The sequence below is a fragment of the Phocoena phocoena genome, chromosome 18, assembly GCF_963924675.1.
Source record: "Phocoena phocoena chromosome 18, mPhoPho1.1, whole genome shotgun sequence".
Lineage (NCBI taxonomy): Eukaryota > Metazoa > Chordata > Mammalia > Artiodactyla > Phocoenidae > Phocoena > Phocoena phocoena.
Window position 1 is genome coordinate 15,854,871 of NC_089236.1, and position 60,948 is coordinate 15,915,818.

Sequence of the window (60,948 nt, forward strand, 5' to 3'; positions counted from 1 at the left end):
AGACAAGTAAGAGCATATTTTCTTCAGCACATGGGGTCACCCCAGACTCGAGTCCCAGTCCAGCAGTGTGGACCCCCCAGCCCTTCGTCTCCTGTGCCCATGATGTTGCGGTGCCCCCCTGCTAGCCTCTGCTCCTCCACAGCCTGAGCACCCCCTTCCACCCAGAGGGCCTTCTCCTCCTCCAGAAGGGCGCTTTCCTCCTCCCACAGGGCCTTTTCTTCCCCCCACAGGGCCTTGTCCTCCTGAAGGAGGTTCCTGTCTCTTTCCCACACGGCATTGTCCTCCTTCCAGAAGGCCTTATCTTCCTTCCAGAAGATTCGGTACTTTTTCCAAAAGGCTTTCTCTTCTTCCCAGAAAGATTTTTCCATTTCCCAGAAGGCTTTTTCCTCTTTCCAGAAGGTTTTCTCCTCTTCCCAGAAAGGTCTCTCCCCTTCCCAAATGCCCAAGATCTGGCCCCTGAAAGCGCAGATCTTGCCACGGAAATTCCGCATCTCTTCCCTGAAGCCTTCTATCTTCTCACGGAAATGTCTCATCTCTTCCCGAAACACCTTTTCTTCCTGCAGCTTGTGGATTCGTTTCTTCTGGCGAGTGCTGGATGAGGAGGCCACCAGTGAGTGGAAGCAGGCGAGCTCCATCCACTTGCTCACCTTGAAGGGAAACATTGTCTTGGTCAGCCAGGGTGGTGGGGTGACTGTGACGGAGGACAGGGCTGCTGGCCAAGTCCAGGCCAGCTGGTCCAACCCTGTGAGGGCACCAGAGAGAACATGTCCCTTGAGTATCACATCCCAGAGCACAAGCCCTGGAGTCTGTGCCATTACTGGGAATGATTTTTTAATCTTACAGTTTTTTTTTTTACATATACATGTATCTATTCTCTTTCAAATTCTTTTCCCATTTAGGTTACTACAGAGTATTGAGTTTAGTTCCTTGTGCTATACAGTAGGTCCTTGTTGGTTACGTATTTTACATATAGCAGTGTGTACATGTCAATCCCAAGCTCCCAATCTAACCCTTCCCCTCACCCTTCACCCCTGGTAACCATAAGTTCGTTCTCTAAGTCTGTGAGTTGGTTTCTGTTTTGTAAATAAGTTCATTTGTATCATTTTGTAAAGATTCCACATGTGAGCAATATCATATGATATTTCTCTTTCTCTGTCTGACTTACTTCACTTAGATTGGTAATCTCTAGGTCCATCCATGTTTCTGCAAATGGCATTATTTCATTCTTTTTTATGGCTGAGTAATATTCCATTGTATATATGTACCACATCTTCTTTATCCATTCCTCTGTCGATGGACATTTAGGTTGCTTCCATGTCTTGGCTATTGTAAACAGTGCTGCAATGAACATTGGGGTGCATGTATCCTTTTGCACCATGTTTTTCTCCGGATATATGCCCAGGAGTGGGATTGCTGGGTCATACAGTAGCTCTTTTTTTAGTTTTTTAAGGAACCTCCATACTGGTCTCCATAGTGGCTGTATCAATTTACATTCCCACCAACAGTGTAAGAGGGTTCATTATTGGGACATTTTAACCATTGTTCTCTTTGTCCCCTTGGTGGTATTTGTGAGGGACAAGCTGTGGTAGAGAAAGACGCTGGCTGGTCATGGTTTTGCACTGAAGAGGTAGTCAGTACGTTCAAGCTCAAGGCTACTGAAATAATAGAATATCAGCCAGCAAGGACAGTGGTTCTCAACCAGAATGTCAGGACACACACGTGTGACATGATCACTTTAGAGGTGTGTCACAGTTTTGTTTTGCTTTTAAAAAATCAAGTGCCACAGCCCCAAGTGATTCATCAACCAGAATACATCTGAGGTTTTGGCTTTCTCTCTTGGGAATTGTTCATAACCTTCTGATTGGGTGTTCTCACAGCAGGGGGCCACACATGTGCATATCTTCTGTTATAAGCCATGTGGGAAACAGAAGGTGAGACCCACAGACCTGGAGGAGTCGATTTTAGTAGAAGAATCTATTTTGGGAACAGAAGTTTAAAACCAAAAGGTGAAAGATGACACTGAATGTTGGCTAGGATGTGGGAAAGAGGAATTCTCACATGGTAGCCAGTAATATTGAACAATAATGAGGACACATTATGACTCAGCTGCTCCACTCCCAGATACATGCCCTGAGGGAACTTCTAAATTGTGTCCAGGTTACCTGTACAGGAATGTTCAAGCAGCTATGTTCACAAGAGCTCAACACTGCAAGCAATCCAATGACTGTCAAAATAGAATGGAGTTCAAGTGTGGTGGTCTGTTCATGCAATGGAGAGCATAGCTACGTGCAACAATGTGGATGAACTTTATAATATTGAAAGAAAGAATCAGGATCAAAGACTTTGAAAGAAAAAGTTCCCAAACAAGCAAAGTTAAACTCTGTTGTTTAAGGAAATATACTTAAGTGACAACACAAAAAGACAAGCAAGGAAGTAAGTCCCATTAAGTCAAGATAATAATTACTTAGGAAGTTGAGATTAACATATATACACTACTGTATATAAAACAGATAACTTACAAGGACCTATTGATACTATATAGCACAGGGAACTCTACTCAATACTCTGTAATAACCTATATGGGAAAAGAATGAAAAAGAATAGATATATGTGTATGCATAACTGAATCACTTTGCTGTACACCTGAAACTACCACAACATTGTGAGTCAAATATACTCCAATATAAAATAAAATTTTTTTAAAAAAGTAATTACTTGTGTGTGAGAGAGGGAGTGGGGAGGTAGGACACTGAGGGTTGTGATTGGGTGAGGACATGAGAGGGGCTTCTGAGGGGCCAGGAGTATCCCTTTTCTTTACTTGGTGGCAGTTGCCTATATGTTATAATAAAAAAGTGCTAAGCTGTGTACAAATGTTTTATTTACTCCAGTAAATGCATTGTATATCACAGTAAAATAAAAGCTAGGGAGAGAGAAAGAACGAAGGAAGGAAGGAAGGAAACAAAGAAAGGAAGGAAGAAAGAAAGGAGGGAAGAAGGGGGGAGGGAGGGAGGAAGAAAGAAGGAAAGAAAGAAAGGAAGGAAGGAAATAAAGGAAAGGAAAGGCAGAAGGAAAGAAAGAAGAGAAGGAAAGAAGGAGAGAGAGGGAGGGAGGATCTCCACACATTGCCGTTATCTGAGGTATCAGATCTCAGAACTATCCCCAAAATTCTGGTAACCAAGATGGATTGAGAGATGAGAAAAAGGACTGGACATGGGACAGCAGTTGGAGTGCAGGGGAGACAACGGGTGTGTACACATGGCAAGGGCATCGATTTCCATGTTGGGCTTTCTCGGAAGCAGCTGTGGGCCTCGCTGAGCACCACACCCTAGAGCACCGTGAGTCCCTTCAGGCGATTTCCAGGTTTCCTCCTTGTTTTTCTACTTTCTGACTTGGGAACAGGCAGTAGGGGAGAAGGAAGGACACATAGCTGGCATGTGCGTGGCTGTGTGTGTGTGTGTTTGTGTGTGTCTAAGAGATGTTTGTATCAAGCACTGGACTGATTGATAGTAAAAACATTTAGCAACTTGGTCACTAATTTCAAATGAAACCTCCCCTCCTCATACAACCCTCCAACTGAAGGAAAATATACAGACACCCACGCTAAGAAGCAAATTTAAAAACACTGAACGCTATCACTAAAGAAAATAACTATATTTTCCAACAAACGACAAAATAAGGTTTACAGAAGTCCCCTTTCCTGTGTGAGACCTGTCTGTCCCCAGTGTGTCCCCTGCACAATAAGGAAACATTTGTGCAGGCTTCTGACTTTCTTCTACGTGTTTCCTGGACATATCCCCGTGCCGAAAGTGATCACCTTCCAAATTACACTAGAGCTTTATTTCTTACTCCATAAGCAATGTTTGCACTAACTAGACAACTTGCTGAAACAGTTTAATTAATTCCTCTTTCCTTTTTACCACAGATACCAACTATCACCCAGTTCTACATTTCACCCCATCCACGTTACCCCAGCCATTATTTTCTGGCCCTTTATGGCCTCACACTTTCTGCAGGTCTAACACCAGTCGTTGCTTTTAGTGGCCTTTCCTTTTAGGGCTGCTCTCCACAAAGAAACAGAGTGTGTCTGCCTTTATGAAGACGAGACAGCTGCAAAGATGAGTGAATTCAATTCAAGGCAGCTGGCCCAGTCCACGGAGTCCCTTGAGAATAGAACTACAGACTGTAAGTCAGAGAGCACTCAGGGTTCACGGCACACAATTTTCCCCCTGAATCGAGCTCCCCACTTGAGCAGCAGCAGGAGAGATCTGCTTAAGGCACTCGTTGAATAAATGTATTATAGAAAGACACATATCATAAGTCAAGTATTCAGGGACACCCCTTGTTCTCAGAGAATCTGGGTTCCTACTCGTGGAGAAAACAGGTTCATGAGCTGAAACTCGCAGCTCACCCTCTTGGCATCCACATCCATCTTTAATGTCCTCCTCTGGGCTCCCAGGCAAGGCCAGGCCTTCCCCCCATCTCCTGCTGACTGCACAGTGACCTTTTCGTCAGTGATCCCTCACTCACGGGCCATTCACATCTCGCCCTCTGCTTATCCTGACATCTCAGCACAAAAACGTGCTCAAGTCTGTCTCATTTTAAAACCAACCAACCAACCCAAAACAGAATCCTCTGACTCCCTCTACCTATGGCTAGCCCTCTCCTCCTTAAATAGTCTTCTTAGGGGCTTCCCTGGTGGTCCAGTGGTTAGGGCTCCATGCTGCCCCTGCGGGGGGCACGGGTTTAATCCTTGGTCGGGGAACTAAGATCCCACATGCTGCGCCTTGTGGTTAAAAAAAAAAAAAAAAAAGGAAAAAGTAAATAGTCTTCGTAAAAGAGCAGTTGGCGATCACTATCCCCATTCATGTATTGCATCCGCACCCTTGTTCTACAGCGGTCTTCTGTCCCCTAACTCCACTGACAAGATCACCACTCGCCGCTAGTTGTTTAGTCCTTATCCCTCTTGACGTCTATAAGGCCAGGCTATTCTGTTTTCCTCCTACTTCCCTTTTGGTTCTAGTCTCTTTGTGGACTCCTTTTCCCAACGGAGTATACTTTATCCGTTTAAAGCAGAACCTACCTCGTAGGGCTCTTGTGGGGAATAAATTGGTATGTTGAGTGCCTAGCACAGTGCCTGGCACACAGCAAGTGCTCAATAAATAGGAAATAAGAATAACTGTAATTCCTATTTTGTGTCATTTTCAGTCTTCTTAGAATGGCATGCTGGGATAACCATGACTTGCCCCTACAAATCTTAGCCTTACCTTTCAGCCATCTCCCCTGACACCCAGGCTCTGGCCACCTGGAATTCCTCAAATGTGCCGAGTTTTCCCCGCTTCCACGCCATGCTATTCTCTCTCCCTCGATGTCTGGCCTAAGCCCACTTCACTTTGTCCAGCTAACTAACACTTCAAGACTCAGATAAGGAGTCCGCTCTCCTAGGCAGCTTCTTCTGAAACTCTCCCACCAGGTTCAGACTGAGCATACACCCCTCCTGTCCCGCTGGGAACACTTCGTCCCCCATCTCTATGTCCAGCATCTAGCACAATGTCTGGTACATAATAGCTGTTCAGTAAATGTCCATTGACTGAATGGCAGTCTTCTGGGTTAGAATGCTGGAAAAAAATTTATCTCTGAAGTTTTTATCATTCCACTTAAATTATCTTTGAGAAAGAGATAAAATAAGTACAATATCAAATACATTGATGCCTATTTAGATATAAAGTACAATATAAAACTGTAAATATGTGTCTATATAGATATAAAAACATGAGTCAAAGACGCATGCCTAATCTTCAATCTTATAATTCAAGGCTAGGAACTTATTTTTAAAGGAAATGTTATATATCAAACTATGTTTACAGCCAGTCCTCTCCGATCTAAAGCCAACAGTTACTTACTGCTTAGCTATATTTCCCAACTGGGCAAGTCCTGTAGCCCTCAGAGGACAGGCAGTCATTGTCACATCAGATCCCTAGTGATGTCGCTTTCATAGGCTCCCTTAACACTGGTTGCAAAGACCCCTCTCAGTCCTGAGTCACAGGGTGGAGAGGGCCAAGATAGGGAACCAAATGAGAGACTCTAAAAACTTGAGGGAGAAGATGAAAGGTTGCAAAGACTTCATCTTCCATCTTTGACTTCACCAATAGGCTGGTGCTGTTGATGACTCGCAAATGATCGTTATTTCACATTGTACCTGGACTGTGTCCAGGAGCAGGCTTCCGGGGGAATCATGTTTCAGTGTGGCGGGGAGGGGTTGTATGTGATGAATCATTTCTCTTGCTGCTTTCAAGATTCCCTCTTTGTCTCTGTCTTTTGACAGTTTGACTATGGTGTGTCTAAATGTGGACCTCTTTGAGCTTATACTACTTAGAGTTTGTTGAGCTTCTTGGATGTACAGATTTGATGCAGATTTTCCTCACATTTGAGAAGTTTATTTATTCCTATATTCTTTCTTCCTCTTTCATTCTCTCCTCTCCTCCTAGGATTCCTATTATATTTATATTAGTAGCTTGATGGTGTCCCACAGGTCTCTGAGGCTCTGTTCAGTTTTCTTCATTCTTTTGCCTTTCTGTTGCTTAGACTGGATAATCTTAATTGACCTGTCTTCAAGTTCACTGATTTTTTCTTCTGCCAGCTCAAATCTGCTGTGAGCCCCTCTATTTTTTATTTTCAAGGCCAGAATTTCTATTTGGTTCTTTTTAAAAAATAATTTCTATCTCTTTATTGATATTCCCTATTTGGTCATACATCATTCTCATTCTTTCCTTTAATTCTTTAAGCAAGGTTTCTTTTAGTCCTTTGATCATGTTTATAGCAGCTGTTTAATATCTTGGTCTATAAGTCAACATTTGCAGTTCCTCAGAGACAGTTTTTAACCAAAAAGAAAATCACTCAGAATCATAGTTTCTATTGCCTGCCTTCTCCCCCGATTGTGAGCCATTCTTTTTTGCTTCTTTGCGTGTCATATAACTTTATGTTAAAAGTGAACATTTAAAATAATATAATCTTAAATAATACATTACAAACAATATAATGTGATAATTCTCAAAATGAGGTTTCCCCCTCCTCAGGCTTGTTGTTGTTTTGTTGTTGACACTATTTGTTTGTTTAGTGACTTTCCCAGACTAATTCTGTACAGTCTGTATTTTCTGTCGTGTGTGGCCCCTGAAGTCTGCTTAATTAGCTTAGTGGCCAGCTAATGACTGAACTAAGAGCTCCCTTTGCTGAGGGCCTGTGTGGTGTGTGTATGTGGACATGCCTTCAGTGCTCAGGAAGACGGTTTGCAGTTCTGCCTGAGCCTTCACTTCCCACTTGTGCAGGGCCTCAAGGTCAGCCTGAAGTGAGGCATGACAGCCTCCTCGGGTCTTTTGGGGTCATGTGCACACTCACAGGCACGTGACCTTCCAGATTCCCAGAAATACGGTAGAACTTTTAAAAGCTTCCATCTTACTCCCCAGTTATTCCTAAATTATTGGTCAGCCTCTTATTAGCCCCAGCTGGTAACACAGCCTCAGGCAGCTGTGATATTAAACAATTACACTCATTTTTTTTGACAAATGCCCTGAGGCTAGGGCTGTTTGCGTAAACTAAGCATTAAGTTAGGTCAAATAAAGACAAGTTTCGTGGGTGGAGCTTTTCGGTGAACTGCCCAAACCAGTCAACTGGTAACAGTTCTTTGGAGATGAAGATTTAGGGGGGCTCTAAACCCATCCTGTGCCCTTACTTAGTCATTCTAAGATTCCTAATTTATCGTTTTTTAAGCATTCTTTTTTTTAAAAAAATTTATTTATTTATTTTTGGCTGCATTGGGTCTTCGTTGCTGCGCGTGGGCTTTCTCTAGTGGTGTCGACGGGTTTCTCATTGCAGTGGCTTCTCTTGTTGCGGAGCACGGGCTCTAGGCGCGTGGGCTTCAGTAGTTGTGGCACGTGGGCTCAGCAGTTGTGGCTTGTAGGCTCTAGAGCGCAGGCTCAGTTGTTGTGGTACGCGGGCTTCGTTGCTCTGCGGCATGTGGGATCTTCCTGGACCAGGGCTCGAATCCATGTCCCCTGCATTGGCAGGCGGATTCCTAACCACTGCGCCACCAGGGAAGCTCCGTTCTTCTTTTCTAATGCAGAAGATTGCTCTAATAATGGAGGTGGCAGACAGTCTGAGACATGAGTAGTATTGTAGCTGGGGAATCAGAGAGGAATAGATGCTACAAGGAGTATTTCAAAGAGAGACTCAACAGGTGATCAGGTGGTTGCATGGGAGGAAGGTAGAGGAAGCAAGGACAGGGCTAAGGTACCTGGTCTCAGTGCCTAGAACTGTGCACTAATTAGAAATTTGAAGTTGAAGTAGAGTTGATTTAGATGAGTTGGTAGAGTATTCTTACATAAAACCTTGGGATCCTCAGTGATGCACAATTCGTGTTTGCTACTCCAAGTAAATCTTAAAGTCTCTGGAGGAGATAGTAAGATAGTTAATAGGTAATAGTAAGGAAATAGTAAGGAAAGAGTATTAGACAGTAATAGATAGGTAATAGTAAGGAAATAGTAAGGAAAGAGTATTAGACAGTAATAGATAGGTAATAGTAAGGAAATAGTAAGGAAAGAGTATTAGACAGTAATAGATAGGTAATAGTAAGGAAATAGTAAGGAAAGAGTATTAGACAGTAATAGATAGGTAATAGTAAGGAAATAGTAAGGAGAGAGTATTAGACAGTAATAGATAGGTAATAGTAAGGAAATAGTAAGAGATTACTATTGCTAAATGTGAACAGGCACTAAAAATAAATTGAACTTCAGCATCAATGAGCTCACGTAATCGAAAAGGACAAGCTTCCCTCTCCCATACTTTGCACCAAATCAACAGCTCCTTTTTACTCAAGATAAGAGTTTAGCTTAAATTTTGTTCAGTACTCTTATTTTTAAAAATGGTGTCATCATTCTTGTTAGTCTTCAAAGCAATACATGTTCATGATAAAAAGAAATTAGAAAATAGAACAAAGGCGAAGAAGAAAATTAAAATCATCCATAATCCCAATACTCAGAGGTAAGTACTGTAAACACTTTGACGTATAGTCTTCCAGTCTTTTTCCTGCACTTGCAGTTAGGTATATTCTAAACAGTTGGTTTTATACTGTGCATACTATTTTGTGTCTTGCCTTTTCATGTAATAATATGTCATAAAACTTCCCCATTTCTTTAAATATTTCTGAGAACATGATTTTCTGTAACTGCAAGAGTACACTTTCCCCTACTTCTGGAAATTGATTTATTCCATTAGGAATATAGATTATGTTGCTGGAAGAGTAGGTCAAATTGGAAAATTGCTCACAAATGAAGGCAATGGCAACATTAATCATCACTGCTATGGTCTCAGTCTCTGTGTTGAAAATAGAGAATTCTTTCTGGCAGCACTAGTCACAGAAAGGGATCATTCCTGGGAATCTGGCTCTGTGAAGACAGACTTTGTTGTGTTCCTGCTATATCCACCATGCTCATTTTACAAAGAGCTTCTGAAATCAAGCAGAAAAAGACTAATAACCCAATAGATAAATGGCCAAAGGATATGAATACATTGATTGCAGACAAATGCAAATGACTCTTTAACATATGAAAAAATTTCCAGCATCAATTACAGGGAAGTGCAGTTGAAAATAAATATTGCATTTCTCTTCTATCAGATTGGCAAAAATGCAGAAGTTTGACAATACCCTCTGTTAGCAAAACTGTGAGAAAATAGGCTCCCTTATACCGTGCTGGTAAGAATGCAAAATGTTACAAACCCTATAGCGGTGCGTTTGTCAGCACTAGTGAAAATGTAGATGCATTTACCTGTTGACTCAGCAATTCCATTTCTAGACGTCTATCCCACGGGTACGCTTATACAAGTACAAAGTGATACTTGCAGAAGGTTATTCAACTAACTGGAGTATTGTTTGAAACTGCAAAAGATGGGAAAGAATCCAATTCTCCAGCAATAGGGAACAACTTAAGTAAACTATGGCATGTCCGCACGGCAGAGCACTAAGCAGCTGTAAAAAATTGAGCAAAGGCTTCAGTGGCTGATACGAAGAAACCTCCAATATATACGAAGTGAAACAAACAGCAAGGTCTAGGATACTGCTACATGTTGTGTAAGAAAGAAAATAAGAATATATACCTAGGTATTTGTTTACATTTTCACAAAGAAATACTTGAAGAAAAACACCAAATTAATAAAAACAGTTATTTATGAGGGAAACAAAAGAGGAAGCAGGGGTAGAAGCAAGACCCCTTTGTGAATACCTTTCTAGAAGGTTTTGGTCTTTGAATAACTCTGAAAACAATTCTTAAAATTGGAAACAAACACATGAGCATAATCATACATCTAATAGTACTGTACCCACACAGAGGAGGAAGGAGTTATTTCAACTGACTTTAGGGCACAGTGTTTTGACTCTGCCTCCTCAGTGGAATGTAATTGAAGGATAAAAAAACTACAAAGAAATTTGGAATCTCACCTTGGTCGTTTTATTTTTTTAGTAGTGTTCGTATTGTTATTTTGAAACTTTCTATTGTATCACAAAGCATACAAGTAATTGTATTAATAAGATTAGGAATCAAGATTTTCAATGTAAAAGAAAAGGGATACAATTATAACATCAAGTAAGTTATATAAAATACTATATAGTATTAAATTTAAATTAAAAAATTTTAATGAACTCATGACTTTAAAAAATATGCATGTATACTTCTGCTTATTGTGATGGGCTAATAGCAACAATATCCCAGGAGCCATGAATATCGCCCTTGTGCACAGATCTTAGCCGCTAATACCATCCCCTGCCCGGGCTCCACTGATAAATGACTGTTTCTGGGCATAGGAAAAGGAAGGTACAAAGTGAACCTGAGACATGTTTTTCCAGAAATCAAGGAAGTTTTCTTGTCATGTCAAAAGGAGCCAACTTGAGTAGGCTGCCACTGACCAAAACTGTGAGAATTTGACCATCAAAAAGAATAATGTTTGGGCTTCCTTGGTGGCGCAGTGGTTGAGAGTCTGCCTGCCGATGCAGGGGACGCGGGTTCGTGCCCCGGTCCAGGAAGATCCCACATGCCGCGGAGCGGCTGGGCCCGTGAGCCATGGCCGCTGAGCCTGCGCGTCCGGAGCCAGTGCTCCACAACGGGAAAGGCCACAACAGTGAGAGGCCCGCGTACCGCAGAAAAAAAAAAAAAAAAAAAGAAAAAGAATAATGTTTGTGGTTAATTGAAATCTATTCAATCTCTAAAATCCATGAATCTACAATGATACTAATGATTTAAAAAGACAGAGAAAACTCACTTGTCACCATTTAAAGCGCAATTAAGGCTATTAACTCAACTTCTCTGAAAATTATTTGAAATTAAAGGACAGTTGAAAGAATGAGCAACGTATGCCACCTTTCATTTAGAAACTGTAGACCATGCTATCAAACAGCCCCTGTTGATGTGGGAAAGCTCTGCAGAAGAACCTTGGCTGATATATGTAGAAGAAGCGACAGAATCAGAAAGAAACCACTATTTCACATACCTAATGATATTTTTGGCATTTTCATTCATCATTTTTAAAACCACTGGATGAATGATTGATGGGGAAACTAGACATTTGTATTGCCCCAAATAGCACCACAGATTCTATGTCTAAGTGAAATATACCATTGTATGGTGGAGGGATCAGTCTATCATCTTTATCTAGAGGTTAATTTAACACCACAAAGTGTGGGTCGACCATCTATCACGTGCCTCTTGGTGTAATGCAGTGTGACTGTCTTGTATATGTAAGATTCTCCAGAAGCAGAGCCTGAGGTCTATTGGGGGAGGGTTCTTGGGAGAAGGAGAACAAGGGAAGCAGGAAAGGACAGGGGAAAAACTGTGTAGGAATGTGTCTCTGTTGGAGAATAGCAACAGCCTGAGCCACTGGGTAGCTGGGGAGCATGAACTGTTCCACCGAGTTGATCCCACCTTGAAGTCCGTGCCAATACCTGCAGGCTTCCCCTGGGCATCCCATGCCACCGTTTCTACGGCCACAACCACGTGATGTTGCTAAGAGGGCACCATGTGACGTCCTAGAATATAACCTTCATGAAGGTGGGTGTTACAGGATGTGTTGTGTGCCCCCAAATTTCGTATGGTGAAGTCCTAACCCCTCAGGATGTAACTGTATTTGGAGATTGTGTCTTTAAAGAGGTAAGTTTAAAAGTTAAAAGGAGGTCACTAGGGTGGGCCCTAATCCAATACAACTGGTGTCCTTACAAGAAGAGGAAATTAGGACACAGAGAGGAAAGATCACATGAAGACACAGGTAGGAGAAGCTGGACATCTACAAGCCAAGGAGAGAGATCTCAGAAGAAACCAACCCTGACAACACCTTGATCTTGGACTCCAAGCCTCCATTTCTGTTGTTTAAGCTCCCCGATGTGGTACTTTGTTATGGCTGCTCCTGCAAACTAGTACAGTAGGGATTTCTGTTTTGTTTACTGCTTCATTCCAGCACTTAGAACAGTGTCTGGCATGTAGTAAACACAGTTACCGAATGAATGAATGTTCTACTCCTGGAGTTTTAAATCAAAGCAGGAGAAAAGATCTGTACTTGCAGATTTCCTCTCTGTATAACTGTGGTTTCTATTCTTTCGCTCCTCTCCATCATATTGTTTATCCCAGGGGAGGTTTTGCTCTTACCTGCCCCTCCCATCTTCTTCCAGTGGAACTTCCTCACCAGCCTATCCTCTGGAGGCTCTGTGTACGTCACACTTTCTTCTGTGCAGTTCTTGGGATTTTTTGTTTTTGGTGGTTGGGGTAGATTGGGTTTTCCAAAGGTGGCCTTAACAAGACCGCCTCATCCCATATTCTCTTCTGACACTGTGACCTCGCCAGTGCCCCATCAAGAAGCAGAATCTGTCTCCTCCCCTTGAACCTGGGTGGATCTTTGGATTGCTTCAACCAACAAGCCACAGAGAAAGCGGTGCCATGTGACTGCTGGGCTGTCGTGTGCTGGAGCCCTTGCTGCCAGGGAGCCAATGATCTTGCACATTTTTCCCTAGCTCCACGCCCAGTGGAGTCATGTCAGTAGCCTGAAGATGGCCATGGTGAGATTATTTATATTGCAGAAGCCAGCAAATGCTACGATCACAATCATACACACACACCGAGCTGGTTGTTAAACATTTACCAGCAAACCACCATTTCTGAGGCTAAATCGTAAGTGGTACAGCTTCCTTGGGTTCTCCTTCTCTCAGTACATGTGCTCTTAAATCCTTGTCTCCATGCTGTGAAAAAGCCCAGGGCCCTGTGTGGTGTTCTGGCTGACAGCTGAGGTCCCAGCTCCAGCGAGCATGTCACCATGAGCCACGTGAATGAAGAAGCTTACTGATGACCACAGTGCCAGCCACCATCTGTCTGTCTGCTGAGCCCAGTCAGCCCCCAGATATAATAATAATAAATGATCATTGTTGTTTTACACCACTTGGAGCAGTTGTGCAATTATAGATAATCTGAACAATGATACTTGCACTGCTCTTCACAAGGCATCATAAGTTAAGAGGAATGAAAATGCATCAGTTTCACACTGAAAAAAATATATCTGTTTTACATGATAAATCTTCATGCTCAGAGTAAGAGTCACTCATTCACTCATTTATTCAACAAATATTTACTGAGTGCTAATTAAGCGGCAAACCCTGCACTCACTCTGTGTTAAGGGTGGAGGAGCCCCCAGTATGCAAATGGAGACAAAGTGGAAACAACCAGATACAAGTGTAGTGTGAAAGGCACTGCATTAGAAGTGTGTGTAGGGTCCACTGGGGAGGCACAAAGGAGAAAGGGGCCAACTCTTTTTTTAAAAAAATTGTGTTGAAGTATAGAGTTGATTTACAATGTTGTGTTAATTAATTTCTGCTGTACAGAAAAGTGAATCAGTTATACATATATACATTCTTTTCCATTATGGTTTATTACAGGATATTGAATATAGTTCCCTGTGCCGTACAGTAGGACCTTGTTTATCCGTCGTATATATAATAGTTTGCATCTGCTAATCCCAAACTCCCAATCCTTCCCTCCCTCATCCCCTCTCCCCCTTGGCAACCACAAGTCTGTTCTCTGTGTTCGTGAGTCTGTTTCTATTTTGTAGATATGTTCATTTGTGTCGTATTTTAGATTCCACGCATAAGTGATATCATATGATATTTGTCTTTCTCTGTCTGGTTTACTTCATTTAGTATGATAATCTCCAGGTCCATCCATGTTGCTGCAAATGGCATTATTTCATTCTTTTTTATGGCTGAGTAATATTCCATTGTATATATGTACCACATCTTCTTTATCCATTCATCTCTCGATGGACATTTCGGTTGTTTCCATGTCTTGGCTATTATAAATAGTGCTGCAGTGAACATTGGGATGCATGTATCTTTTCGAATTACAGTTTTGTCCAGATATATGCCTAGGAGTGGCACTGCTGGATCATATGGTAACTCTTATTTTTTTGTTCTTTGAGGAACCTCCATACTGTTTTCCATAATGGCTGTACCAATTTACATTCCCACCAGCAGTGTAAGAGCGTTCAGAAAGGGACCAGCTCTTGATTGTTGATTGGAGGTGCGCAGACAGTGGGTGACAGTCGAGGAAGACTTCAGAAATGATGTCTGGGCTGAGTCCTGAAAAGTGAGGCAGTTTCTCAGGTTATAGGTGGGGAGGGTTGCCCAAACAGAGAGCAGCCCCACGAGAAGGCATGAAACCCTGGGATCCTGAAGCCCTTGTTCTGTGTGACTAGACAGCTCCCCAGGAATGCTAGACAGGTGCCGAAGAATTCTGAGGAAGCAGGTGCACACTGAGGCGTGTTGAGAAATAGAAGGCTTGGAAGATAGGTTGAGGCCAGCTTAGGAAGAGCCTGACTCTCTCCTGAAAAAGCTCTTGTAAAATAAAGTTAAAATATTATTTAAAATCTATTGCAGACCAACAGATGACATCATGCGCAGTGAGAAAACACTCAGGGCTTACTGTGCCTGTCGTGTCTGTCACTGCACACGTGACACATGTTCTTATGGGTTGTCCCTTCTATTCTGACTGGTCAGGGCCCTTGTCTAGTTTTTAAATATTTGAAAAGTATCATCCCTGAAAACATGATTGGAATCAAGAACAGGACAAAGGAGGTAGCATTCACCATCTTGTGAAGGAAATAAAACAAGAGGTATAAATAATTAGGAAAAAAGGGGTAAAACCATCATTATCTGCAGATGATTTGACTTTATACCTTAAAAAAAAGAGGCAGAGAATCAACGTGAAATTTTAGAACTGATACTCTTCAGAAACAAATAAGCATAGAATGCCGGCTCTCTCCCCAGGGATCTGTACAGTTAGTGCAATCTGGAACAAAATTACCCCAGGATTTTCCCCCTGGGGAAACTTGATTAAATCATCTTTGAAAAAGTAATCTGGAAAAATAAACATGTGAGGAAAACGAGGGGCCTGGCCCCAGCCTCTGGTCTCAGGATTCCAGGCGAGGACAGCAAACGGGTTGCCAGGGCTGGAGCCCAAGTGGTAGGGAAGGCAACTGTTTCTTGCCAGAGGCCAGGGCCTCAGAGAAAGGCGGACAGCCGGTGGGAGGAGGTGGGGTTTTGTGGGGAGAGCCTCTGCAGCTGGTGCTGTGCCTTTCCCAGCGTTGACCCAGGCCCCGGGGATGCTGATACACTGCTGACTCAGCAGCTAGAGCAGCGACCTGAGGACGGGTCCTCTTCCCTTTCCCCAAGCCCGCTCTAAGGCGCCGGCTAGAACTGAGTGGCAGGGCTGAGGCTGGAAACCTTTCAAGGGGGAGGGAAGCAGTCTCTCAGGGCGTGTCCTCACATCCTCCCCAGAACCCCTGGGACCGCTGAAACCGGGGCTCAGGGACACCCCAGTATTTTCCTGGAGCACCTGGGGTGGCTGCCCAGTTCCACAGGGCCCTTAGCATCTGAAAGTTTGACTGTCTTTTTTCTTTTTTTTTTTTCTCCTAGACCCAGGAGTTTCTTTATTTATAAAATTGTAGTAAAATATACATAACATAAAATTGACCATCTTGACCATTTTTAAGTGCACAGTTTAGTGATGTTAAATACATTCACCCTGGTGTGCAACCAACACCACCATCTATCTCCACAACTCTTTTCCATCTTGCAAAACTGAAATGGTACCCATTAAACAGCGCCCCCATCCCTTCCTCTCCCCAGCCCCTGGCAACCACCATTCTGCTTTCTGTCTCTGGGACTGGGACTGCTCTGAATACCTCAGAGAGATGGAATCATACAGAATTCGTGCTGTTGTGCCTGGCGTATTGCACTTGGTACAGTATCCTCAAGGTTCATCCAGGATATAGCTTGAGTTGATTGTGTTTTCGTTCTTCTCCTTCTATGAATTAGTTTGGGACTGAGATAGTTTGCTTCTGTTTTTTCTCAAATTATCTTCAGGAAAATTATAACGCTGAGAAAAGTCAAAAAGAAAATGAAATGCTTTGTGATTCAGGTGGAAGTTGAAAGGAGGGTCCCTGACGGTTTCTCCCCAATTAGGAAGCCATCAGGATTAGCGGATGGTAAATACAGAAAAAAATGACTCAAATAGAAGGGTAACATGAGAATGGAAAGTTCTCCAAGGAAAGCATGAAGAGAATGAGAATGGTTACACAGAACTAATTTGTTTGAGAATAACACACAATGAAAGACAGCCTTCTGCACCGTCTGGGGGAGGCCGGTGGGAAGGAACACTTGGGAATGGGGGAGTCAGTGTTGACTCTCCCCTGATCACTCATCACGTGGTGCACAGATTGGCCTTTGGCCGACTTTAATACCTCCCTTCACTTCCATGGCTTCTGTCAAGAAGTGAGGCACACCCTCATCGACTCACAGACTCCTTTGTAATTAACCTTAAGCATACGCTCATTAACTCATTACTCTTTTGAATTAAATTTCCTCATGGGATACATTAGATTTTATAAAATAATCCTTTTACTCACAATGTCTGGCTTGGAGTGAACACTACTTATTCAATGAATGAGTGAACTCCCTTTTACCAGCAGAGCCCCACTGAGTAGGCCACCTCAAGGCTTATATGGAACAACATGCATAATAAAATCTATACTCTGAATTCGGCTTGTAACCCAGTTGTACTAACACGTGACCTTTATTCACATGGCAATGATTGTAGTGGCCAAAAGCTTGGACTCTGGATTGCATTGCCTAAGTTCAAGTTCATTATACACTTGGTAGCTCGGTGACCTTAGGTAGTTACTTCATCTCTCTGTACCTCACTCTACTCATCTGTGAAATGGGGATAATAATAGCACCTACTTTGCTTTGGGCAGTATTTTCAACAGTGGTTTTCCACTCACTTCCAACAGTAGCTGCTTCCACTCTGTTGCTCATCTCTGGGCTGCCCCCCACCCCTGACCACCACGTCTTCTTTTCAACTTTTCCCTCCTTCCATCACGTTTGTAACTAACTCCCCATATTAAATTCCCTCTGTTTTCTTAAGTGATAAAACTATTTTTATTATTACTGACATCTAGCCTCTGAACCTCATAATCACTTTCCAAAGACTCCTGCTTTTTCAAAAAATTCCTCTATTTCTGTACTTAAAATATGTATCATCTGGTTTGGGAGAAAACATTCCCTCTTTGCTGCATCTGCAGGGCCACCTGGAAAAGCTACTGAGAGACCAGCCCTGATTCCTTCCCTTACTGACCTCCTGGGAGGACGACCCTATAATCCGAAGTTTAGTCTGTTTTGAGCCCTGGGCTAAAACATGCTCAGAAAGGGCTACTGTCCTTCAGGCAGCCCCAGGCTACGACAGTGGGTCTGGGAGTTGGGAGGCTCTGTCCTCCCTGCTCACAGCCAGTCACCCCACTTCAACCTGCTTGGGGGAGGTGCGGCCAAACATTGCAGAGAAGATTCAAGTCACCTCACATGCTGCTCTTTCCTCCAGCAGGTTCCACCAGCCCACCACGTGGTGTGAAGTCTTCAGCGTGGGTTCAGGGCTGGAGACTGGCACGGCCAGGACGATGGTGAGACAAGAGAGTCAAGACTGAAGGAGATGTCACCCTCAGGGCCACGCAAGTGCAGGGGCAGCGTGAAAAAGGAGCCCTTCCTTACATTTTGGACAACAGGTGCCTTTCTGCCCCACCTGGTCTCACCCCTTTATACCACCCTTTTCCACGAGAACGACACAAAACTGAGAATGTCAGGGTTGGAGGAGGCAGGACTTCCTTGGGTCCAGTGGTTAAGACTCCAGGCTTCCACTGCAGGGGGCGCGGGTTGGATCCCTGGTGGGGATCCAAGATCCCTCATGCTGCGCTTCACGGCCACAAAAAAAGAAAAAAAAAAATGTTGGAGGAGGCCTTTAATGTCCTAGGACTCCCCTGCTTCTCCACATGTGGTCCATGGAGACGTAGCAGGGTCTTCAATGTAGATTCCTGGGCCCAAGCCCAGACCAACAGATTCAGAATCTTCGGGAGGTGGGGCAGGAACCTGCATTTTAATAAAGAGCCTCAGGCACTTCTGATAAACTAACAGTGGAGAACTTCTACTTGATGCTCACCTGTCACAGCATACCTTACCCAGCCTCCGGAAGTAGCCTGTTTTAGATCTAAAGAAAACGGCGGTTAGTCTATCACAGTGGGCACAATTCTGTCTCCCTGTAACTTTACTCTGTCTCAGATCCAGAGTCTGGAATGACACTGTATAGGTTTCATCTCTTTTCTACATCTCAGTGCTCGAGCACTAAGGCGTCTCTGCGGTCCTCAGCCCGCCTCAAGGACCTTAAGCCTCTTTAAATTAAATAGTCGGTGTTCAGTCGACTCTTCCTCACAATCCACCAGCACGTAGAGAGAGCAAGAAAGGAGAAGAGGCTGCCAGATACGCCTGCACTACCAACTAAAGTTAAGGCCCTGAGATGGAATGTTTCCAGCACTAATTCACAACTCCACTAAATTATAACTTCGGCCCTGAATTTTAACAGCCCACCTTTCAAACGCTTCCCGGGGTTGCGCTGCTGCCCCCTTCCGGCCATGGGAAGTACTGCAGGCTGTCGAAGCTGGCGTTGGGGATGCGCTTTCCCCACACGTGGGAGTGGGAACGCGAGATAATCCGTCCCTCCCAGGGAACGCCAGGAGTTGCTGTCCTGCAGCAGGCGAGAAATCCGAGACGAGAAACAGAGAAAGGAAGCATGCGGCGGGGAGGTGGGGACCCGCCAGCGAAGAGAAGACCTGGAAGATGTAGACCTGGACCACCCCGAACCCACAGTGGCCCAGTTCTGCCCGGTTCTGGGTCTGGCCCTTTCGTCAGCTCAAAAGGTGAGTTGGGACAGCCCTGTGCAGCCTTTCAAGTTGGAGAAAGAATCCTAGCACGTGGTTTCTCGGCGTCATTCAGGGGAAGATGACAATGTGCTGATTTGTGCTTCCTGGAAAGAAAATAACTACATTATGAAAGTGCTTTTCTTAATTGTGCGGAGGGAAAGAAAATATTCATCTTCACTGAGTCTAAGGAAAATGGTTTTTCTCGTGGAAAGAATAGTTGTAAAGGAACAACGAACTTCAGAGTGAAAGCAAGTTGTGCTGGGCTCTTAGAAACATCTTGGTAACTACAGAGCAGTGAGGAGGGATCCCCTATTGGGTCTCTGAGCAGGTGACTTTGACGTGGTCTTTATAGAAGTGTGGTAGAGCTCAGAGGAAGTACATTTTCTATTTCATAGGGACCGAATAGTGAAGGACACATAGGGAAGTGGCGGGGTCACTCTGGCACACAGATACGCAGTTACCTCCACGGAATTCATGCAGATGGGATAGTTAGGAGGGGAAATGGAGCAGAGGCTACATAAAGAGCTGCAGACAGTAAAGGATTTGTGTCCTGAGCACCCAAAACATTTGTTGGAAATATTCAACAATTGTGGTTAACATCTGCCTTTGGAGGAACAGGTATGCAGGTGATTAATGTTTAGCATTTAACGTTATTCAAAACCAAGTGATGAGCTGGGGTTCCCATCACATCTGATTTAGGAATAAACAGTGTAATTTACCAAGTCAATCACTAAAAACCACACTCACCAAGTCAAAAATGTGCTCAGATTGGAGCTTTGAGGTGAAAATAGGTAATGCTAAGTACTGTCGAAGTGCTAAGTGTTAAGAAAAACTTAGATGTCTGCAGATACAGTCTCGCTGTGGAATTAGGACACAAACCAGAGGTTTAAGGTAAAGTAGTATTTTATAAAATCGAACACTGAAACTGGGAATGTTACTTATAAAAGGGTCAGACTCAGAATGACTGGCATTTGGGGCTAGCTAATGCGTTGTCATGGGATGCTGCCCTGTGCCTTGCAGGGTATTTAGCAGCTTCCCCTTGTCTCCGTCTGCTAGTTACTAACCAAGTCATGACAATCAAAACTATGTCCAGACATTGCCAGCTGTCCCCTGAGAGGCAAAATTACCCCTGGTTGCTTACTACTGAGATACACCAATTGGATTGAAAAGTGAAAGTGTGTGAAGAGTTGTCATTCAGTAACTGTTATCAGTTAATTCCCTATTATCAGTTAATGCCGTTTATTAATCACTAAACTTATAGGAGAGGACACACCAGGGGCTATTATCACTACTCTTATTGATGCAGAAGCAAATGAGAGACAAACAATCCCATCACTGTCATACACAAGTCACTGTTTATTCCCACTGGAGAGAAGGGGCTGCCCAGCCCACTCCCGCAATCTCTTCCTGTTTCAGATTTCTACCAAACAGGGAAACCTTCTACCCAGCAAGAAACATATTCATTTTCTTAGTACTTGGAAAGTTTAGAAATTGCCTAAAATGGTCCTTACCACCGTAATTATCGTGGATCTACTCTACTGAGCATCTGTTGTGAATGAGGGGTCCACCCTCTCTTAGAAGAGCTTCCATGTGGAAGGGCCAGGGGGAGCGTGTGGTTCAGTTTTGGGAATTTTGCATGTTTTCAGCATCATAGTGAATAGATCTTTCATAGCGTATTTTTGTTTGGTTGTTTTTTTTTTACCTTTTGACCCCCTGAACCCATTTCTCATTTCTACACACTCCTCTTCCCCTACACCTGCCACCGCTGGCAACCACCAATCTGTTCTGTGAACCTATGAGCTTGTGGGGTTCTTCTGTTGTTGTTGTTGGAGATTCCATATATAGATCATATCGTACTTGTCTTTCTCTGTCTGACTTACTTCACTTAATGGCCTTGAAAAATCCATCCATGTTGTCACAAATGGCAAGATTTCCTTCTTTTTTATGGCTGAATAATACTCTGTTTTTATATACCACAATTTCTTTATCCATTCATCCATCGATGGACTCTTCGGTTGTTTCTACATCTTGGCTTTTATAAATAATGCTACCGTGAACATGGGGGTGCATATATCTTTTTGAGTGAGTGTTTTTGTTTTCTTCAGGTGAATACCTGGAAGTGGAATTGTTGGATTGTATGGGAATTCTATTTTTAATTTTTTGAGGAAACTCCATACTGTTTTCCACACTGGCTCTACCAATTTACATTCCAGCCAACAGTGTATGAGAGTTTCCTTGTCTCCACATCCTAGCTAACACTTGTTATTTCTTGTCTTTTTGATAATACCCATTCTGACAGGTGTGAGGTGATATCTCATTGTGGTTTTGATTCTCATTTCCCTGATGATTAATGATGTTGCACATCTTTTCATGAACCTATTAGCCATCTGCATGTCTTCTTTGAAAAATGACTATTCAAATCTACCCACTTTTTAATCATATTGTTTGTTTTTTGCTATTGAGTTGTATGAGTTCCTTATATATTTTGGATATTAACCCCTTCTCAGATATATGATTTGCAAATATTTTCTCCCATTCTGTAGGTTACCTTTTCCTTTTGTCGATGGTTTCCTTTGCTGTGTGGAAGCTTTTAGTTTGATGCAGTCCCACTGATTTTTGCTTTTGTTGCTTTTACTTTTGGTGTCAGATCCAAAAAATCATTGACAACACCTATGTCAAGGAGCCTTCCACCTAAGTTTTCTTCTAGGAGTTATACAGTCTCAGGTCTTACATTTAAGTCTTTTATCCATTTTGAATTAATTTTTGTGTATGATGTAAGATAGTGGTCTAGTTTCATTCTTTTGCAAGTGGCTGTCCAGTTTTCCCAACACCATTTATTGAAGAGACTGTCCTTTCCCCATTGTGTATTCTTGGTTCTTTTGTCATAAATTAATTGACAATATATGAAACAATAAATCCCACTGGAAAGGTAGTATACAGTAAAAGTAGTGGATTAATCCCTTATAGAGCTAGTATGAAGGTTAAAAGACAAAAGTGGTAAAAATAACTATGATTAGAATAATTACTTAAGGGATGCACAAAATAAAAAGACCTAAAATGTGACATCTAAAACAAAACTTGCAGGGGAGAGTAAAAATGTTGAGCTTTAGAATGCAATCAGACTTAGGTTATCGACTTAAAATAGACTGCTATAGATACAATTGTTATATGTAAGCCTCATGGTAACCACAAAGCAAAAACCTATAGTAAATACATAAAAGATAAAGAGAAAGGAATATAAGCAGACCACTCAAGAAAGTCTTCAAACCACAAAGGAAGAGAGCGAGAGAAGAGGAAGGAGCAGAGGGACTACAAAACGGTCAAAACGATTAACAGCATGACAATAAGTGTATACCTAGCATAGCATATTTGAATCGGTAAATTCACACGAGTTCTGTAAATAAAAAAACAGATTTACTATTATTTTCTCAAACTGCAGTTTTTTTGTGGGTTTGGCACTCAAAGCATTTATTTTTGCTTTGAATTGAAATAAATCCATTATCAAAGGTCATAAAAAGTAATTCACAAAGGGGGACATTAACCAGAAAACAATCATCAGTGAAAGAATGTGCACTATCACTGGTAATCCAAAATGTAAACTAAAATAACAATTACCTTCCATCTTTGCTCATGAAAGTAATTAAAATGATCTAGTCTTCCTAACGCCCAATGCTGGCTGTGGTGCGGTGAAACTGGCACTTCCATATATTGGCTAGTGACACTGTAAATGGATACAAGTCCTTTGGAAATTAATTTTACCTCAAAACCCAAAAAAATATGCTCATGCTTTTTAATTCCGTAATCTCATATCAAATTATTTATTCTAATGGAAAGATATGTCTCTTGGGATTAGTCAAAATAGTGAAAAATTGTAAGTAAGTAACCAACAATAAGGTATAGGTTGGGAATAGTATGTTATATCCTGCTCTGTAGAATGTGATATTGATAGAAGTGTTAAAATGATGGTTACAAAGGCCACACAGTTATAGAAAGAATTCTTGTGTCAAAATGCGAAAAAAAGTGGCCGCTGTTCAGTCCTTGGTAGGGGAACTAAGATCCCACAAGCTGCATAGCACAGCCCCCCCCCCAAATGTGAAGTGTTAATTTAATGTGCCCTATGAATACAACCATCTAAAATGTGTGTGTGTGTGTGTGTGTGTGTGTACACGTACATATACATACATACTTGAAAGAAAAGCTCCAAAATACCAACAGTTGTTGGGCTAGAGTCCTGCAGTTGTTTATAATGACAAATGGTTTTCTTTTCTTTATGACCTAATTTTTCTGTTACTTTACTTTCATAATTTTAAAGAAAATATTACAAAAGAGGAAAAAAATTTCCCCTCCGCCATCACATCATAGCCCCTCTTTTTGTTTTTCCTCTTGGGGGACTTATTTCTGCTTATCTGCACCCCTACAAGGTACTTATTGTCTCTGGAATTTGGGGAAATAATTTACATTTCCTTTTCAATGACATTTTTTTTTTCTTTTGGAGTAGATCCATTTATTTCAAATTAATTTACATGAATGATCCATGTTTCATAACTCCAGGGAGGAGAGATCTACAGGCTTGATTCTGCCAAAATACTGGCATTGAGACTTCATGACATTTTCTTGGTGGAAATGGAGAAAACAACTTTCTGGGAACTCATGAGTTTTCTCTAATTGTGCATTTGTGTACACATGTATTTGCTGGAGATAGGGTTCACTCCTCTTTTTTTAATTAAAAATTCAATCCAGTGATGCTTCTTGAATGTTTTAAATTATAAACATAAACTTGCTCATGGGTGAAAAAGCAAAACAGTATTAGGGTAAAAAGTAGAAATGAACATACTTCTCACACCTTCCTCCAACACTTTCCTCTGGCCCGACCCCTGTGGCCCTATATCTGGCTACTTCTCTCCACAGGTGACGGGTATTAACCATGGTTTGCTGTGTGTGCTGCATCTTTTCCTAGCTATGTCGGTACACATGTGGACATCATTTACATTAATGAGATTGTACTGGACACACCCCTCTGCCCACTCTGCTTGTGATAAGTTGTGTCGAATTGACCTCCAAAGAAGTGGCACCACCGACGACATAGCCTAGCTGTTTCCCTCCCCCCTCACTAGAATCCTAAACTGTTCTTCATCTTTGCTGATACCTCATGGTTGTTTTAATTAACACTTCATTCCTTATCATTGTGTGACGCTGAACATAATTTATGAAGTCGATTGTCCAGCATTTGGGACCTTATGCGGGAATTCTGTCTCCTCCTTCTGGCTGGGGCTAAAACTTGTTTCCCACATCAGAGCCACCTGTCTCCTAAGGAACATTCTTTAAGGTGTGACAGAATTAGCACATCATTCTTTTTTACCTCTCATCCATCTTGCCAGTTTATAAAGTAAAAGCCTGAAGGAATAAGAATGGCCTCATTTATAAGATGGATCTAATACCTGTACCCTGTGTTGGTTTGTCTCATTGGGTCTGATGTTATAACCGATAAGGGTATCATTGTTTTTTTTAAATGGATGTTTCTACCACTGTTTGCAGTTAGTGACTAAAGAAAGCAGTCAATTTGGGATATTCAGATTTTTTAAATCTCTCTGTATCCCTACACTGTTTTTGTTTGTTTGTTTGTTTTCTTCAAAGTTCACAGGAAACTAAAGCATGTGCCTCTTAGCCCAGTTAGTGGCCCAAGGTACAAATGCTTGTGTTATGATGTAACACAGACAAATACAGGTGGTTGCCACAAAAGCTGCTGTGGATTTGAAGACTGTAATATCCTGGGTTGTAGGTATGATAGGAACAATTCACGTTGTTTTAAAGAAAATTTATACATTTGTGGCAACTCCACCACACGAATATGAACAGTTTGCCCTTCTTTCTCTTCCCCCTGTTATTTCCCTTCCATGACACAGAAGGAAAGTGTTGGCCCCTGGCTAGATGTGAAGTCCACACCAACCCCTGAGGAGAGGATTCCACTACCTTCTCAGTGTTATTTATGTGCTGCTCCCTGTGCTACTGAAGCTTACAAGTCCTGAAACTCCAGAGGTCTGTCTGAGGGCAGGATGCAGAGCATCTGGAGCTGAGACAGGAAGAAAGGTGTGTGGGGAATGGTGACATGTTCGGTGATGTTGCCAGTGACACAGGGAGGGGCTTTCTCTCCCCGGACACCCCACCGATGATGAGACTCGCCCAGAGCAAGTGCTTTGCGGCATAACCAGGGACACACCTGTTCTTCATCTAGAAAAGTGCGGTTAGGAAAGACCCTTAGGAGCCCTGCTGGGCCATAACCCCTTCCTGCCCTTTGAGACCAGGTTTGTCCTTGGGTACGGGACAGTTATTTTTCTAGATGGGGTTTTAGTGGCTTAGCTTACGTGGCACCCCTGTGGTCATCGGTCTCAACAAGTGTGGACACCAACAAAAAAAATCTGTAATTCATTCAGTAACTAGTTGTCGACGACTGGGGGCCTCCTTTCTGTTTGACAAAAGGGTGCACACTTGGTAAACCCCATCCGGCCAGGGAACTGGCCTAGTTTCATGTCTCCTGGTGAAAAGCCAAGTCAGTGATGGGGAGGAAGCTGTTGTTTAAATCTGGGCTTCAGTTCCCCTGATTTTCTGTGTGTAGGGCCACCAAGGCGACAGGTTTTGCAAGCACGTTGCAGAAAGAATGAATCCTCGTGAAGAGACATTCTAACAGTAGTTCTCGGAATCATTCATTAAATGTATATTGAAGACCTGCTACGGGCTGTGCACACACGTCTTCCACAGTTGTTTCTGGAAAGGCAGCAGAAGGAGGCAGGATCATCAGGGGATAGCTGGGAATTGCCCAGCACTGCATTCTGTGGGAGAAAGGGCGTGTGACACCCTCGCGCTCAGCTCGGATGCTTCGCGTCCTGTTTTCTCACTGCAATCAAAACTATGAAAGCCAGTTTTGGTCAAGTGAGAGCAGGCCTCTCAGGCTTGACAGATGTTACGACCCCTGCGTTCTAATCTAGCCGTGTTACCTTGGGCACGTTCTTAACTCTTCTGGCCCTCCATCTCCTCATCTGTGAAATGGGCACGATACTCCTTACCTGGTGAAACACGATTGCAAACCCACAGGACTGATGGAGAAGGTGCGCCCACCTCCTTGCAGCCCCTGACTCTCCCTGGGAAGCCCTTCCTTTCTCGGTTTCTTCCCCTTTCCTCCTGCTCGGTGGTAAGAAGGACAGGCTGGGCTTGGAAGTCTCAGAGGCCAGGTTTCAAATGAGTCACAGAAGCCTCATTTCAAATCCCAGTTCTACCACTCAGTACTTAAGCAGCTTTGAGCGTATGAACTGTCTGAATCTTGGTTCTCCCTGTGCCTCCTGGGGAGCCAGGGGGACGAAATGAGGTGACACGTGGAAGACCTTGGCAGGGCGCTGGGGATGTGCCTCTGATTTCAGGCTGACCCGTCTCCCATCACATCGACTCCGACTTGCTGTAAAGGGGCTCCTGCAGATACCAAGCCAGCTTCTGAGTGTGACACATCCTAGAAGCAAAGCGATAGGGAATAAAAGCTCCATATCTCATTGTAATCCCTGGAGCTGAAAGCACTGGCTGAATCGCCCTGCCTGTGAGCTAACAGAGGATCAGCGGCTGAGATAAGCTGCCAGAGCGAGCTCGGCCTGCCAGGGTGGCTCCCCGCCGGCAGGCCCATGCTGAGCGACGGCGGTGGAGGAAATCACGGCGAGCGGCAGCCTCCGGCCGTGTGCTCTTCTCCTTAGTTATCACTTCCACGCGTATCCCGTCACTCACTGCCAGCATCTGCTGCGCTCAGGTCCTTCCACCTGGGAGAGCCGGCGGGCAGCACTGCCGAATGACCTGGTCCCCTGGTCTGCAAATCTCTGCGGTACCAGCAAGGAGGCCTTTCTAAAAGTGTGCTTGAAAATGGAGCTGTGCCCTTTCAGGACAGGTTCCTGGAGGGACTTTGCGTGTGAAGTGAGGATGTTTGCCCCAGGTCCTGTCAGGATCAGCCAGCACCCCACCCTTCACCCCCGGAGCTGACCTTTCCCAAGCAACAAAATGGTAGAAAATTGCAGAACTGTCCCATACTCAGGCACTAGGGGCAAAGGGACAGAGCATCCACCTCTGCTCCCAACCTACCTCCTCTACAGGGCTACCTCATTCCCTGGGCAGGAGAATTTGCTGTCCTACCTGATTGGTTGGATTTTGGTTGTGTATTTTATTTTATTAATTTATTTATTTGACCTCGCTGCGAGGCATGTGGGATCTTAGTTCCCCGACGACCAGGGATCAAACCCCCGCCCCCGGCAGTGGAAGGGTGGAGTCCCAACCACTGGACCGCTAGGGAAATCCCTATTTTAAAAGTTATGGATATTTCTTCCAAAGAGGGGAAGCTCTTTCTCATAGTGTCAACTTGCTCAGACCATAGCAAGTCCACAGTGAAGCCGCGGTGGGTCTCCAGGCCTCCTGGGTCTCAGTCCAGGCTGCTATGGTCAAGTCCATGCTTACCCTTTTTCCATGGACCTTGGAGAATGGTGTTATAATCGAGAGAACTACATGTGTGTGCAGAAGTGAGAAGGGCTTCAGCTCTGTCGATATATCTGAGTCAAATCTGGGCTCTGCCAGTTGTTAGCTCTGGCTTTAGAGCGAATCTTAACCTCTCTGAGTCTCCAAGACTCCATCTGTAAAACTGAGTTAATAGTAACCTCCCAGGATTGTTGTGGGGATTAAGCACAAGAAGATGTATGTGAAGTGCTAACCTAACACCTGGCACTTAGCAATTGCTCAATAAATGGTACCTATTATTACCTTGCCCTCCAGGCCCTGTGTCTTCCCAGCTGTGCATCAGTGGGCAAGCTTCTTAACCTCTCTGAGCGTGGTTCCCTCATCTGTGAAATGAGGGGTGTTTCAGTCTGATCATGGCCAACAAGGCCACACCTGCAGGCCGACTGGTGTCAAAGCCAGCACCCTGAATCCAGGCTGATTGAGGCCACCTGCAGGCACAGGTGACACGCACAGAGGTGGTTAATTGGTGCCATGTCAGTCCTGCCACAGATTTTCTAATAAATTATGAATAAATTATGTTTGATTCCCAGAACTTCGTCAGCAAGCAAGAACAATGCCGGGGGGTGTGGAGAAGGCGTGTCATTGGTGCATTTCTAAGATTGCCAGCAGTGGTGAGTCACAGCTCTGAGAAATGTCCTAGTTTTGAAGGATTTGGGCTGAACTTTGGGCTTTAACAAGTCTGAAATCACATGACTTGTTAGAGCCCAAAGTGAACCCTGTGGGTGGTCTGTGCTTGGCTCAGGGTGGCCCCAGGGTAGATCTGGGAGGGGATAGTGTCCTGACCTCTGTTGATGCCCCTACTTCTACTCCTTATTTAAGAACCTTTAGCTTTTCGTAGTGCACAGGATGTATTTTCAACATAATCTGTGTTTGGAAAATGTTTGAATGAATGGAGTCGCTGATACATCCAACATGTAATGGCAGCGGAGCTAGGGGACGTGCAGGGAGATGTGAGTGGATTTGGATTGGGGTGGCTTCCCGCACCCCCATCCTACCCTGTCTCCTTGCCAAATTGGACTTTCCCCACCATCTCCTGGTGGGGCCCTTCTGTCCAGAGGGGTTGGGCCACATTACAGAAGGCCCAGGCTATATCATAACATTTGGAATATCCTTAAAACAAATCCCAGACCTTGGGGCTCCTTAGGGTGAAAGCATTTACCTCCTACTGAGATGTGTGGTCTGTCTTTTATACAGATGATGTGTGAATAAAGGGAATCTCGTGGGAAGTCTTTTTTTTTTTACCTTAATTTCTTTTTTTTTAACATCTTTATTAGAGTATAATTGCTTTACAATGGTGTGTTTGTTAGTTTCTGCTTTACAACAAAATGAATCAGTTATATATATACATATGTTCCCATATCTCTTCTCTCTTGTGTCTCCCTCCCTCCCACCCTCCCTATCCCACCCCTCCAGGTGGTCACAAAGCACTGAGCTGATCTCCCTCGTGGGAAGTCTTAAGCAACTTATCTTAGAGCAGTAATATTTGGAAACAGCAGGCAGAGGGTAGAGTGGACTAAGGTATAGGGTCAGGAGACAAGGGGATGGTGGATGGGTGCCTGGTGACTATGGTATTGACATGCTGATACCCATGTATGATCACCAACTCCCCACCTCCCTCTCCTCTCAGGACAGCTCGTTCACTGCTGTATCCCCAGCACCGCCAGTAGTGCCCAGCACATAGTAGCAGTGTAGTAACTGTCCGCCGAATGACTAGATGGGTGAATGAATGAACCACCAGCTCCCAGTACAAGCTCTTCCTCTGGCTAATGTACCCAACCCCCATCTCATCCTCCTCAGACACAGCCTGACATTTTACTCCCTGTGATGGCTCTAGGTCGCACAGCCCCCTGCATCTCTGGAGCATACCTACTATATGGGGGCCAGAGTGCGGGCAATGGTCCTGGACCCATTCCTGCAGAAGAGAAGGTGAGCTTCAAATCACTTGAAAGACCTTTTGTGAGTGGACCCCTGTTCACCTCTGTGTCATCTCCTCTTCTTTCCCTTCTCACCCTGGAAAATGCAGCCAGACAAAAACACCAGGTTCCCTTTTTCCCCTGGGCCTTCCAAACTGCATTATTGGTTGGAAGGGAGAAAAAAATAGTAATTATGCAGTGGAAAACTTGGGGAAAACTCTGACGGGTTCAAAATTAACATCACCAACGAGGGACGGATAGCCATCACCTGTTCAGAAGTCTGGCTGAGAAGGCACAACCTTAATCCAAACACAAGGGAACAGGGGCAAACCCAAAGTGGAGACTGCTGTCTTAGCCCTTTTGGGCTGCTGTAACAATTTGCCATAGACTGGTGGCGTATAAACAGCAAAGGTTTATTCCTCACAGTTCTAGAAGCTGGAAGTCCAAGGTCAGGGTGCCAGCAAAGCTGGGTTCTGATGAGAGCATCTTCCAGGTTGCAGACTGCTGACTCTCCCTGTATCTTCACATGACGGAGAGCAGAGAGGAAGCAGGGTCTCTCTTGTCTCTGATAGGGGCACTGATCCCATTCGTGGGGCCTCCACCCTCACGACCTCGTCTAATCCTAATTACCTCGCAAATGTCCTACCTCCTAAAATACCATCACGTTTGGCTAAGGTTTCATCACGAATTTAGAGAGGACACAAACATTCAGTCCATAACAAACATATTCTTCAAAAATGTCAACATGATATAAAACAAATGGAGTCTGTGGAAATGTTCTAGGTTCAAGAGGACCAAGGAGATTCAACAACAAAAGGCAATACCCGACCTTAGATTGGATCCAGCCCAATTGGAATATGGATAGTAGATTAAAGTATTCTCTCAATGTGAATTTAAGGAAGTTTGCCAACTGTACTAAGGTTGTAAGAGAATGTCCCTGTCCTTAGGGAATACACGCTGGGATTATTTCCAACTAAAAAGTTTAAAAACTTAATACAGGAAGCATATAGACAAGAAGAACCAAGTGGCAGGTATCTGAATGTTTGAGAATTTTCACTATTAACAATTCTTTTAGAATTTAGACTGGAAAAAAGCTTCCCTGGTCTTATCCTGGATTTCTTACAATGCTGCCCTAGATGCATCTACACCACAGCGTTTTCCTTTCCAGTGACTTTTAAATTTTCTTCTATATGGTTTTCTACATTTCCTGTAAAGTACTACATACTTATGTAATGAGAAAGCAAAGTTCTATTTTAAGAACAGTCTTCAGATGTTCCCTTTAGGTGGATTGGCAGCTGGTCCCTATCCACATGTGACGTTAGCTAAGTGGTGGAGGGGAGGGGAGGGGAGGGGCTTGAGGCCTGAAGGAGTGACCCTTCCATCTGTCTGTCCATTGAGGGAGCAGGGCAGTCTCTGTCACGGCCTCAGACCCCACCCAGCCACTTGGAAAGCTCTCCTGGGCCACGGCCCAGCCCTGACCGTCAGCCTCCCCGTCTCACACGTTCTTTCCATCAAGTTCATTCTGCTGTAGTACGGCTGCTTCCCTGCACCCTGAGGCTGGCCTGGAGGATCGATTTAATAACTGGGAAGCAATGAAACCTTGATGAATGCACGTGCGGTGTGTGCAGCCGGCCTCTGGCCATCGCGGGATGACGCAATTAAATGCGACTGGTACGCTGAACCCAGGTCAGGGCACCTATCAGGGCGTCCTGGGAAGCCCTCTTTGCACCACTTGGAGATGGCAGCTCAGTGAAGGCAGGCGCAGGGGAGCACTGGGGAGAGGCCTTCCACCCTGAGACTGGACCAGAGGCCCGTGACCCTGGGTGTTTCAGCCCCCAGGGAGGTGGACAGAGGCTCATGAAAGTCCACATACTGAATGTCGAGAGACAGTTTATGCTACGATTCTGGCTGTGAGAAATAGCGCGTTATTTTATTTGATTTTTAAAAATTAATTCATTAATTTTATTTATTTATTTTTGGCTGCGTTGGGTCTTTGTAGCTGCGCACGGGCTTTCTCTAGTTGCAGCGAGCGGGGGCTACTCTTCATTGCTGTGCACAGGCTTCTCATTGCAGTGGCTTCTCTTGTTGGGGAGCACGGGCTCTAGGCGTGCGAGCTTCAGTAGTTGTGGCTTGCAGGCTCAGTAGTTGTGGCGCACGGGCTTCGTTGCTCCGTGGCATGTGGGATCTTCCCGGACCAGGGCTTGAATCCCTGTCCCCTGCATTGGCAGGCGGATTCTTAAGCACTGCGCCACCAGGGAAGACCACCCCCTCCCCCCGATTTTTTAATGTGCTTTTAAAACTTGAAAACTTCTCCTTTTGTAGGTAAAATTAAACTGACTTCACGTTCCTACTTGCCAGCAAAAAAATCAGTCTTGGGCATTGCGGTCACAGAATTCAGGATGTGGGGCAGGGGGATCATGTCCACCTCTTTGGCGGGTTGGGGCAGGGGAGGCTCCTGCTCTCTGGGCAAAGCCATCATAGGCCCATACAGACTCTTTGTGCAGCTTCTGAAAGGTTCCCTCCTGGTAGCAGTAGCCGCAAGGACACACAACTTAGGAAGTTGTCTTCCAAGAAAAGGGCATCCCTTCCTCCAGGCAAGAGGGATTTCCACCTTCACTCATCCCTTAGCCTCACCCCGCCCCATCTTTCCTGCACAGACCGCATAGCAGTGCGCTCTGTCCCTACCATGGGGCCAGCACCTGCGCCAAGCTTGGGATGTTGGGGTCTTTCCAAGCTGGGGGGCCTGGTGGCCCCTCCCTAGGTGCTCCTTGTAGCAATTCCCTCTGGATGCTGCGAGGAAGAGGGCCACCCCCCGCAGAGCCTTCCAAGAACTTCACTCATCAGCCTACGAGGTCTCCCCGCCTGTGCACACCACTCCCCCCCATTGCTCCTCCCCTTTGGGCACTTTCCTCCATCCCTTTCCCTTGGGACAATCCCAGGGAATTGCCCTCAGTGGGCTCCAAGACGCAAAATTTGGCATCTCTTGTCAGGGATCAGAAAAAAAGATTCTAACACCTGTCAGCATGATTCTTGTCACTATATCATCCTATTACGTGGATGGTGGAGAGCCTTAAGCCCTTGGCAAGTCACGTGGGCAATGGAGGTGGTTTTAGAAAATCCTGGAGCTCGGGGCTCCCAGATTCCAGTAGGTTCTCCCAGCACGTTAAATGCAGTGAGTTCTGAACCAAACACGTCCTTTCCCCAAAGCTCCTCCTCTTTCCATTTCTCCCATTTCTGTCAATGCCACCACCATTATTGTCACCCAAGCTCAGCACTTGAGCCATTTTCTACTCCTTTCTTTCCTTTATTACTGCATCTAACTGGTACTCGAGAGCCTGCCCCCCCTACACCTCGTGATCACCCTCCAGGATAAACGATGGATCAGCCTTCTCACTGGTCTCAGCCGTCATCTCCATTCCATTGGCCTCATTGTTTCCAGTGGTTTGACTTTGATTATGTCACTTCCCAGCTCCAAATCCTACAACTCCCTTGATCTTCCTAATAAAATCCAAATGCCCTGATGTAGATTGGAAATGCCTTCTATTCTCAATACCTTGTTCCAGTCTTATTTCCCATTTATCTGTTATGGATGACCTATGCTCAGCTAAACGGGAGGATTTGTCACTCCCCCAAACCCACCCTGATCTTTTCTTCCTTGAATCTTTTTCTTTAGGATTTTCCCTTTGAAAAGCCACTCCGCCTGTCCAAACCCTACCCATTCATCAATGCCCAGTGCCAGTATCACCTCCTCCTGGAAGGTGGAGGCTTGATTTCCTTGGGACTCCTCCGTCTCCTGGGCTTCCTGACCACTTCATGCACCTCTCGTGACCCCTCTCACACACTGATCTGTATTGGCCCCTGGGTGCACATCTCATCTCCCTTATAGGGTTGTGAGGTCTGTGTTGCCGAGTTAGTGGGGGGCTGAGGAACAGGCCAGGTGAGAGGGTGATGAGGGTGCTGATACAGGGATGGAGAAGAGGGAAGGATGCAAAAAGTGAGGCAGAGACAAAATCACTGGATGTACCAGGAGAGGGCAGAAGTGGCACAGATGGCTGAGGTTTTGGTGCCTTTATAGACTCAGGGAAATGGAGAGGGCAGTTTGGAAAGAGGACTTTAGTTTGAGTTTATCATGCTGGACCCTTTGCCAATTGCCTCCTGGGTATCTGGTCGCTGAGTGGAGCCCCCAAAAGGTGGTGTTGCAGAGAAAAACTGCTGGGTCCTGGTCTCAGTTTCCCCATTAAACTATTTAAGCAAGAGAGCAGGGGTTACACTTGCTATTCAAAAGAACCAGGTTCTGGAGATCCTGGAGAGCAGTCTAAGCTAGAAGCCACCCACTTCTCCTACCAAAATTGCTCCCTTTAAAAATGCTTTGGATACTTCTGGTCATGTATTTGGACTGATAGCTAGGTGCTACTATGTCTTTAACAAATGACGGTGAGAGCAGCAGCGTTAAACCCACTGCAGGTTGTGAGCGGGAGCCCTGAGCTGGTTAATCCTGACACCGCCCCGGGAGGCTGTCCTTTCAGGGGGTCTTTTTTCATAGCCTTCATTGTCAGGAACCAGTTCTTCTGTGTCCTTGGCATAATGAATGGTTCAGCTCCAACCTCTCGATTCTAATATCCTTCTCCCACGTTGCTCTACTTCTGAATTATTTTCTCCTTTGGGACCCTTGGTTGACTTGGCAGTTTCACTCGGTTCTTTTGAATGGACTTGATAGAAACTCATTTCATCAGAAACCAGGATGTGACCCTCCGAGCCACATTGGAATCGAAGGCAGGGAGGTATTTATTAGAGGTGGTCATTGCTATCAAACCCCCGTCCTGGCCTGAGCAAGGCCAGCAGGACACTCAGCTGCTGTCTCAGAGGGCTGTCCTCATCCAGACTGCGTACCAGCTCTCCTGGGATGCAGGGGGATACGGGGGCGGGAGCAGGGGTTCCAGTCCCTGGCTGTGGCTTAAGGGGTCCTCATTAGGATTGAGTGGTAAAGAGGTCCTCGTGTGAGTAATGCTGGTTACTTCCCTTCCAGTGAAATCCCACAGTCCCGCGTGGCCCCAACACCTTGCACTTTGCTGAGCAAACAGATGCTAAGGAGGGCCTGGCTTAGACTCTCCAGCACTGCTTATAAAAAGGATGGCGCATGGACCGCCTGCTTCACAGTCACTGGTGGAGTTGCTTGGAAACACAGATTCCTAGGTCGTGTTGGCAGAGATTCTGACTTCTTAGGTCCAGAGTAGCCCAAGGGAATCTCAGAATTACATCTGCAAGGGTGAGAGCGGAAGTGAGCCTGAGACCTTGATGGTGGTGACACAGAGAGTCTGGTGCTAATGAAGGCTGGGCTGCAGATGGGCTCAGGGAGTGATGTCAGGTTTAGAGCCATCCCATCACGGCTCATTCGAAGTCTGTGGGACCCACCGGGTCTCCCTCACTTGTTGTTTCTTCAGTTCTCTATTTGATCCCGGGGAAGGGCTGGGGGAGGTAGTGTCTGAGATAAAAGGGAAGCCACACCACTTCCATCACGAAGGGAGAATAACGATGATGATAATAAGGGCCAACATTTACACAGTGTTTATCGTGTAGCAGACCTCGTGTTTAGTGCCTTACGTGGCTTATGAAGTTTGATCATTTTAACAAGTCTCTTAGGAAAGTCCTATGATTATGCTCATGTCTTAAATGAGGACACTGAAACCTCAGGGGTGAAGAGCCCAGCCATCCACACTGTAGGGCAGGGAGTGGGATGTGAGCCCAGGCCATCTGGCTCTAGGTGGCGAGTGGTCCTACTCTCCTCTGGGTGGTCCTTAGGAATGTTCTGGCCCCAGCCGTCTCTCTCAGCCTTGCTCCGACATAGGAAGCTTGCATGACAGGGGCCTCTGTGTCACTGAACACCTGGATTACGCCTGTGGCCAGGTGGCACCATCTGTCACAAGCTCCCAGAGCAGTGAAGGGTTTTCCGGGATGCCGATCACTTTATCATTGTGGTAACAAGCTCAAGCCCAGAAACAGAGATGGGATTTCTCAGCTTCCTGCTTGTCTGTCACGTATCAGTGGGAAACTTTTTCCTCGACCCCCATTGTAAACTGGGAATTAAAACAGATGTGGCTATATTAATTGACACTCTCCCTTTAATCAGCCACATTGCCGGCAGTGCTGTGTTCCCCGTGATCAACAGACCACCCCGCTGCGGAACTTGCCAGGACCAGTTGCAGATGAAAAGGCAGAAAACCTTGTTCAAAAAGCAGGAAAAAAGCCCTGTTCAAGGTACTGAAAGAGAAAGCTTTTTCCTTTCTTCCACAGTCTCTTTTGATCTGTCATGGTATTTTTCGTTTGCCTTTTAATGACATTTTAAGTAAAGAAAAAAGAAAACTTGTTAATTAACAATCTAAAATTATTAGCATAAAGTTTACCATTCACCTTAATATTATATAATGACATTTTAAGTAAAGAAAAAAGAAAACTTGTTAATTAACAATATAAAATTATTAGCATAAAGTTTACCATTCACCTTAATATTATATAATGACATTTTTTTGCGGGGGGGTCAGCCATGGAGCTTGTGTGATCTTAGCTCCCGGACCAGGGATTGAACCCAGGGCCCCAGGAGCGACAGCACCAAGTCCTAACCACTGGACCACCAGGGAATTCCCTATAATGACAGTTTTAAGTGCAACTATAAGAGCATTTAACCCAGATGTAGAATCACCAAAATCACACGATTTGTGTTTCATAGCTCTTACATGCATATGTATTTGGTTTTTACCAGAACAGTGGCAATAATACACAAAACTAATGCAGCTCTTTTCATTTCACTTCTTGATACATGTGCTTTCTACCAACACCCTTTACCTTCTGCTTACTGATGAGTAAGGAAGGGCTGAACAGAAACAGATCTAGGGATTGCCCTATCTTTCCCTTCCTTCTGTGTCATCACTTTCGGATGAGTGGTTGGCTGATTCAGGGAATTCTCCTGTATAAGAAAGGATGTGATAGGGCTTCTTGGTCATTTGTGTTACTTAGAACACCACTGCCTTCTGTCTGCGTTTGAAGCAAGTTCTGGTTCAGATGAAAAAGGTGGCCTCTCAGGGTTGTCGGTGCCCCTGCTCACTCAGTTGAAGACATGACACGCTTACTTTGTATTCATTTTGAGTCTTAATGAACGTCCACACCCGTGGGCCCAGCAGAACTGGAGAACACAGCCAGGAGAGGCAGCCACACTCACTGCATGTATCTGCTCACACCTGTGCTCCATTGTCCCATCAGACTTCACTTACAAAGTACAGATTCAAAGAAAAATTCATTGAGAAATTCAAGACCGCAACAGAAGAGCAGTAAACCAAGTGCAAGGTCCTCCTCAGCACAGGGCCCCATGTGACTGCCCAGGTCGTGTGCCCAGGAAGCCGGCTCTGATGATCAGTAAATATTATAGCTAATTCAGAGGAGGGTGGTTTGAGGGGAGGAGTGAAAATTGGGGCAAATCAGTCTGCTTGCCTGCCCTTTTTTGGGCATTTCCTGGAAGTAAAGGTCAAGATTGGCATGAAGGGCAACTTAAGGGGGCTTCTTGAAGAAGAGGGATGACCCCTGCCATGTCCATCTCTGCTTGGAGAATTAGTGTCAGAGCTTGGATTTAGTGGTGTGGCTGTGAGGTTCCTAGCTGCAGACACTTGCAGCCTCCAGAGATGACTGAGACTCACAAATAGATCTGAGATGTTTGACAATCTGAAACTGGAATGGACCTAGTAGATTAAATTAATTAAAGTGGGTTTAGGACTTCCCTGGTGGTGCAGTGGTTAAGAAACCTCCTGCCAATGCAGGGGACATGGGTTCTATCCCTGGTCTGGGAAGATCCCGCATGCCGCAGAGCAGCTAAGCCCGTGCGCCACAACTGCTGAGCCTGTGTGCTACAACTACTGAGCCTGTGCTCTAGAGCTCGCGAGCCACAACTACTGAGCCCATGTGCCACAACTACTGAAGCCCACACGCCTAGACCCCGTGCTCCCAACAAGAGAAGCCACCACAGTGAGAAGCCCATGCACCACAAGGAAGAGTAGCTGCCACTCGCCACAACCAGAGAAAAGCCCACATGCAGCAACGAAGACCCAATGCAGCCAAAAATAAAATAAAATTAACTTAAAAAAAATAAAGTGGGTTCAGTGTAAGTAATAGAAAACCCAACTCAAAGTGGCACAGATAATAAAGGGATTTATTGGTTCATGTCAATGGAACGTCCAGGAGTAGTTCAGCTTCATGAGTGGTGTGATTCAGTGGGTGACGGATGCCACTGAGGTCCTAGTTACTTTTTGCCTCTCCACTTTGCCTTCCACGTGTCAGTCTCCTCAGGCTGGTTTCCCTTCTCGGTGGCAAGATGGTGGCCAGCAGCCCCCAGAGCAACTTGCTTTCTCACCAGTGTCCAGGGAGCAAGAGAAGCTTGTTCTTGGAAGTTCTATCAGAAGAGTGAGAAAGCCTTTTTACCTTTCTCTCAGTCAATCTCCCCTTGAGTATCCTTGGCCCAGAATGAGCCAAGAGCCCATCCACCAACCAAAAACATATCCAGTGAGTGCAGCTCTGCCAATAACTTAGGGCTGGGCCTCATGTCCTTCTCAAAAGCCCAGGGGGAGTCAGCTTGTACCAGAGCACACAAACTGCATGGGACAATGGGGAGGTGGGGAGACCAGAACAAAATGGGGTGATTACCTGGAGAGGACGGAGTGGATGCTCAGGAGGCTACCATGCCATCTACCTCAGAGACCCTCTCTCTGCTCTCAGGGCTGGCACTGGACCTAGCAGAAAACATAAATGTGTGATGCTGTCTAAACTTTAAATGTGGGAACAGGAGTGCCGTCCTACCCAAAAGACATTCAAATTCATAATTTAAAAAATTGCTGACCAAGCAAAACCTGTATCTGCAGGCCATTTAACAGACAAGGAAACCAAGAACCAACAAGGGGAAGTAATTGCCTAAAATCGTAATGGTTGCTGTATGCTGAGCTTGTGTATGCACCTGCTAACGCACGTTACACAAGAGAACGTTGAGGCTTCAAGGAGGCCAACTAACTAATGCGCTCAAAGCCACACAGCTAATGAGTGACGGAGGTGGGATTTGGACACAGATCTATCTAACTTGCGTGCCTCTGTCCTTTCCCAGTGCCAGAGGGTGAATTGGCTGCATGAATAGGAAGAAAAACCCCAAGCCAGTTCAGAGCTCTGTTCCACTGTGTATCAGTAAGAAGTTGTAGGAGACGGTCTAATATATACTATGGGATATATAACCCATAAATAAATGGAAGGGAAAAAGACTTTGTGAAGCAGATTCCTTAAGTGATAAAGCAAGTTGTCAGTGAACCTTATGCACGGTAGGGAAGAGCCATCTGCAGTGGGTACAGGCTCCCAGGAAGCACAGGGTAGATGCCGCCTGGCTCCATGAACGCCGGTGGCTTCTGGCATCCTGGCACTGGCAGAGCAGCAGCTTATGAACTCCTTTTCTAGAAGCTGTCAGTCTTTGGAGAGGTCGTGCAGGAAATCTGGGCCTTCGAATTGGCAGCCTGATCAGAAGAGACATTCAGCTGTCTCAGAGATGCAAGTCCTGGCGTGCACTCCCTGCCTCTCCTGCGGAAGCCCCAGGCAAGCGGTGACCTCCTCCCCCGTCTGCTGCCTTGAGAGAAGGGCAGATTTCACGGAAGGTGTTAGTAAAACTGCAGCAGAAAGGAAATGAGAGTCTCTGTGTTCTGACCCGGCTGTCGCTCCTTCCCTTACAGCCTGCTTCCTGTTTCTGCTTTGCACTTCCCTGGCTCTCCCGCTGTCCATGGCCTTCCCAGGCGAGCTGGCCTCTGAGCTGCTGGATGCCCCAGGCCAGCCGTGTCCGGCCAGGACGATGGTACTCCATCATTAAACATAAAGTGTGCGATGGGACTTCCCTGGCGGTCCTCTGGTTAGGACTCGGCGCGTTCACTGCGGTGGCCCTGGTTCAATCTCTGGTCTGGGAACTAAGATCCCGCGAGCCTTGGGGCGTGGCCAAAAAAAGACACAAACAGAAGCAAAATGTGCATTAGGAAGAGCTGGCCAGGCTGATGATTTGCAGACACACAGAAGTACTTGCTGAATGTTTTAAAAAGACGGAGTTCTGGGACCTGCCCTGGGGAATACTGCTGCAGTATGTCTGCGGCGAGGACACATCTGCTTTTAAAACTCTGTCCCTAGATAATTGTGGTACCTCTTGGCCAGTTTGGGAGCCCCTGGGCGAGAGTTTTCCCAAGGACCCTTTCCAGTTCCTATGCTCCCATGTGGATCAATATGAAAAACGAATGTCAGGCTAAGGTCATTGTCGGCGCTCTATACATTCTTTTGCTGAATGAATGAGTAAATATTTCCATTAGTCACATATATTAAATGATCTCAATTATCCAGAAGTATGAAGTACGAGGAAAGGTTGAGGAGGTGGGAAACTCCTTGAGTAGCCAAAAATCGTTTTCACGTCAGTGAAATTAAACTCACAGCCTTGAATGTTGCTGATGGGAGCCTCCAAGCTCTGCACGTGGAATCTAGCTAGCTACGCCTGTTTAGAGAGGTCTAGCAAGTGTGATGCTCTAGGCTTCGAGTTCATAGCATATTGGAGCAGAAATTAAAAGGGCATAGGAAGGGGAAAAAAAGGACATAGGAATTGTTGCAAACAAAAAGCACCCGGTATTCAAATAGCTTAATGGGGATGGCGGTTCCTTTTGGGGTGATGAAAATGTTTTGGAACTAGGTACATGTGATCGTTACACATCATTGTGAATGCGTTAAATGCCACTGAATTGTTCCCTTTAAAATAGTTCTTTTTTTTTTTTTACATCTTTATTGGAGTATAATTGCTTTACAATGTTGTGTTAGTTTCTGCTGTACAATAAAATGAGTCAGGTATATGTATACATTAATCCCCATATCCCCTCCCTCTTGAGCCACCCTCCCACCCTCCCTATCTCACCCACCTAGGTCATCACAAAGCATCTAGCTGATCTCCCTGTGCTATGCAGCAGCTTCCCACTAGCTAGCTATTTTACATTTGGTAGTGTATATATGTCAGTGGTACTCTCCCACTTCGTCCCAGCTTCCCCTTCCCCCGCTGTGCCCTCAAGTCCATTCTCTACGTCTGCATCTTTATTCCTGCTCTGCTGCTCGGTTCACCATTACCTAAAATGGTTCATTTTGTGTTATATGAATTTCACCTCGATTTTTAAAAAAATCGACAATAGTAAAACCAAAAATGAATATAAAAACAGTACTCTTAGGTTTGTAACAAGTGAAAGCTGACAGCTTGATAGGAAATAAAAGAACAAAATAAAATTCTCAAGTTTGCACAGAATTCATATAGCCAAGTAGTCTGGGGCGATCTAGTGTCAGGGCAAACAATTCAGCCACTTCAACAGGCTCTGAAGCTGTCATTATTATAGGGCAATTTGAAAGTGAACATTTATTATATGGCTCCGCTTTATCAAGAAGAGTTACAAGGTGTCAGGTATACCTTGCTTAAGAGTTCCCAGTAAGAAAATGTCCTATGCAAAAATCTACTGGTAAAAGATAGTTTTTTTTTTTTATCGAGTAAAAAGTAAGTTTTTGGGACCTGTGATTCAGTTATCTGAATAATGAACTTAACCGAAACAATTCACTCGCTAACATGGCTGCATAAATGAGGCAAGATCCCACAAGGCCAATTCCCATAGCGGTATATTAAAATCGCTACATCCGCTGCCTGAAGTGGGTATCAAGGAATTACCGCTAAATTGTTATAGAGTGTCCATTTATGGTGATGAACAAGTTTTGGAAATAAATAGTGGTGATGGTTGCACATGTTTGTGAATGTAATTCGTGCTCCTGAATTGTACACTTAACATGGTTAAAATGGCAAAAATTTTTGTTATATATACTTTATCACAATAAAAATATTTAAAAATAATTTTTAAACTTCCATAATATTGCCTCCCCCCCGCCCCCCGCCTCGCAAATCACTACATCTGGTAGTTTTACCAACTGTATTGGGGAGAATTCTAAAGCCTGAAGAGGGTAACTGTGGTACTGCAGGTCAGTCAGAAAGAAAATCTAGAGGTCCCAGGCAGTACACGAAGCACACCAGGGAAAGATGCTTTTATTACATTTATTAGGGTCCTTTTAAGCCATCTGTGTGCTGATTGGCTCTGCTGTGATCAGCAGCTGTTTTTATTCATTAGCAATGAGCAGGTGTGTTAAGTCATTACTCATGTTCATTTCACAGCTGGACTTTGAATGGAAAAGCGGTTCCTACCCAACAACTTTGGCATCAAGTACTGATATTTAAAGGTCTTTGAGCGAAAAGGTTTTCTTGAGGCTTGGAAAGTACTTCCATCTAATAATGGCTTCAGTGAAACATCAGAGATATCTATAAAGGCAGGCCTCTATAGGCTGATGATTGGATCAATGTGTGTATTTGATTTTACTCTGATTTTACCCTGAATTTGTAGGTCTCTCTATACCTAGAAATGTTTATTCATTTCAATGGAATATGGTATAGTCATAGAAAAATGCTTTACTTCCTCTGTTTAAGTACCAAGGCCTTTGTGGGAAATAAAATGTCAACTCAAAGCTAAAACTTTAAATGCCATTTAATCAGATTTTTTTTTTTTTTTACCACCGCTGTTTTGCTTTTTCATTTTGGAAAAATCATTTAATCCAAGAGTCATACTTCCACTCATTTCATAGGGGTTGTCACATGAACCAACCAAATGTAAGAAAGCCAAGTTTCAGGACTTCCCTGGTGGCGCAGTGGTTAAGAATTCACCTGCCAATGCAGGGGACACAGGTTCGAGCCCTGGTCCGCGAAGATCCCACATGCCGTGGAGCAACTAAGTCCGTGCGCCACAACTACTGAACCTGCACTCTAGAGCCAACGAGCCATAACTACTGAGCCCGCGTGCTACAACTGCTGAAGCCCATGCGCCTAGACCCTGTGCTCCACAACAAGAGAAGCCACCGCGATGAGAAGCCCGTGCACCGCAACGAAGACCCAACACAGCCAAAAAAAAAAAAAGTGCATGATATATGGTTTTAAATAAAACATTGAAGTGCCATTTTAAGTACTTTATTGATATTATATCACACAGTACTTTACAGGTAGCCTAACTTATGAATTAAACATGTAAATATTTTATTCTCCAAAATATGGATAAAAAGTCAGAGTGCTTTTTTTTTTTAACATCTTTATTGGAGTATAATTGCTTTACAATGTTGTGTTAGTTTCTGCTGTATAACAAAGTGAATCAGCTATACGTGTACATATATCCCCATATCCCCTCCCTCTTGCGTCTCCCTCCCACCCTCCCTATCCCACCCCTCTAGGCGGACACAAAGCACCGAGCTTATCTCCCTGTGCTATGCAGCTGCTTCCCACTAGCTATTTTACATTCGGTAGTGTATATATGTCAGTACTACTCTCTCACTTCGTCCCAACTTACCCTTCCTCCTCCCCATGTCCTCAAGTCCATTCTCCATGTCTGCGTCTTTATTCCTATCCTACCCCTATGTTCTTCAGAACCATATTTTCTTTTTTAGATTCCATATATATGTGTTAGCTTATGGTATTTGTTTTCCTTTTTCTGATTTACTTCACTCTGTATGACAGACTCTAGGTCCATCCACCTCACTACAAATAACTCAATTTCATTTCTTTTTATGGCTGAGTAATACTCTATTGTACATAGGTGCCACATCTTCTTTATCCATTCATGTCAGTGGACACTTAGGTTGCTTGCATGTCCTGGCTCTTATAAATAGTGCTGCAATGAACATTGTGGTACATGACTCTTTTTGAATTATGGTTTTCTCAGGGTATATGCCCAGTAGTGGGATTGCTGGGTCGTATGGTAGTTTTACTTTTAGTTTTTTAACATACTGTTCTCCATAGTGGCTGTTTCAATTTACATACCCACCGACAGTGCAAGAGGGTTCCCTTTTCTCCACACCCTCTCCAGCGTTTATTGTTTGTAGATTTTTTGATATGGCCATTCTGACTGGTGTGAGGTGATACCTCACTGTAGTTTTGATTTGCATTTCTCTAATGATTAGTGATGTTGAGCATCCTTTCATGTGTTTGTTGGCAATCTGTATATCTTCTTTGGAGAAATGTCTATTTAGGTCTTCTGCCCATTTTTGGATAGGGTTGTTTGTTTTTTTGTTATTGAGCTGCATGAGCTGCTTGTATATTTTGGAGATTAATCCTTTGTCAGTTGCTTTGCTTGCAAATATTTTCTCCCATTCTGAGGGTTGTCTTTTTGTCTTGTTTATGGTCTCCTTTGCCGTGCAAAAGCCTTTAAGTTTCATTAGGTCCCATTTGTTTATTTTTGTTATTATTTCCATTTCTCTAGGAGGTGGGTCAAAAAAGATCTTGCTGTGATTTATGTAATAGAATGTTCAGCCTGTGTTTTCCTCTAAGAGTTTTAATAGTGTCTGGCCTTACATTTAGGTTTTTAATCCATTTTGAGTTTATTTTTGTGTATGGTGTTAGGGAGTGTTCTAATTTCATTCTTTTACATGTAGCTGCCCAGTTTTCCCAGCACCACTTATTGAAGAGGCTGTCTTTTCTCCATTGTATACTCTTCCCTCCTTTATCAGAGATTAGGTGACCATATGTGTGTGGGTTTATCTCTGGGCTTTCTATTCTGTTCCATTGATCAATATTTCTGTTTCTGTGCCAGTACCATACTGTCTTGATTACTGTAGCTTTGTAGTATAGTCTGAAGTCAGGGAGCCTGATTCCTCCAGCTCTGTTTTTCTTTCTCCAGATTGCTTTGGCTATTCGGGGTCTTTTGTGTTTCCATACAAATTGTACAATTTTTTCTTCTAGTTCTGTGAAAAATGCCATTGGTAGTTTGATAAGGACTGAATCTGTAGATTGCTTTGGATAGTATAGTCATTTTCAAAATGTTGATTCTTCCAATCCAAGAACATGGTATATCTCTCCATCTGTTTGTATCATCTTTAATTTCTTTCATCGCTGTCTTATAGTTTTCTGCATACAGGTCTTTTGTCTCCTTAGGTAGGTTTATTCCTAGGTATTTTATCCTTTTTGTTGCAGTGGTAAATGGGAGTGTTTCCTTAATTTCTGTTTCAGATTTTTCATCATTAGTGTGTAGGAATGCAAGAGATTTCTGTGCATTAGTTTTGTATCCTGCAACGTTACCAGATTCATTGATTAGCTCTAGTAGTTTTCTGGTAGCATCTTTAGGATTCTCTATGTATAGTGTCATGTCATCTGCAAACAGTGACAGTTTTACCTCTTCTTTTCAGATTTGGATTCCTTTTTTTTTTTTTTTTTTGCGGTACACGGGCCTCTCACTGTTGTGGCCTCTCCTGTTGTGGAGCACAGGCTCCGGACGCGTAGGCTCAGTGGCCATGGCCCACAGGCCCACCCGCTCCGCGGCATGTGGGATCTTCCCGGACCGGGGCACGAAACCACGTCCCCTGCATTGGCAGGCGGACTCTCAACCACTGTGCCACCAGGGAAGCCCTGGATTCCTTTTATTTCTTTTTCTTCTCTGAGTGCTGTGGCTAAAACTTCCGAAACTATGTTGAATAATAGCGGTGAGAGTGGGCCACATTGTCTTGGTCCTGATCTTAGAGGAAATGGTTTCAGTTTTTCATCATTGAGAACGATGTTGGCTGTGGGTTTGTCATATATGGCCTTTATTATGTTGAGGTAGCTTCCCTCTATGCCTGCTTTCTGGACAGTTTTAATCATAAATTGGTGTTGAATTTTGTCGAGAGCTTTTTCTGCATCTATTGAGATTATCATATGGTTTTTCTCCTTCAATTTGTTAATATTGTGTATCACATTGATTGATTTATGTATATTGAAGAATTCTTGCATTTCTGGGATGAACCCCACTTGATCATGGTGTATGATCCTTTTAATGTGCTGCTGGATTCTGTTTGCTAGTATTTTGTTGAGGATTTTTGCATCTATGTTCATCAATGATATTGGCCTGTAGTTTTCTTTTTTTGTGACATTTTTGTCTGCTTTTGGTATCAGGGTGATTGTGGCCTCATAGAATGAATTTGGGAGTGTTCCTCCCTCTGCTATATTTTGGAAGAGTTTGAGAAGGATAGGTGTTCGCTCTTCTCTAAATGTTTTTTGTTTTTTTGTTTTGTTTTGTTTTGTTTTTTGCGGTACACGGGCCTCTCACTGTTGTGGCCTCTCCCGTTGCAGAGCACAGGCTCTGGACGCGCAGGCTCAGCGGCCGTGGCTCCCTGGCCCAGCTGCTCCATGGCATGTAGGATCTTCCCGGACCGGGGCACGAACCCACGTCTCCTGCATCAGCAGGTAGACTCTCAACCACTGCGCCACCAGGGAAGCCCCTTCTCTAAATGTTTGATAGAGTTTGCCTGTGAAGCCATTTGGTCCTGGGCTTTTGTTTTTTGGAAGATTTTTAATCACAGTTTCCATTTCAGTGCTTGTGATTGGTCTGTTTATACTTTCTATTTCTTCCTGGTTCAGTCTCAGAAGGTTGTGCTTTTCTAAGAATTTGTTCATTTCTTCCAGGTTGTCCATTTTATTGGCATATTGTTGCTTGTAGTACTCTCTCATGATCCTTTGTATTTCTGCAGTGTCAGTTGTTACTTCTCCTTTTTCATTTCTAATTCTGTTGATGTGAGTCTTCTCCCTTTCTTTTCGATGAGTCTAGCTAATGGTTTATCAATTTTGTTTATCTTCTCAGAGAACCAGCTTTTAGTTTTATTGATCTTTGCTATTGTTTCCTTCATTTCTTTTTCATTTATTTCTGATCTGATCTTTATGATTTCTTTCCTTCTGCTAGCTTTGGGGTTTTTTGTTGTTGTTCTTCTTCTTTCTGTAAATGCTTTAGGTGTGAGGTTAGGTTGTTTATTTGAGATTTTTCTTGTTTCTTGAGGTAAGATTGTATTGCTATAAACTTTCCTCTTACAACTGCTTTTGCTGCATTCCATAGGTTTTGGATTGTCATGTTTTCATTGTCATTTGTTTCTAGGTATTTTTAAATTTCCTTTTAGATTTCTTCAGTGATCTCTTGGTTATTCAGTAGCATATTGTTTAGCCTCCATGTGTTTGTATTTTTTACAGTTTTTTTTTTCCTGTAATTGATATCTAGTCTCATAACATTGTGGTTGGAAAAGGTACTTGATACAATTTCAGTTTTCTTAAATTTACCAAGGCTTGATTTGTGATCCAAGATATGGTCTATTCTGGAGAATGTTCCATGAGCACTTGAGAAGAAAGTGTATTCTGTTGTTTTTGGATGGCATGTCCTATAAATGTCAATTAAGTCCATCTTATTTAATGTGTCATGTAAAGCTTGTGTTTCCTTATTTATTTTCATTTTGGATGATCTGTCCATTGGTGAAAGTGGGATGTTAAAGTCCCCTACTATGATTGTGTTACTGTCGATTTCCCCTTTTATGGATGTTACCATTTGCCTTATGTATTGAGGTACTCCTTTGCCTTATGTATTGAGGTACTCCATTTGCCTTATGTATTGGGTGCATAAATATTACAATTGTTATCTTTTTATTGGATTGATCCCTTGATCATTATGTAGTGTCCTTGTTTGTCTCTTGTAATAGTCTTTATTTTAAAGTCTATTTTGTCTGATATGAGACTTGCTACTCCGGCTTTCTTTTGATATCCATTTGCGTGGAATATCTTTTTCCATCCCCTCACTTTCAGTCTGTATGTGTCCTTAGGTCTGAAGTGGGTCTCTTGTAGACAGCATATATATGGGTCCTGTTTTTGTATCCACTCAGCCAGTCTATATCTTTTGGTTGGAGCATTTAATCCATTTACATTTAAGGTAATTATTGATATGTATGTTCCTGTTACCATTTTCTTAATTGTTTTGGGTTTCTTTTTGTAGGATTTTTCCTTCTCTGTATTTCCTGCCTAGAGAAGTTCCTTTAGCATTTGTTGTAAAGGTGGTTTGGTGGTGCTGAATTCTCTTAACTTTTGCTTGTCTGTAAAGGTTTTAATTTCTCTGTTGAATCTGAATGAGGTCCTTGCTGGGTAGAGTACTCTTGGTTGTAGGTTTTTCCCTTTCATCACTTTAAATATGTCCTGCCACTCTCTTCTGGCTTGCAGAGCTTCTGCTGAAAGATCAGCTGTTAACCTTATGGGGATTCCCTTGTATGTTATTTGTTGCTTTTCCCTTGCTGCTTTTAATATTTTTTCTTTGTATTTAATTTTTGATAGTTTGATTAATATGTCTTGGCATGTTTCTCCTTGGATTTATCCTGTATGGGACTCTTTGTGCTTCCTGGACTTGATTGACTATTTCCTTTCCCATGTTAGGGAAGTTTTCAACAATAACCTCTTCAAATATTTTTCTTTGTATTTAATTTTTGATAGTTTGATTAATATGTCTTGGCATGTTTCTCCTTGGATTTATCCTGTATGGGACTCTTTGTGCTTCCTGGACTTGATTGACTATTTCCTTTCCCATGTTAGGGAAGTTTTCAACAATAATCTCTTCAAATATTTTCTCAGACACTTTCTTTTTCTCTTCTTCTTCTGGGACCCCTATAATTTGAATGTTGGTGCATTTAATGTTGTCCCAGAGGTCTCTGAGACTGTCTTCAATTCTTTGCATTCTTTTTTCTTTATTCTGCTCTGCAGTAGTTATTTCCACTATTTTATCTTCCAGGTCACTTATGCATCCTTCTGCCTCAGTTATTCTGCTATTGATTCCTTCTAGAGAATTTTTAATTTCATTTACTGAGCTGTTCATCATTATTTGTTTGTTCTTTAGTTCTTCTAGGTCCTTGTTAAACGTTTCTTGTATTTTCTCCATTCTATGTCCAAGATTTTGGATCATCTTTACTATCATTACTCTGAATTCTTTTTCAGGTAGACTGCCTATTTCCTCTTCATTTGTTTGGTCTGGTGGGTTTTTACCTTGCTCCTTCATCTGCTGTGTGTTTCTCTGTCTTCTCATTTTGTTTAACTTACTGTGTTTGGGGGTCTCCTTTTCACAGGCTGCAGGTTCGTAGTTCCCGTTGTTTTTGGTGTCTGCCCCCAGTGGCTAAGGTTGGTTCAGTGGCTTCTGTAGGCCTCCTGGTGGAGGGGACTGGTGCCTGTGTTCTGGTGGGTCGGGCTGGATCTTGTCTTTCTGGTGGGCAGGGCTATGTCTGGTGGTGTGTTTTGGGGTGTCTGTGACCTTATTATGATTTTAGGCAGCCTCTCTGCTAATGGGTGGGGTCGTGTTCCTGTCTTGCTAGTTGTTTGGCATGGGGCATCCAGCACTGGAGCTTGCTGGCCGTTGGGTGGAGCTGGGTCTTAGTGTTGAGACAGAGATCTCTGGGAGAGCTCTTGCCGATTGATATTACATGGAGCTGGGAGGTCTCTGGTAGTCCAATGTCCTGAACTTGGCTCTCCCACCTCAGAGGCTCAGGCCTGACAGCCAGACCAGAGTACTGAGACCCTGTCAGTCACATGACTCAGAAGAAAAGGGAGAAAAAAAAGAAAGAGAAAAAAATTATTAAAATTTTAAAAATCAAAAAATAATTATAATTTTTTAAAATGAGAGCAACCATACCATTAAACAAATCCACCAATGATAACAAGCATTAAAAACTATACTAAGATAAATATAAAAATCAGAAACAAATCAGTCACAGATAGCAAACCCCAAGTCTACAGTTGCTCCCAAATTCCACCTCCTCAATTTGGGACGATTCATTGTCTATTCATGTATTCCACAGATGCAGAGTACATCAAGTTGACTGTGGAGATTTCATCTGCTGCTCCTGAGGCTGCTGGGAGAGATTTCCCTTTCTCTTCTTTGCTCGCACAGCGCCTGGGGTTCAGCTTTGGATTTGGACCTGCCTCTGCATGTAGGTCACCCTCAGGCATCTGTTCTCGCCCACACAGGACGGGGTTAAAGCAGTGGCTGATTAGGGGGCTCTGGCTCACTCTTGCCAGGGTGAGGGAGGGGTATGGTAGTCAAAATTGGAATGCGGGGTGAGCCTGTGGCAGCAGAGGCCAGCATGACATTGCAACAGCCTGAGGCACACTGTGTTTTCTCCTGGGGAAATTGTCCCTAGATCATGGGACCCTGGCAGTGGCGGGCTGTACAGGGTCCCAGGGTGGGTGTGGATAGTGACCTGTGCTTGTGCAGGATTCTTGGTGGCTGCAGCTTCAGCATTAGCGTCTCATGCCCGTCTCTGGGGTCCGTGCTGATAGCCGTGGCTCGCGCCCGTCTCTGGAGCTTGGTTAGGTGGTGCTCTGCCTTCTGTGGGCAGACAGAAGGAATCCCCTCTCCTCGTGCACCCCGAAACAATGGTCTCTTGCCTCTTCGGCAGCTCCCGACATTTTCCCGGACTCCCTCCCGGCTAGTAGCTGTGGCGCACTAGCCCCCTGCAGGCTGTGTTCATGCCACCAACCCCAGTCCTCTCCCTGGGATCTGACCTCCGAAGCCCGAGCCTCAGCTCCCAGACCCTGCCTGCCCCGGCGGGTGAGCAGACAAGCCTCTCGGGCCGGTGAGTGCCGGTCGGCAGCGATCCTCTGTGCGGGAATCTCTCCGCTTTGCCCTCCGCACCCCTGTTGCTGCGCTCTCCTCCGTGGCTCCGAAGCTTCCCTCCCCGCCCCCCACCCCCGTCTCCCCCAGTGAAGGGGCTTCCTAGTGTGTGGAAACCTTTCCTCCTTCACAGCTCCCTCCCAGAGGCGCAGGTCCCGTCCCTATCCTTTTGTCTCTGTTTTTTTTTTCTTTTGCCCTACCCAGGTACGTGGGGAGTCTCTTGCCTTTTGGGAAGTCTGAGGTCTTCTGCCAGTGTTCAGTAGGTGTTCTGTAGGAGCTGCTCCACGTGTAGATGTATTTCTGATGTATCTGTGGGGAGGAAGGTGATCTCCACGTCTTACTCCTCCACCATCTTGAAGGTCCCCCTAAACAGAAGATTTTAATTCTACAGCGAGAATCCCCTTTCTTGGGTTCTGTTGACAAACGTATTGGTCAGGGTGACTTAACTATGCTGCAGGAACAAATCAATACTGGAATCTCAGTGGCCTGAGACTACAGAGGTTTATTTCTTTAAAAGCTTTTAAAATTTAATATTTTATATTGAGTGTAATATTTTTATTTTATAGTTGATTTACAATGTTATGTTAGTTTCAGGTATACAACAAAGTGATTCAGTTATACATACACATATATCCACTCTTTTTCATATTCTTTTTCCATATAGGTTATTACAAAATACTGAGTAGAGTTCCCTGTGCTATACAGTAGGTCATTGTTGATTACAGAGGTTTATTTCTTGCTCATGCAAATTCCAACGTGGATCAGGACCCTCTCCAGGGCTCCCCAAGGCTCCCCCAAGTGACGTGATGATGTAAAACTCTAAGCTGCTTTAGTCTTGAGCACTAACCATCTCAACCCATGGTTTCCACATGGTCAAAGCAGGGGAAGAAAACGAAGGATCATGTGTCAGTTTTTAAATGCTTTGGCCCCAAAATGCCTCATAGCCTGTTGGCTAGCACAAGTCCCACAGTCCCGGGTACCCACAAGGGGGCTGGGAAATGTGAGGGGCACGTACTGAACAGTTAATGTCTCTGCACAGCCAAGACATGTGTTAGGACCCATCCGAAGACTGGTCATTGGAGCCAGACTGGTCACTGAGGGAAATGGGAATTGCTTTCTTATATTTTAAATAATACATCATATCATCATTGGTTAAATAGGCCAAGAGACAAAGGCCTGAGAAAAGTAGAGAGAAAGCATTGCTATGGCGAGAAAAATCACCATAAGAAAGGGTGTGGGTTTGGTAGTTTTCCAATCCGGTGACTAAGGATTTGTCAGTAAACACGTGTCCCAGCTTGGGGTTGGGTGAGTGAATTGGTCAATGATGATCATACGTTGCCTGCAACAAACATAGCACAGGATTCTGCAGACGGAGGAAAATCCCCGAAAATCTTGCGGCAAATCCCCGCCCTGTGGGCCCTGGAAGCAGGGTGAACGGGAGCCTTATATTACACAGTGGATGCATTTTGGGGACGTGACCCATAAATTGGATCTTGTTTTAAGCACAGTGCCTAGATGGGGACTTCCCTGGTGGTGCAGCGGTTAAGACTCCGGGCTTCCACTGCAGGGGGCACAGGTTCAATCCCTGGTCGGGGAACTGACCATATGCTGCACGGTGTGGCCAAAAAAAAGCCTGGATATTTAAAGGGATTCTTTGGATCCTTTGGTAAAATGAATCATTGATTGGAAACACGTGTTGTCATTCACTGTTTTCATAAAAGCAAGGCATACCTGTAGCCAGTTAATATCCAGAGTGGTGCAGTGACCTTTGCCCCCAGCTCTGATGTCCAGTGGACTGCCGTTCTGTCCGGTAAGCATGCTGAAGACTGGGTGGCTCAGGAGACTGAGCAGATTCCCTGAGCAGGGGTCGAGCTTCAGTTTGTGTCATTAACGTTTTGGCTTTTGTAGACATTTACTTCATTTTCCTAATCGGCATTGTGTTCTTGAAAGCATTTCACTCAATTTTCTGTTCTGTCCCCTTTGCAGGAGTGAAGTTTTTGGAGGACTGTCCCATACACCCCCTCATTCCTCTATACTTGCTACTGGTTGGGATCATCGGGGCCTTAAAGGTAATGTCTATTTATCAATTATTTGTAGTTCTTGTTGAAATTTAACTTAAGGCACTGTGGAATGCATCCTTTAATTGTTTGCTAACAGAACAGCTTCCCCTAAGCGCAGGGTTGTTGAAACGACAGGGCCAGGTGGATCCTGATACCTGCCGCAGAGACTTGGATTTTTCCAGATGAGGAATTTTCACCCAGAGCTTCCCTCCTGCTGCCCTGAGTTCAATGTGCTAAGTTGTGGCTTTGGTCTGACTACAATTGATGCAGAGAAGTTACCGACTGCCAATTACTTATACCATTGGATTCAGCCATAATCGTGGCCTTTCTCTGTGCTTCTTTTCTAAAAAGTTTCCTGTATAGGACAGTAGAGTTTGCATCTGGTTAAAATGTGTTCGATTTTAGCAGTTCTTATTTCTGTTTTTAACCATAGCTCTTAGTTCTCAAATGACTAGCATGGAATTTGTTAGCTGCAATCATCAATCACATGTTAAACTCCGATGTTTGGGGGCAATGTCTGTGACTCACAAGCTTATATCAGTCTAGGGAGCTGATTTGCTCGTGGGTTGTATTGACATATGCTGAAACAGGAAAAGTGTTGGAAAGAAGAATATCAAAGGTCCTGCATAGTCTGCAGTTAGGTTTTCAAAATTCCAAGCCTACAGAAATGTCACACCTTCCGAAAGTACCTTAGGTCTAAAATACCTTAGGTCTACCTCCATTTATTAGTGACCCTTCCCAACCATCCAAGCCCACCTCAAAGCTTTCTATATCAAAAGCTAGAAAACACAAGTGTCCGTTTTTCCAAAATGGTTTCATAAGAATGAAACAATAACACACACACACACACACACACACATGCACACACATAAACACACACACACACACAAACAGAACCGAGTGCCATATATAAAATTTCATTTGGACCCATTGTCTGATTTCTTTGTCAGCTTCCTTCTGGTGCTTGGGGCCTTCAAAAGAGGCTGCCCAGTGGCACTGGTCATGATATTGATCTGAGACGTCAAAGGAATGTCTTCAAGATGGCTGTTCTCACATGCAGTCGGTAGCCACCAGCTCTATTCTGTCTGGGGAAACATGTCTGATTTGGAGCAAGCATTTGGAGCCTTTTGTGTCTGAGATCACCTCACTGTTAAATACCCTCCTCTTTTGGCAGTGGTCTGGTGGGCAATGTTCTGGAATGTATAAATACAGGATCCTTTCTCTCAACATCCTGATGGGATCTACCCGGGGCTCTGTTTAGCTCCAAGGAAACTCAACGGCTCTTAGATCAACAGGGCTGCCTATGTGGCCCCAGAGTGTTAGAAGAAAGCTCTGATGGATTGAGTGCCATAGCGGTGCTCAAAACAAGGGCAGAGTTTTCAGCAGTAATTACCTCTGCCCCACCCTCTCTCGCTGGACTACCTCATGATCAGGTAGAGCAAGGTAGAACTTACCTTTAGAGATACTACTGTCCATGGAGTCTGTTCCTCTTAATAACAGCAACCTTTTCCTTTACGAAAGCCAGCCCTTTATGAAAGCCAGCCCAGAACCCAAAGGTAATTTATTTTAATGAACAAACCAGGGCCCTAATAAGCAGCATTGATTTTTTTCCTGGCAATCTAGAACTGTTTGAGGCCAAATTAAATTTTTGTGCTCATCACAGCGAGGCAATACACAGTGAGTCCATAACCATGAGAGCAATAGCAAACAGGCTTGTAGAATCCCCGGACAGAGAGGTTTACTAGTGAGGCCAGTGCTTTCTACTTAACCCCCTCGGAACACTGCAGCATCTTTGAAATGCATCAGATGGCACCACCGTATTGCACTGTATTGAAGAGAAGTGGGTGGACATTTCCGAGGGTCACCTAAGAACTGACAATCATGACCCATTAGAAGATCCTGACATGAATTTAGTAGGTTGTGATCACTTTAAAAAAATAGAAGAGGGCTTCCCTGGGGGCGCAGTGGTTGCGAGTCCGCCTGCCGATGCAGGGGACGCGGGTTCGCGCCCCGGTCCGGGAAGATCCCACATGCCGCGGAGCGGGTGGGTCCGTGAGCCATGGCCGCTGAGCCTGCGCATCCGGAGCCTGTGCTCCGCAACGGGAGAGGCCACAGCAGTGAGAGGCCCGCGTACTGCAAAAACAAACAAACAAACAAAAAATAGAATAGAAAATGTTAGTGCCTGATAAGTATCGTGTGATATACACGCACACGTGTGTGTATGGTAAGTTGACCATGTAATTTATCATCCTAACCGGGACACTGTTGAGAGTCCAGGGGGGCTTTAGTAATAGTCACGCCAGGAAAACAGCATAAACTGGCACCTCTCTGAGCCAGCCAGGGCATACGCTTACCCGATTACTAGGCTGTGACATAAAGTGTGTTTGCTACTGAGCACCGTGTTGAAAGAAAGTTTCAAAACCACTGACTTAGTGGCCGTTTGTCTACCTAACACTCCACTTCATCTTCCAGGACCCCACTTCTTAGTAATAATCGCTACCACCCCATGAGCACTTGCTATGTGCCAGGTGCCATGCTAAGGGCCTGGCCCCCATTTTTAAAGGTATTCAGTTCTCACAATGCCCCTTTGAGGCAGGTCCTTGTATCAGAAAGGATTTTTTGAATATAAGGAACAAAAAATCAGCTCTGGCTAACCTGAGAGGTAATTTGTTAAAAAAGCTCGCAACTTCAAAGGTTGGTGAAAGAGGAAGGAACCAGCTGGCTCCAGGAAGCATGGGCTGTGAGACCCGGGCAGTTGCTCTGGGCCAGCAGTGAAGTGAAATGAACCCCAGAGAGTTCCTCTCTCCTGGCATCAGGTGCCCACAAACCAGTCCTGGGAAGGTGGCTAGGTCCCTGGACCTTGGGTGCCAGGCTGACCCTGGTGTGGAGAAGGCGCCTCCAGGGAGGACAGGCCCTGGGATTCCCCCTCTGGATGCACGTGACAGTGGGGGCCAGCCCCCAGGGAATGGGACCCTATTAGGAAGGGAAATGGTGCTGAGTAACTGAACCCTGAGCTGTGCTGTCAGCTCCAGCTTACAGATGAGGGAACTGAAGCGGAAAGGTTGTTTCTCGTGGGTTTCCACGTGGTAAATGGCTGAGCTCCTGTGCGCCCCACGCCTGCCCGAGCTCATAGTCCTTCTCTTCGGCCGCCCTGCTCCTCCCAACTGGTTTTCTCCTGTTTCCCAAACCCACCACCCTTCATCTTTGCCATGCCACTCCCATTCCCACCTCTCCCTGCTCACAGGGGCTCGGAATATACCCCCTCTTCCAGGAAGCCCTCCCTGGATGCATCAGCTCTATGTGAGTGGCTCTCTGGACCCCTTTAAGCCCTCACTTCCTTTTTCTTATGTTCTGCCTCCCAGCCAGGCTACAAATCTTATTCCTAGAAAGCCTGGGAAACTGGACCATTTGGGAGCACTTTCCCGGTTTAGTAAAAAACCCCTGTGCAGGGAGATCAGCTCTGTGCTTTGTGACCACCTAGAGGGGTGGGATAGGGAGGGTGGGAGGGAAGGAGACACAAGAGGGAAGAGATATGGGAATATACATATAACTGATTCACTTTGTTATAAAGCAGAAACTAACACACCATTGTAAAGCAATTATACTCCAATAAACATTTTAAAAAAACCCCAAAAAACAAGCAAACAAACAAAAAAAACCCATGTGACTTAATAGCTTTGATTTAAGCACCTGGGTAGTATGGTGTAGATGGCGGTCAGAGGTGTGGACCGACATCCATCTCATCCTTTTACTCACTGTGGACCTGGGTGAAGTGACTTAACTTCTCTGAGCCTTAGTTTTCTCATCCACAAACCAGGGATAATAATATACAGCCCCTAGGTTAGCATAAGCATTAAATGAGATCATACAGGCCAAATGCTGGCCTAATCACTTCACTTAGGTTTCGTTATCTTTCATAAGTGATAACTTTTCAGTGTAGAAAACAAGAGAATACAGATAAGCACAAAGAAGGTTTCTAACCCAGTAAAGAGAGATACTGGAATCCTTCCTGGAGGAGGTGATACCTGTCTGGATGTTTATGAAAGAGTCAGGCTGGGGAGCAGAGGGGTCCCAGGATAGCGTGAGCACACAGTCCGGGTAGGGAGATGAGAAGCAGCCCCATACTGTTGGAACTTCAAGCACAGGGCTTCTCTAATGGGCCACACCCCACACACGTGCTGGGCTGGGTGTACAGCAGTGAACCAAGCATAGCTGGACCCTGCCCTTTCGTTCTAGTGGGGGAGAACTACTGGAGGTACACCCAGCATGGTCACTGTTGATGGGTTATATCGGGTGAGGAGCTGGGAGCATCCCTGGTTTCTAGCTTGGACATGTCACCAAATGAATACGGAAGATTGAGTTATGTTTTTAACATATTGAGCCTGAGGCCCGAGGATATTCAGTGGAACTTCTCCTGAGTCTGAGAGACATAGGAGGGCTTGGTGGGAAGGGCACCTGCCAGCTTTGGCTGAAGACACACCTGGTGTTATGCTCTGGCTCTTCCACTTTGACCCACGTGACCTTGGCCAACTCGTTCACCCAACTGGTCCTCAATTCCTTTGTTTCTAAAGTGAGGAAAGTGGTGTGCATTCCATAGGGTTGTTTTACATAGAACAATACGCCTAAAAATACTTTGTGTCTGTATTAGTCAGCTCAGGCTGCCTTAACAAGATTCCACAGACGGGGCAGCTTAAACAACTACCATTTAGTTGGGATCGGGGAGGAGGGCACTTCCAGATGATGACCAGATCCAGGGGGTGGTCGCTGGAGGGAGGCAGAGCAGGTCACTGGAGCCAGGGGGTGCCAAGGAACTGACCTCAAGGCTAAGGAAACAAACCAGAGCAACAGGGAGACTCTGGGCGCAGAGATGAACTTCAGTCAATGAATCCCTTGTCCAAAGCAATTCACACATCTATAAAATGCCACCAAGGATGCTAAGGATTGATGCCTTCATTCTCGCCAGTTCTAATTCTTCAAAATGAAATTTCACTCCTTGGCAGCATTTCCAACTCCAGTGTGTGCACTTTTCCTAATGAATCTTTCTCTGTTTCTCTCCTACCTTCTGTCCCCTCTCCTACCTTCTGTCCCCCCTCCTCCCCCTCCTTTGTTGCTCTGCCCTCCAACCCCTGGCTCCCTACCACGACCCAGATGTCTCTCCTACTGTACAACTCCACCAGGATGAGGCGGCTTCTGTCCAAGGCCGTGGTGATTGATGATGATGACGACGATGTATATCCCTAGAGGCAGAACGCGCACAAATATTACATCCACCTTCTCCTCAGCCTCTTCCTCTTCCTCTGGTTCTTTCTGGGAAATTACTGGGTCTTTTCTGTTTACCTGCCAGATTTCATTCCACCTTTCCAGCAGCTTCAGGATTACTGTGACAAAACCCTGTACCTCTTTGCGGTAGGTGTCCTCGTGCTGGGCAGCAGCTGTGTCCACGTGTGGTCCAGGTGGAGGTCTGCTGCTGAGGAAGACTGAGAACCAGTCCCTCCAGCACATGCATGCACACATACACACATGCGCACACACATGCACAAATACATGCACATACATATACACATACACAGACACACACACACACACACACTGTTGCAGGAGAAGGGCACGCTGTGAAAGCAGTGAAATCTTCCCTGCAGGCATTTAAGAATCCACCAAAATGCTGAGTATTCTAGCAGGCTAAAGAAATGATGGCCTGCCTGGGTCTAGGAAAGGCACATTTACTCTTTTCAGAGTGAGGATTTTGTATTCATAAGAGTTTTCAAAGGGGTTTTTTTTTTTGAAGGGATGAGGCAAAGAATGGGAGACCTTTTCAAATCACAGCTGCAGTTCCAATGACTGTTAGGAGAGAGAGGTTTGTTGTTGTTACTGCTGCTACTGCTGGGTCGTCATTCAGCCACGGACACCTTGAAGTTACAGAAAGAGCATGGACTTTCACGCAAGACACAGCTTTACTCGCTATGATGACTTTTGTTACGAGAAGGAGAACAGTGCTTTTATTTAACGAGTCCACCTGCCTTTGGGGACAGTTAAGGAGCATCTCTCCCAACCCCAGATCAGCTGGGTTTGCACTGACGGGTGGGGCCTCCCAAGGACAGCTGTAAAATCTGCCAAGGTCGAGGAAGTAGATTCCTGCTCGAAGCTGTGGTCTGGCCCGCTAGCCTGGCATCACAGAGAGAGCGTCGCTTTCACAGCGTGTTCTGTACTGCTGCAGACCCTTTGCTTGGCCTTGAGTCTGCTTCTTTCCCTGGTTATCTGTGTACATCTCTGTGATTTGCTGATGACATAAACCACTTTAGTGTGTTTTGGCTGGGTTTCCTGCAATGTGGCTAATGTAGGTGCTTTTGGTCTCTGAGTTTAAATACTCTACAGTAGCAAATCTACTTAATGCCAGGCTAGGGTTTGGAAGTCTATAAATCCATTTGTTTGGAAGTCCGTGATGACACCAAACAGCCACCACTACCGTGCCCTCTCGCCGCCGTTGTGAGATGAGGTTCCTAGGAGCTGGGTGCCGTGTCAGGGTGTCAGCCCCTGGGGTGGGGGGAACCCCTGTGCTAGAGAGCTCTAGATGAAGACTCTGTCATGTGTCACAGCTCCTGTCTGTCTTTACATGGAGCTGGGCTGCTGTGTGTGTGGGTGTGTGTGTGTACTTCATAATCAAACCAACCCTTGAGTGGCCACTGGTGTGGGGCACCTTCCTTTATCAGAAGTGTCAGCTCAAAGCAAGAGAGGCTCACTCCTGCCCGTGGCTTTAAGAGAAAAGGACCCGTGAGTCCCATGGTGCATCTCCATCGAGTTTGGAGGCATCTGTCACCTGGAGTCACGTTTGGTCCTGGTTTCCTCCCAGGTAAGAAGAAGGTGCTAGCTTTGCCCTCTGCTGGGTAGAGAGGGGAGAGCCCTTATTCCACCCCTGTCCCTCTGGGTACTTTCTAGTTTCCTTTTCACTTGAGCCGTGAAGGAAGACCAGAGGGTTTGCAGCTTGCAGTTCCTGCCCTCATTTGTGATGCCCCATGGCATTCTCGTCGTGCCACACGTTGCCCTCTCCGTGCTGGGGGCCCGAGAGGGTCTGCGGGCAGGCAAGGTGCTCCACGGGCTTGGGACCCAGACAGTTCTCTGGGCCAGCAATAAAATGAGTGAACCCCAGAGAGCTGCTGTGCGTGACTTTGCGGAGGGGACACTGAGTGACTCGGGGTGACATCGTCAGTATGCTATACCCACATGCCGGCAGGCTCTGAATGGTAATTTATTAGGGCCTCCCTCAAGGGATGGTGAGCCGCTTATGACGAGGCGCATTTCCAGAAAGCCGTTCAGGGCCAAGGCAAATGGTCCACAACCATGGTTCTCTGAAGGTCTGACTTAATCCAGAGATGACATGCAAACTGTGTAGGAAGTGATGGGCTGCTGGCCCTTGAACTGATTCCATTAGTACCATTTCCCTCATCTGGGCTTTTGGTAGGAGATGAGCGTGGCAAGCTCACAGCTGTGATCACTTGGCAGGGCCCTGGAGTGCGGGCATTCTACACTCATATACCTGCAGACTGAAGCACCAAGGCTGACCCAAAACACGGCCACCCTCCTCTGCAGGACGTCCTAAGGCAATGGTGCTCTGGGGAAATGAACAAGGTAACAGCTGAACTTTTTGGATGTTATGAAAACTCAAAGAAGAGATCCACACGGTTAGGAGGAATAATCAGTTGTTCCCTTCTGAGAAAAGTCTGCAGCAAAAAAAAAAAGTGTACACTGAAGTCACTTAATTCTATTTGCTACGATGGGCGTCGTGCAAAAACACCATCGTGCTTCTACTCCTTGCCTGCATCTCTCGAGATGGCAGTTGGCTGTGGTGCAATGGGATCATTCCACTGGGGTCGGCCACACTAGTGGGTCTCAGACCTCAGTGAACATCAGAGCTACCCCCGGGTTTGTTTAAAGTGCTGAATCCCAGCCCACAGGTATTCTGATGTGTGGGTCCCCACTGATGCTGATTCCATGGGTTAGAGAACCACACACGTGCCCTCAGCCCACGCAAGAGGCACAGACTGACCCAGGACGGCCCGATCCTGGCGGTGACCATTGAGGGCAATGTGATGTTACTTCCAGTGTTTCATGTTATTTCCGTCTGGTTTACCGTAAGGAGAGGCAAAGTGGTCAGTAGCTTCCGTTTTTGTGTAGCTGAATCTTGTGCTTCATTTCCTTGGGGGTATTTTCATGTTGATGAAATAAACTTGGTCAGTTTGTTCCTCAGCACCTTTCCAGAGTGCCCTGCGGGGAGAGGCTCCTCCAAGCCTTGGGACTCTACTTGTTCTTAAAACAGCGGCATCACCACAGGGGCAGACTTGCCCCTTGGAAGCCGACAAGCATCAAGGGCCTGCTCTAGGCAGATTTTGCTCCATAGAACTCATAATCCTCAGGTGGATGGATGGGTTTGTAGCGGAGATTCTAGAAAAATGAAGTAACAGAAAATCCTTCTTATTGATTCTAGTGGTATTTTTTTCTTTTTACGGGTATGGAAGTAAGAAGAAAGCAAATCTCTCTTTTATAGAGATCGAATTTCAGTATTCAGTTTTCAGGTCAGCTGGTGTC

At 44.8% G+C, this 60,948-nt stretch overlaps 2 protein-coding genes across 2 annotated transcripts; one reads left to right on the forward strand and one right to left on the reverse strand.

Annotated features, from left to right (window-relative positions):
• Positions 1-23: 23 nt before the first annotated feature.
• On the reverse strand, positions 24-736 carry CCDC70 (coiled-coil domain containing 70). Its single transcript, XM_065895916.1, has one exon. The coding sequence runs from the start codon at positions 660-662 to the stop codon at positions 24-26; it is 639 nt and encodes a 212-aa protein (XP_065751988.1). The 5' UTR covers positions 663-736.
• Positions 737-29,752: 29,016 nt separating this feature from the next.
• TMEM272 (transmembrane protein 272) lies at positions 29,753-57,849 on the forward strand. The gene is given in 4 exon segments (XM_065895917.1): positions 29,753-29,784; positions 35,899-36,026; positions 52,217-52,377; positions 57,517-57,849. Coding segments are annotated over 4 exon segments (654 nt in total).
• The last annotated feature ends 3,099 nt before the right edge of the window (positions 57,850-60,948 follow it).

What these genes read in the sequence shown, in the direction of transcription:
- CCDC70 (XM_065895916.1), bottom strand. Translation starts at nt 662, where the DNA reads ATGTTTCCCTTCAAGGTGAGCAAGTGGATGGAGCTCGCCTGCTTCCAC.